This window comes from Impatiens glandulifera, chromosome 1, assembly GCF_907164915.1.
Source record: "Impatiens glandulifera chromosome 1, dImpGla2.1, whole genome shotgun sequence".
Classification (NCBI taxonomy): domain Eukaryota; kingdom Viridiplantae; phylum Streptophyta; class Magnoliopsida; order Ericales; family Balsaminaceae; genus Impatiens; species Impatiens glandulifera.
In genome coordinates this window covers 33,367,964-33,440,052 of record NC_061862.1, presented here as the reverse complement: position 1 = coordinate 33,440,052, position 72,089 = coordinate 33,367,964, and the positions used below count along the sequence as shown (strand labels likewise).

Sequence of the window (72,089 nt, the reverse complement as noted above, 5' to 3'; positions counted from 1 at the left end):
ATGTAGAATGTTTGTCTTGGAATGTATTCGAATTAGAGGGGGGAGGTTTCTTAAATAGATTTGAAATGAAGGGTAACGTAAAAGCATTTAATGTTAAGATTCCTTTTTGTCTCATTAATGCTGTGGAATATTTATGTTTTCAAAACGCCTTGGGAAGTGGTGATTTTGACCGGTTACGGAGACCGAGGCTGATAATCTAGTTGGGAACTAACTAGGTTTGTGTAGTTTCCCATGCAGTTAGAATTCAAAAGTACTAGATTTTCATTAAGACGAGTCGGATTACATTAGACCGAAAGAAATACATAGCCGATTAGGATAGATAAAAATATAACCAGTGCGTGAAGCAAAATGACCGGTTGTCCGAATGAGTGATTCTTTAATGGCCGGAGGAGGTGATGTTTTTGTTCTTCTTTTTCCATGCTTTCTCAAACCGCTCATAGAAGGAATCCGCGGAATCCCTGGTCAAAACCTGGGATTGATTCAACCCTTCGCCTGGACAGAGTGGAACCCCGAGTTCGTTGAGAAGAGAGCTTATTTGAGGAATAAAACCGGTGTGTCGGGTATTGATCATCCAGATTAGGATGTCAAATAGCAACCTAGACCAGTTTACCGGAGTATCGGTTGTTATGGCGGTCATGATGTTGAAGATCATGGGACAGTAGGTATTGGTGACATCCTTTCCCAAGATGGCCTTACCGATGATATCGTTGAGGAGTTGATATTCGGTCCTCAATGATGACCGTGCACCGTGATCATTGACCGAAGAGTTGGAGCGGGAAAATTCTAGAGATATTTTGGCTTTCTGTTCAGCCGAAACAGACAGATCTGTAAGACCTTCTTTGAAAAGATCGAAGCACCGAGCGAAGTCTCGCTCGGTGAAGTCAAAAATCATTTCTCTTATCCTTGACTGAATAAGAGTGTCAAAGAATGGAGTGCCACGAAAAACTCTGGTATTGTGAAAGAATTCGGTTACAGTTTCAGGGAATATGATATGTTTTTCATCTAGGAAAGACCGAAGACCGGTACTCTCCAAAGATTTGATCATTTTGAAGATTTCGTAGTGTTGTGTGCCTTGTGCTGAGTCAAAATCAACTTGAAGAATGTTCTGATACTGAGACATTTTTGCCTTAGTAAAATAAGAGTTTAAGAGTGTGAATATTTGTTTGATATTCATCTAACTTATATATTAGTTGGAGGGTGATATAGATTAGTAGTATTATCCATAGGGTAGCAGGTAATTTAGTTTATTAACCATAGGATAAAACATTTTGCATGAATTAGGTATATTTACAGCCTAAGGATGTGAGTCATAGGCCTGGACAGTAAGAGATATTATATCTTCACGTCTTTTGAGGCATGACTACTTTGTTTTGAAAAGGTATCTTTTCAGAGCAGATACGTCCAAACACAGATAGTTGTTCCAAATTTTTTGGGAAGCCAAATATTCCAAAATATAATATATTCAAACCGGTTGGTTTTCAATGATTGGTCCCGATGCAGTTAATTAGTGTAGGTACTAAGCAACTGGTCGGTTTACTGTAACTGATAGACAAAGCGGTTCTTCAATAAATACGATGGTAAATTCGGTTTTCGACATTTTAGGAAGAACTATCGATTTTATCTGTCCGAACCGATTTTTCCTTTTAGAGGTTAAAGATTTTAAGAAATAAGTTGGTTTATATCGGTTAAACCGATGATGTTTCTGAAGTAAGAGAACTTAGCTTCCTGCAAAGGCTTTGTGAAGATATCGGCTACTTGTTGATCAGTTGATACATATTCCAACCGGATGTGCTTCTACATGACATGTTCCCGGATGAAATGATGCCTTATGTCGATGTCTTTGGTTCTAGAATGTAAAACTGGATTGTATGTGATTGCTATGGCACTTGTGTTGTCACAGAAAATTGGAGATTCTTCGGCGGTGACACCGAAATCCTTTAGTTGCTGTTGAATCTATAGAAGTTGTGAACAACAACTTCCGGCTGCCAGATATTCAGCTTCTGCGGTTGATGTAGCAACCGACGTTTGCTTCTTGTTGTACCATGAAACAAGCCGATCACCTAAGAATTGGCATGTTCCGCTGATACTTTTTCTATCAATTTTATATCCTGCATAGTCTGCATCAGAATAGCTTGTGAGATTAAAACATGAGTCCTTTGGATACCACAATCCGACTTCAGGGGTTCCCTTTAGATATTTCAGGATTCGTTTAGCGACTGTATAGTGAGACTGTTTGGGATTAGCCTGGAAACTTCCACATACTCCAACCGCAAATAGTATATCCGGTCTACTTGCTGTCAGGTACAAAAGTGAACCGATGATTCCACGATAGGCTGTCAAGTCTACTCCCTAACCGTCATCATCTTTATCCAGCTTGATTGATGAGCTCATTGGAGTGGCGGCAGAGGAATATGTGTCCATTCCAAATTTCTTTAGAAGTTCCTTTGTATATTTGGACTGATTGATGAAGGTTCCTCCTTACAATTGTCTAACCTGAATGCTTAGGAAGAAGCTTAATTCTCCCATCATACTCATTTCAAATTTGTTAGTTATCAGGGTTGAGAATTTATCACATAGCTTAGGATCGGTTGATCCGAAAATGATATCATCTACATATATTTGAACAGGTAGAATGTGTCCCTTTTTCTCAAATTTAAATAAGGTTTTATCCACCGAACCTATGGTAAAGTCATGATGTAACAGAAATGCGGTTAATGTATCATACCAAGCTCTAAGAGCTTGTTTTAAACCGTAAAGAGCTTTATTTAGACGATATACATGATTAGTTAGGTCAGCATTTTTAAAACCAGGTGGTTGTTCAACATATATTTCTTCACGTAGGTCACCATTTAAAAACGCACTTTTAACATCCATTTGGAATACTTTAAAATTTTTGAAAACAGCAAAGGCTAGGAAAATTCTAATGGCTTCAATTCTAGCTACAGGTGCAAATGATTCTTCAAAATCAATTCCTTCTTCCTGTTTGTATCCTTGTGCCACTAATCTAGCTTTGTTCCTCATAACCAAACCGTCTTCATTGAGTTTATTTCTGAATACCCATCTTGTTTCTATGACCGGTTGATCTTTCGGCCTAGGGACTAGATACCAGACTTTATTACTCTCAAACTGGTTTAACTCTTCTTGCATTGCTAAGATCCAATCCGGATCCGACAATGCTTCATCCACCTTTTTCGGCTCAATCTGGGATATGAAAGCGGAATTAAAGTATTCCTCCAGTTTTTGTCGCCTAGTTTGGATGGATTTTGAAGGGTCACCTATAATAAGCTCAGGAGGATGATTTGTGTTCCTTTTGAGATTCAGTTTATGAATGTCTACCAAATTACCGTTTGTTTGATCAAGGCTAGACATATCGGTAGGCTGAACAATAATGTCAGACCGACCAATTTTCTTAGTTTGAACTGAGGTGTCAGCTTTCTGCTGTGTGGTAGCTTGATCCGGCTAGGTTTTAACAACACCCATTTGGTCATGGAAAAACCGGCTGTAAATTGGAATCTCATCTTCACTATCAGAATGGATATTATTATTTTCCAATCTGTTGTGTAGATCAAAGGATGATGCAGTGTTACTTTCAACCGATTCATCGAATACAACATGAAGAGATTCTTCCACGGTTAAAGTTTTAGTATTATATACTCTATATGTTTTACTAACCGCTGTGTATCCTAACATTATCCCAATATCGGATTTTGCATCAAAAGCAGATAAGTAGTTTTTGTCATTAATGTGAATGTAACACTTACAACCGAAAATCTTAAGATACCAAATGTTAGGAATTCTATCAAAGTACACTTCGTACGTTGTTTTGTTGTGAAAATTGTTAATCAAAGACCGGTTTTGTGTATAACATGCAGTATTGATAGCTTCCGCCCAAAATTTCTGAGAAACACCTGAATCGGCTATCATAGACCTTGCGGCTTCCTTGAGAGTTCGGTTTCTTCTCTCAGCCAGGCCGTTCTGTTAAGGAGTTCTAGCACTGGACAACACGTGTCTAATGTCGGATTCATCAAGAACTGCATTTAGAGTACTATTTGTAAATTTGGTTCCTCTATCACTCCTAATGCTATTTATACGTGTTGATTTTTCATTTTGTAAACGCTTAAGCAATGTAATTAGATTGGATGCGGTTTCACGTTTAGATGCCAAAAATGTGAACCATGTATATCTAGAATAATCATCAATAACAACCATAGTGTAAAGCATACCACCTAGGCTAGTGACCCTAATCGGTCCAAATAAATCCATGTGAAGTAGATCTAAGCATCGGTTAGACTGAATGTGTCATTTACTCTTAAAGGTTGATTTAGTTTGTTTACCCATTTGACATGCTGAGAACACCTTATCCTTATTGAATACTATATCAGGAATTCCTTCAACTAACTTTTTACTACGGATATAGTTTAAGGTTTTGAGATTTAGATGGTTTAACCTTTTATGCCATAGTCAGGTTTGATCGGCTTTAGCTAACATACAAACAGGATGCTCCACTTCATTTTTCCAGTCTGCCTTATATATGTTTCCTAACCTATTTCCGGTTAGTAGTGTACTATCTTGAGAGTTTGTAACTAAGCATGCATGTTTAAGAAATTATACAATATATCCAGCATCACACATCTGACTGATACTAAGCAGGTTAAAATGTAGATTTTCAACTAGGAGTACATTGTTAATTGTTAAATTACCATGGACAATCTTACCCTTACCCACAATTCCAACTCTTGAGTTGCCAGCAAAGATTATCATTGCACCGGTTTCTATTTTGATGTCGGTCAGAAGGTTGTTGTTTCCAGTCATATGTCTGGAACAATCGTTGTCCAGGTACCACTCAGAGTTTCCTAACCGTGTCTTCATAACCTGTAAAATACACATATTTACAACTATTTGGTACCCACATTTACTTGGGTCCACGGTTGATTAGTCCCTTGGGTATCTAGACTTTAATAAATCGGATAACTTTCCTGGTTATGGTTCTAATTCTTTTTCCTGTGCTTGGCTTGACATCTTTCTATTGTCCTAGGAGTGCCTTATTTTGTAATGGCTTTTGGTTTATTCTATATGGTCGTGTATCGGTTTGTTTACCCGTTCTCCGGTTGGATTTCCTTCTCTCAGGATGAAGCTATTTTTCCGAGTCAGTTGGACTTACATATATTAATTCTTCTTCCATTTTGAATCACTTTGTGCCTCATCGTCGGTTTTCGGTTGAATACTGCATTTCGGTTTAGGATGTCTACCGGTTGTTCATAGCTTCAGGTTAACCGGATAACTTCCGGTTTCAGATACATCCTTCGCTTCTTCTTCTAACCGGTCTTGATTACTTGATCGGTTAGATTCTTGACCGGTCAGATTCTTGACCGTTCAAAGTTCTTGACCGTTCTACACCGGAAATTTGTTTTTGTTAAGTTCTTATTTTAACCGGTCTAATTTATCTAACAAAATATCATTTTGTATTTTTTAACGATAAGGAGCCCAAATTGTAAGGTTTGAAAGAAGGAGTCTTGAATCTCAATTGGTCTTCAATGGAACTTCAGTTTGACAATTCGACATATATTTAATTGTTATATTTAATTGTGTTTACTAGTATTCGGGGTAGAATCGAGGTGAAATCCAGACAAAGTCGGGATGGGAACACAAATATCATCTCTAATAAACTATCGGTCAAACTGAAAAAACCTCGACCATAACAGAGAATTTCAGATTGGAAATTACAAACAAGACACTAAGGGTCAGGAGCCTTATGCAAATTAAAATTTCTAACTTAGGCCATGTTTGATTCAACATTTAAATTCTACATTTTGGCGTTTGCATAATAAGTTGTTACACTAATTTTGCGTAATAAGCTCACACACAAAATTATAATCACACATTTGGTATTTAAACGCAATATTTTCTCTCTCTCTCCTCAACGTTTAAGCTTATAATCTCAACGTTTTTTCTCTCGTTACTTTTAAATATTTTTTTTTTGTTCATTCTCACTCATCTATTTCATTATTTTCTAATCATTTTATTTATTCTTTCTCATATATTTATATTCTTTCTAATCATTTTATTCATTCTCTATCATCTATTTCTAATATTTTTATATGTTTATATAAATTATTATAATAATAAAACATAAATTTAAATATATTATTATTTATTATTTATTATTTATTATTTATAATATATGTATCTTAATATATAAAATAATTAAGCAAAATATGAAATATAAATACACTGTAGTTTTTTTAATTTATAATTATAATTTTGGAAATTAAATTAGCCTTCATTAATTATCTAAAAGTACCGATTATAATAGAGATGAATCAAACGTGACCGAAATGAATGATGATAGGAAAAGGGTGAGAGGGCCTAGAACTAAATTAAAAATTAAAAGATTGGGTCAGATTGAGGGGAAGTGTGGAAATGTGAAAGATATTTATTATTATTGACTATGATCAACTTATATAACCATTGGATAATAGGTACATGCATTCATCATCTAATTACTTTTTGAAAAAAATAAAAATATAAATGGAAATGAAGAAAAGAAAAAGTAAAAAAAGAAAAGGTAATTTTTTTATGAACCCTACAACAAGAAATCACGTTTAATTAATTTAAATATATATATATTAATAAAAACTTATAAAAATTAATATATTTATTTTAAAATAAACTAATTTTTAGTATAAGTAATTTATAATATGAATGAAAAATTGATCTTAATTCCTACCGATAGACCAATTAAAGACGTATTTTATTTTGTATAAAATGATTCATAGAGATGACATAATAGAGGAGTCAATTTCATTAATTAAAATGGTAGTAAAGATGACCTGATTAACCATTTCTTATTAATATTAAAATTAAGAAAATAAAATAGATACAAGACATTATAAACCTAATGAATATGAAACCAAAATAAAACAATTCATAATTAAACTAATTATTGTCTTTAGTGACGTTGAGAAATCTCTACATCAATAGTCTTACGAATGTGATTCATAACAACGTCCTTAGAAAAATATTTGTAAGTCTATGTCTCCAATGTCAAGTTCATCATCAACTAAAATGTCATAATCATTGTTCTCGTTTACATTGTTCTGTCTATACAAGCAGTTACTTCAATAATTTTCATTTGTTTTCTTAAAACAAAAACCCAGCAAACATGTTTATATTAAGAGTATACGCCATGTTTTTTTTCTAAATTCCAAAAGTACGTTCAATTCTGGATCTCAATGATGAAAGTCGTTAGTTGAACATTTCTTCAAGGCCAACTAGAGGAGCACTTGACTATAATTCCTACATGTGGTAACGAACACGTCTATACAGTCCTAAATATCCATGCCTATTAGCATAGCCTAAGTCAACCAAATAGTATTTTTCCTATATTATAATTAAACATCTTAAAATATTGTAAATGTTCATGGGAGAATAAGGACAACAATATAAACTTGTACCTGAAATGGGAATAGGAAAATTAATATAAGTATTCTCTCAATCATTTGTAAAACACGTTAATTGTGTGTGGAACCTTAGCCCCCAACAACAGTATATGGAAAACAAATATTCATATTGCAAACGCCAAGAACATTTGTTATTTGCAAACATTTCCTTCCTCGCCAAGGATGTGTCATTTTTTGGTGGGTGCACTTGTACATGTTATTAGGATCGGGTACAACAATAGAGACGAGAGTCTCACTATGTTGAACACTTACACACTTCGTTTGATATTAACTTTGTAAAAAGTTAATATTGGTTTCTATTCTTCACAAATCGTCACAAACTCTTGAAAAAAGTCAAGTGCGGAAGTATTTATTTCGACTTAAAGCGATAGATAAAGGGTTGGAAGATACAGAAAGTAAAGAACACAAGACACAAGGTTTGTTTATGGATGTTCGGAGCAAACTCTCCTACGTCACCCCTTCTTCTCAACCTTGAGAAAGATTCCACTAAAATATTTGATTTGAATAGAACCTCTACATAAATCCAGTCAGAACTAGGTCTTAAACACTGTTTATTTCCGAACTCCTAGCACACACAACACTTTTTGATAGACACTCTATCAACTTATAAAGAACTCACAATAAAGAAAAGTGATACAATGGTTTTTGGTATAAACAATCTCTCACAAAAATATGCTTAGGCAAAAGCTTGAATATATATTTGTAGAGAGAGAGTGTATTTTATTTTCAGGAGAACCTTGAAAGCCAAGTCACTATTTCTATTTTTCTTTTAAACTTCTTATATATCCAAAGCACAACAACGGTCATATCTTCTTCAATGGACACTTGTTCTCCTTCCGTTGGATAAATGGCAAGATAGTACATCAGAGAAGATCCTCTTTTGATCTTGTCTGTACTAGATGATATTGTGTCAAATATTCATTAATGGAATTGAAACGTACATCTCATGAAGTTTGAAATACTTTGGTAGGTGGCAGTCTACAGCAGGTTTAGCTCAGCTGTTGTGATAGACTGTCAATGATAGAAGTTTGCTCAAAAATAGAAACAAGTACTGGAAACGGTTAAAGTTGACTTCTGTAAATACCGGAAATGGATGCTTGTTCAAATATAGAAACAATATCGGACTTGAACAATTTCGGTAGTTTGGAAGCACTAACTTCTGTAAATACCAGAAACGGATGCTTGTTCAAATATAGAAACAATACCGGACTTGAACAATAGTTTGGAGCGCTTCTAGTTTTTTATATTGTCCGATGCGCCTATGTGCAATTTCAGTATTTTAATGTTCGGTTTTTTAGAACTTCCAGCTGAATCAGCCAAAACGAACGCGCTTTTCAGACATCCAGCTAGACGCTTACCTGAAATAATAAAACTCCAATTATTATTTACAGCTGGTGAGAGGCAAGATTACTTACCACAGTACTACAACACCTTTTTGTTATATTTAAATATATTAATATACTGATATGACTTAACAATTATATATATATATATATATAATTTAACTTATATATATAATTGAACTTAGTTTTATCCATTCATTATCAAAACCATTTCATAAATTATAATCTAACACATGTCTACCATCTAGTATACATATACAATTCTAATATAGAATTAACATACTATGTTATTCATATTTTCTTGTAAAAGTAATGATTATTTTTAAAGTAAACTTACTCGAAATAGTTTGTATTTCTTTAATCGTGTCATATATGGGTGTGGAGTTAACTGGTTAACAACAACTAATTTTCCAAGCAACATTCTATACAATTCCTATATTGTATTGTTCATATGCCTAGAAATTATTTGTGTTCAATGTCAAAAAACAAAAGATGTGTCGACCACAATTCCACTCATTGATAAATATCTCAAACTGAATAAAACCGCCTCACGAGGAGTGACAAACCGGCCACCATATATACTGTAGTTGTCCATAAGACGTTGTACTAACATATTAAAGCAACACAAGTTCATTCAAGTTATTTGTTTGCATGAAATATCACTCGCAAGAAAATAATCCATTGCTTTTGATTATATTGTTCGTGGAAGGTGTAGCATCCAACTTCAATGCATCCGCTTGTATAATGAAACCATTGATTTCATCTTCATCTTCATCTTCTTTAATTTGAGTCAGATATTACGAAATTGTTATTCTTGTTGTAACATTTATATCAATAGAATTCCATAGATCCATATTACCTTAAATTTTATATGACAATATGTTAAATTTAACATCGTATACACTTTATCATAAATAAAACTTATAGTTGCAAAGGAAATATATAAAAATAAATGTTCAAAATCACATAACACGTCAGATACAATCATCATTGTTCACATAACACATCAAATATAATCATCATTGTTTGTGTCCTAGTAAGAATTAGGGGTGTGATAATTGTATGGAAAAGCATAGGAATAGGAATTAGGGGCATTGTCTTGTTGACTAGAAGAGAATGAATAACATTAGCATTCAAGTCTATTGGGATAGAGCTGTGTGGGTCAACTTGTTCAACTATGTTCATTGATCAACGTCTTTGTATAGGTGACCTCCTATGTAGTGAATTTGATGGGAAAAGACTATGTCATGTACTATGCCCACGACTATTTGAAGGAATACTGACATATTGATACTAGATAAAAGAAGTATCTTGATATGATGAAACTCGACATAGAATGCCTATGTGGGGTTGGAGTTTCAGCGTTCCACTCTAGGTTTTGGTCCAATCACCATTTTGTTTGACAATTAAGGAAGATTTGTCGAGACCTATTGTCTTTCAAGGTTATGTAACCCTTAATGATGGCAATTTCCTCCGTAAACATATTTATAATTGTCAACTATTTAGGGTTCTTGGGCGTCCACCCAGAGTCATTTGTTTGCGATGTAATTACCACATCAAAAGGGACAATATCGAGACTTTCGCAGTGTCCTAAAGAACCACGTGAGATAGACATCATATCAGCAGATGTGGGATTATTTATATATATATATCAAAAGTTATTCGGTCATGCTTACTATTATGCATGACGTCTCTCGTCAACTCTCTCATGCCACTAAAGAAATTTGTCATGGATGGTCCATTATATTCCGATTATTTTCCTCATTTATAATTGTTGTGATTTTTCCCAATTCTAGTCGGTGTCTGAAAACCTTCCTCTTTAATTTCTCCATTATTCTCCTTTCATTTACTTTATCTTTCATTAATCTAAGTTGGAACTTCTAATGTTCTCCTATAGTGTATTATGCTTTATCTGTGTACCATGAGGATTAAGGACATTTCATTATACTACATTATTGTCACTGAAAATTGATGTCATTAGTTTCAAGTTTGGTAAGTCTTATTTCGAAACTTGGAAGTTAAAGGTTTAGCGTGCTATAAAAAAATATAAAAGAATTTCAATTATATTATATTAAAATTGTGCAAAGTAAAGACAACAAAGTGACGAGATCTCACAATCATATTATTCCACCATTTCTCTTCAACAAGTATTATTCTATTTTCATCATCCCAACCGCACTAGAACGACATAAAGCATTCATTATAAATCGTTCACAATTTTTTAAGCATGTCCCACCTTTTTTTTAATTTAACGAGGATAGTATTCACCATAATTTTTCCATAACGTCTTTGAAACCTAACTTCGAAATCGGAGTGGTAACCTCCGTTCAAGTGCCCAACAAACTATGGTTCGACATTCTTGAAAAATACATCGAGTATGGAGAATATTCGTCTCTATTCCGAGTTAAGGGACGAAGAGCCCTGTGCCAGTATTCCACCAACAATGCTTGGATAACTAACAAGCTATACAGATGATCTTTTAATGGTCAAAACATGTTCTGCGTCGAATGTCCCGAAGCATGACGAATCATAAAGGAAGTACACAGGAGTTTGTGGTCCACACATGAATGGACTAGCTCTTGCCAAAAAAATACTCTATCTCGAATGTTATTGGCAAAACATGGAGCATGAATGTGTCAGCTATGTCAGAAGTTGTCACCAATGTCAAATCTATGTAATCTAAAGCATACCCCCAATATCTTTATTGTACAATATGACATCACTATGACCCTTCTCTACATGGGGCATTGATGTCATCGGGAAAATATATCCCCATACGTCCAATGGACATGTGTTCATACTTGTAGTCATCGATTATTTCTCTAAATGGGTCAAGGCAACTTCTTACATAATTCTCAAATCTACTCAAGTACAAAATTTATTCGCGTCATTATCATTTCCCAATATGGGGTGCCTCACGCCATTATTTCGGATAATGGGAAACACTTTTAGGAAAAAGTTTTATCCTTGCTCGAAGAGTTTAAAATTGATCACCACAAATCATCGTCCTATCGACCCAAACCAATAGTGCGGTCAAAGCGGCCAACAAAAATGTGATTAGGATCATCAAGAAGATGACCATTACATACAAGGATTGGCATGAAAAGCTACCATTTGCCTTATGGGGATATTGTATGATTTCTCATGTTTTGACAAACGAGACTCCTTATTCTCTAGTATACGGTATGGATATCGTACAGCCTATTGAAATTGAAATCCCTACCCTGAGAGTCCTATTGGAATCTCAAGTCATAGAAGAAGACTAGGTAAAATCTCGATATGACCAGTTGACATTAATGGAAGACCACTTGTTAGACGCATTGTACAAAACCTAGGTTTACTATAAATGAATGGTTGATACCTTTAATAAAAAGGTAAAGTCTAGGAACCTAAACGAATGTGACTTGGTGCTTAAGAGAATCCGAGAACTGTTAGACCTTAGGGGAAAGTTTCGACCATAATGGGAAAGACCCTTCCTAGTCAAGAAAAACATCTCTAGAGGCGTAGTTCACCTATCTACCGTTGAAGGTGAAGAGTTTATTACTCCAAGAAATTTAGACGCACTAAAACGATATTATGTGTAATACCAGCATATGCAAACGACAGTTCTCAATCCAGTCTTACTAAGATTACGACAACTCTCAATCCAGCCTTACTAGGATTATGACATCTCTCAATTCAGCTTTACTAGAATTATGACGACTCTCATTCCAGCCTTAACAGGACTATGACGGCTCACATTCCAGCTTACCTGGATTAAAACAGGATTAGTCCTCAAACTTCGAGTGAACTAATCGACTTCTAGTATTGTATAGTTATGTCGTAAATCCCCAGAAGTTAGTCGCCAGCTAGTAATGAAGTTATCGATCTTTAGTTTTGTATAACTACGTCATCAACCTTGGGAGAAATATGTGAGACCTGATTCTTCCAAAGAAATATAAGAAAATATAAAGGACAAAAGAAAGATTCCTAGGCAGCCTGTATGTAGGTCTGATCTCAATAAAAGTGAATAAATAAAAAGGATGAACTATTCCGCTTTCTATCTAGCACAAAGTCTAAAAACAGTAGGAATCTTGTTTTTTCCATTAACTAGTGACAAGGATTTTAGGAAATAAGTAGGGAAAAAAATTAAGGGAATCTCTATTAATCAGACAGTGATTGGTCTCTCAAATATAACCCTGAGTCTCATAAAACGCTAATTTATGAATATCCTTAATAAGATCGTTTTTGTGCTCCACGATTAACTAGAAAATTAACCCTTCAGAGAAGGCTTTTGAAAAAAGAACTGGAATAAACCCTCAAAAAGTCAAGCCAAAACCGTAATTTGAGAAAGGATGTCTCATTCCCCATTGTACAAGAGAACAGAGAGAGCTAGACTCAAGGGTTCAAAAAAAGAGAAAAAAATCAAGCTCCCGTGTAGGTTGAGGTGAAATCACCGTTTATGCTCACTTGGGTGACTATTCCGATGAATATCACAAGAGAACAACGTGTCGATTCCCCCAGATATACCCTGGGAACTCCCAAAAATAATTTACGCGCCCGTGTAGGTTGAGGCAAAATCGTCGTTTATGCTCCCTCGGGTGGCTGTCTCGATGAATATCGCAAGAGCACAACGTGTCAATTCCCCAAGATACACTCTAGAAGCTTACAAAAAAGAGAAGAAAAAAATTCTCCCTTTAGTTATACCAGGAATGATCGAACTTTCGAAGAATTCCGGCCCATAGTAAAAACAACCAAAAATATAACTAAACGAGCCCTTATATCTCGATCACCTTCCCCATGAGCTAATAGTTTGGATAATCATCTATACGAAACTGAATTTATCATCCATATCTTGACATAGGACAAAAAGGAACTCAGGTACTCTAAAAAACGAAACAAACTCTATCGATTGTAAGAATGATCGTAACGCAAGTCCTAAACACATTTTGAATACAAGTTTCCAAGATTCATGGATTGGATTAAGGTTTCTTCTATTTACAAGATTTTTTGAAGCATAATTAAGAGTAATCCATCCCTAAGTAGCTTTTGTTAAAGCTTCCCACAATGCAGACAAGTGTGGCACCATAAAGCATGACGAAGTAACATGCATCCCTTCCTTGTGAGAAATGATGACAAAACACCTAATCGATATTTCAACTAGTTGCGAATATCATTTCATAAGACCAAAAGGGAAAGGTTTTGTTGAAATATTCCCTAAGTAATACAAATCCCCTAAAGAGTCGGCGGCTTTAGTATAGTTGTGAAGGCCATTTTGCCACGGAAAAGCCAAAGAATTCTTCTGCACAACCGGTCGATATTTCACCTAGTTGCGAAGGACACTTCGTCAAACTAAGAAGAGATAAGTTACTAACCAGGACAGCTCCTCTTATGAATAATCTCCAACTGGGTTGTGATATTTCTACCAGCTGTAATCATCATTGTTATGATTTCCTCAGTAAAACTCTGTACCGTAATAGGTATTCACAATTATTATCGTTATTCTTAGCAAGACCTATCGCGTAATAGGAACCCACGATCATTGTCTTGATATTTCCCTGGAAAAACCCTACCCATAATAGACATTCGCGATCATTATCATAACCCCCCTTCAAAACCTTATTTTATAGGTATCCATAAAAGTCGTTATTACGGCCTATCCTAACAGAGTGATTGTTGTCACCTATCCCTGCATAAGTTATTATTATGGGCCCTCAAAGTGATTGTTATAATTTCCTTAACAAGTCCTATCACATGATAGGCATAAAGGTAGAGAATTGTCATGATCTATCCTCGTAGAGTGATTGTTACCACTATTTCCCAAAAGAGTCCTATCTCGTAATAGGCATATATATGGGTCATTATTATGACTTATCTCCTTAGAATCCTCACAAAGTGATTATTATTATTTTCCCAAGCAAATCTTATCTCACGATAGGCATCCATGGAAGTCATTATCATGACTGCTCCCTAGTAGTAAAGTCCATCTCCTAATGGCCTCATCCCAGTGTGACTGTCATCATCATCCAGCGTGATTGTTATCACCATCTCAACATGATTGTTATTCTCAACATGATTGTTATCACTATCTAAACAGGATTAACATCTCTAATCCCCAGTAGGATAATCCTCTATTCCCCAGTGGAGTTGTCATCTTTAAATCCCAAGCATAAAATCCTCTCTTCACCCCAAAGAGTCCTCTTAGTCCTCTTAGTCCTCTTCATTCTTCAGGAGAGTCCTAGTTGTAGGTAGACACCCAAAGAGAAATCTTACATACAATGAGAATACCCTACCCCACAACCAATTCCATCTCAAAATGAACAAATAGCTGATTATTATAACTATCCCCAAAGATTCTTATCTCCAAAAAGTCTTATCACCATTCCCTAGTTCAGTCTTGTCTCTTGACAGATATCATCAATCGTGATAGGATTATTGTATAATCCAATCCCCACTAGAGCCATGTTCCATAACAGGCATTCGCGATTATTATCATGATTTCCTTTTAAAGCCATGTCCCTTGACATACATTATCAATCAATGTTATGATAAGTTTATTATAATAACCTAAACCCTATTAGAGTCCTGACATCTCACAAGTATGCAAGACTATTGTGATAGTCTATCCACGACAAGATTTAAAGAATGATTTGGTGATGATCTAACTGTTGAGTTATGGAGCCTATACATATAATAAACTCTACAAGTGTTAATTAGAGTTTATTGGTTTTGTATTTGGTTTTGGGCTTGGGTCTCACCAAGAATTATTTAGATTTATTACCTGAATGTTTACCCTATAAATATGTGATTATTAACGTTTACAAACAAGAGAAATAATTCTAGAGAGATAAAGTGTGAGGCAAAAAACCTTGTATTCCATCTTCTTCATAGTGAAATCTGGTGGTAGTTGAAGTGGATGTAGCTAAATTTGAGTGAACCACTATAAATCTGTGTCTTCTTGTGTTCTTCTTTCTTGCATTTTTACAGATTGTTTCAAGCTGGTCGGATTTGGGAGATACAAATCCTAACAACTAGTATCAGAGAAGCTAAGCTAGATCTGAGCATTGGAAACAATGGCAAGTGAGAACAGTATAGGACATGGGATTGGAATATTTGATGGGACAGATTATGCCTTCTAGAGAATGCAAATTGAAGATTATCTCTATGGAAAGAAGCTTCATGTTCCTTTGAGTGAGAAACGAGAGAAGATTGATGAAGCTGAATGGAAACTCCTTGATAGACAGGTTTTGGAGTTGTCCGATTGACGCTAGCCAAGATGGTTGCTCATAATGTAGCAAAGGAGAAGACCACCATGGGTCTGATGAAAGCTCTTTCTGATATGTATAAGAAACCATCTGCTAACAAAAAGGTACACTCAATGATGATAGGATCGGCTTTATCGATAGAGATGGGGGTCTGGCTAAGGATGAAGGCTTATGAAAAACGGTTTGAAAGAAATCCAGTTAGGGATTTAATTCGCTTTCTATTCTACGCAAACTTGTGTAAACGCTTGAAACAGATTCAAGGCGGAATTGTTTACTTGGGTTTGAAGCACAAGATGAAATATGAAAAGATGACAGAAATGAAGAACACAGTAGTTTGTTTATGGATGTTCGGAGAAACTCTCCTACGTCACCTCTTCTTCCAACCACCGGAAGGATTCACTATAATATGGTTCAAATCAAATACAGTTTACACACACACTTAGCTCACTATTGAATAAAACACTTTTCTATTCAATTACAAAATGAAGAATATCACTCAGCTAAAGGTGTTTTGATTCTAGCTCTCTCTTGATTCACACACAGTACAATCAGAAAGAAGCTTCACAGAATGAGTTTACTAAGCAAGATGATTGATTAATTTCTCTCTCTGCAAAATCAGATTGCTTGTTCGTAAGAATGGCAGTTGTGCTTGTTAAGGCAGATTGTCCGTTGTCCTTGAGATTCATTAAATACTGAGTAGGAGCTAACGGTCGAATCTTCAAGAATGATACGTGGCACTCTTCCATTGGAAAGCCTCCATTGTACATAGCAGATTCTGAGCACAAGGATCGTGGCCGTACATCACTGGTAGTGCGCCGAATATTCCATCAGGGATGTACCTGCAAAACAAGTAATGTGAGGAAAATTTTCTTACGTGGCATTCCTTGATTGGATGCATATAGCTATTGTACTAATCTTTATTAGAAAGTGGAGCAGGAGTAGGGTACAGCTATAACACGTGGGTAGGTGAAATGCTAGATTCAAGCGTACTGCTTAAACTGAGCATTAGACGTATTTCAGTTAGACGGATTTTGAAAATCAGTCTAATGAAATAAGTCATCTCCTTCTAATAGAAAAACGTCTATTAGACCGCCTGGTCTAATAGAATTAGACCCGCGTCTAAATATTCAATAACCATTAGACTGCACGTCTAACTCCACTGAGTTAGACTGCACGTCTAATTCCAGTTCTACCTCAGACTTGTCTGAAGGAATTAGACGCACGTCTAACTTTCATTAATTAGACTACACGTCTAATTATTTAATAACCATTAGACTACACGTCTAACTCCATTGAGTTAGACTGCACGTCTAATTCCGGTTCTACCTCAGACTTGTCTGAAGAAGTTAGACGCACGTCTAACTTTCATTAATTAGACTACACGTCTAATTATTCAATAACTATTAAACTGCATATCTAACTCCACTGAGTTAGACTGCACGTCTAATTCCGGTTCTACCTCGGACTTGTCTGAAGGAGTTAGACGCACGTCTAACTTTCATTAATTAGACTACACGTCTAATTATTCAATAATCATTAGACTACACGTCAAACATCACTGAGTTAGACTGCACGTCTAATTCTGGTTCTACCTCAGACTTGTCTAAAGGAGTTAGATGCACGTCTAACTTTCACATTCTATTAGACTGCACATCTAACTCCACTGAGTTAGACTGCACGTTTAATTCCGCATAAATTAAACTACTCGTCTAATTGCAAATATATTAGACTACACATCTAACTCCAATGAGTTAGACTATACGTCTAATTCCGGTTATCAATTAGACTACCCGTCTAATCGTAAACATATTAGACTTACGTCTAATTCCGTGTATTCATTAGACTTACGTCTAATTCTTTACATTCATTAGACTACACGTCGAACTCCGATGAGTTAGACTGTGTGTCTAATTCCGTGCATTCATTAGACTACACGTCTAACTCCGATGAGTTTGAATATACGTCTAATTCTATGCATTAGACTTACGTCTAATTTCGTGTATCTATTAGACCGTCCGTCTAATTACACGTCTATTAGACTACACGTCTAACTCCGATGAGTTAGACTATAAGTCTAATCTTATGCAATGAAAGCCAAAATCGGTCTAATGACTCTCATTAGATCCAAGTCTTATGACATGTTGTTTCAATACACCTGTATCAAAACTCATAAGTTATTTCATCATCAAAATCTTAGTGGTTAAATTATTTCGACACTTAGTCAAAATAATTTGACCCAACAATTTCCCCCTTTTGATGAAGAAATTGCAAACCTGCATACATATATCAAAACATGCATTCATCATATAAATAAACAAAGTCATTTGCATGTAAGTAAGTCATTCAAAAGTATCCAAGTTAATCACATATGAGTGTTTTCAGAAGAAACACACAAAACATTGTTCAATATAACCAAAATAAATTTACCAAAAACATCATGAGAACATTCAAAATAACTTCCAAAAAGACATTTAATCTCTATTCTTTTTCTTCTTCCTAGTCATAACTTCTGGAAAGGATAGACTTCAACCTAAGAGATCTCTAAGACTACGGTTAGAGGGGAGTTGGAGTTTTCTCTTTTCCTTTTATTGACTTAAGCATCTCCACCCTTTAAATGTAATCTACCACTTTCTGGTAGTTCAGGATCTTAGAAGGAAGGGGAAAGCTCTTACCGGGTTCATTTAGAAGGAAACAAAGAAGAGAGCTGAGAGGACCGTCGAATCCAATGATTTTCTTCTTAGCGACAACCATTCTGACAAAATTTCCGAAGAGAAAGCTTGTCCAATTGACAGGAACACCCCTGGTGATGGCCACCATTATCTGAAAGACCTTCGTACAATACTTGTAAGAAGTTTCTTTAGACAGAAGGGATTTTAATATGATATCGCTTAAGAGAGCATATTCAACCTTCATGAGGTTTTTCTTTCCATGAATGTCTACTATAGGGGAATCTGAAAAGACTTTCATCATCGTAATCATTAGATTAGGAGGAGTGGTTGAGAAATCATCAATACCTTCTTTTGGGAGATGGAAAATTGCACCAAAAGATTCTTCAGTGATATAGACCATCTGGCCCATTACTGCTCCTGATAGAATCCGGCGGTTTCGAAAAAATCGTTAACTAGCTGTTCGTGATAGGTCTCATGAGGGGTGAGGAATCTTCTCAGTCCAGAAGCTTTTAACGATTCGAACATCCTATGCATTCCCGGAGATTGTAAAGTGGATACGGATTGAAAGTCCACTTGAATCGATTTTGGACGGAAAGGCAACATTATGATTTGATGAACAAGGGTTAGAACGATTCCAATTCTAAAGTGAGAGAGAGAGATAGATTTCAAGGATCTTCTATCTTTTAGAGTGAATAATCCTATCAATATCAGGGTTTTTAATCATATAGAAGAAAACTAATGATTATTCCTACCGTCAAGAACTTCAAAAGTCAGTTCCCAATAAACACAACATTTAATGTTAGCATGAAACAGAACTTTTAATACTAAGTGTACAAGAAAATGTTGTCAGAAATATTAGTCATTTCTTGCATATTGAGAGACACGTGTCTTCAATTCTTTTGAGGAATGACTGATTTGATTTTCAGCGGGAAAATATGCTTGATCAGAAATCATTAAAAGACAGTTGTCCAAATATCCAGAAGATGAAGAGTTTAATTACACCAGTAGTTAGACGTTTATTTTCCTTTTCACATTTTCAACTTCCTTTTGAAAATTAGTCTATTAGACGTGTACGTCTAATTATGCAATAACATCACGTGAGACACGCGTGTCTGGTTAGACGTGAGCATCCTCTTGCTCATGACGTAAAAACGTCTAATCGTCTATTAGACGTATCCGTCTAACCATGCAGGTTAAAATAACCAAGACGATGATTTCAGATGAAGATGAAACTGCTAAAGTATACGAGTGTCTAAGTGACTGTGTTTCTCAAAACTCTGAATCCTTAGGACAAATTAAGACCTCAGTCTTTCATATTTGTTCAGTTGCATTTTGAACGATATGTTCCCCCTTAATTTATGCACGTAATCACATCAATCAAGATCAACAAGACCTAGCATGTTTCTAAAGTGAGAAAACTTAGCTTCTGGTAGGGGTTTCATGAAAATGTCCGCAGTTTGTTGATCTGTAGGAACATGTTCAAGACGAATTTGCTTCTGATTGACGTGTTCTCGGATGAAGTGATGCCTGATTTCAATATGCTTTGTCCGAGAATGCAGAACTGGATTAAAGGAGATTGCGATAGCACTTATGTTGTCGCAGAAAATTGGAGATTCATCAGCCTCAATCTCATAGTCTCTGAGTTGTTGTTGAATCCACAGAACTTGAGAACAACAACTTCCAGCTGCAAGACACTCTGCTTCAGCTGTAGTGTGGCGACTGAAGCCTGCTTCTTGCTGAACCATGTAATTAGACGATCTCCAAGGAAATGGCAAGTTCTACTTGTGCTTTTTTTATGAATTTTGCATCCTGCATAATCTGCATCTGAGAAATTAATTATATTGAAACTAGAATCCTTCGGATACCACAGTCCCACATTTTGAGTTCCCTTTAAGTATTTAAGAATACGTTTAGCAACAGTAAAATGAGAGAGTTTAGGATCAGCCTGAAATTTGGCACAAACACCAGCAGCAAATTGAATGTCTGGCTTGCTAGCAGTTACATACAGCAAAGAACCGATGAGTCCTCTATATGCTGTTACATCAACACTTTGGCCACCTTCATCTTTATCCAATTTAACTGAAGAACTCATTGGAGTGGCTGCTGCAGAACAGTTCTCCAAACCAAACTTCTTTAGCAATTCTGTAGTGTATTTGGCTTAGTTGATAAGAGTTATGTTTTCTAGGTGACGGATTTAAAGCCCAAGGAAAAATGTAAGTTCTCCCATCATGCTCATTTCAATCCTGTCCTGCATCAGCTTGGCAAATTTCTCACACAGTTTGGGGTTAGTTGAGCCAAAAATAATGTCGTCAACATATATCTGAACAAGTAGTATGTGAGAGTCAATAGTAAATCTAAATAGGGTTTTATCCACTATTCCAACAACAAAATCATGATCAAACAAGAAGTTGGTTAAGGTGTCATACCAAGCTCTAGGAGCATGTTTCAGACCATACAATGCTTTGTTAAGCCTATAAACATGATTTGGCAAAACATGATCTACAAAACCAAGGGGTTGTTCAACATATACTTCTTCACTTAATTTTCCATTTAGGAATGCACTTTTCACATCCATTTGAAAGACTTTAAAATTCTTAAATGATGCATATGCTAGGAAGATTCTAATTGCCTCTAGTCTTGCAACCGGTGCAAAAGACTCATCAAAATCAATACCTTCCTCTTGTTTGTATCCTTGAGCAACTAAACGAGCTTTATTTCTAATGACTAAGCCATCTTCACTAAGCTTGTTTCTAAAGACCCATCTTGTTCCTATGACTGACTTGTCAGTTGGTCTAGGAGTAAGATACCACACTTTATTTCTAGCAAATTGGTTTAACTCCTCTTGCATAGCATTGATCCAATCTGGATCGACTATAGATTCACCAATTTTCTTAGGTTCAATTTGAGAAATAAATGCATAATTGGCCATTTCATCCATCAGTTGACGTCTTGTCCTTCGAGGAGAAAAAGAATTTCTGATTATCAGTTCTGGTGGATGATTTTTGTTCCATCTGAAGTTGGATCCAAGGGGATTGGTCATCTGAACTAGTGACACCGCGACATCCAAACTCTCAACTTCTTGTTGAACAGGAGTTTGTACGTCTGGTTGAATTTCAACTGGATCAGCCACTGGATCAGATATAGTCATCCGCTTGTTCAAAGTTTCTTCTTCTTCACTTATAGATACAAGACTAGTCGCTTTTAGTCTGTCAGCAAGATCAATGGGTTCATTAGATTTGCTCTCAACAGGCTCATCAAATACTACATAGAGGGATTCTTCAACAGTCTGTGTTCGTTTACTGTAAACTTTGTAAGCCTTGCTTACTGATGAGTATCCCAACATGAATCCCTCATCTGCTTTAGCATCAAAAGCTGTCAAATAAACATTTCCATTGTTATGGATAAAACATTTACACCCAAAAATCTTAAAATAAGAAACTGTGGGAATTCTCCCATAATACAGTTCATAGGGAGTTTTATCAAAACGTTTGTTGATTATTGACCGGTTTTGGGTATAGCAAGCAGTACTAATGGCTTCCGCCCAGAACCTTTGAGGAACATTCGATTCAGCAAGCATAGATCTCGCTGCTTCCTTCAGAGTTCTCACTCTTCTCTCAGCAATGTCGTTTTGCTGTGGAGTTCTGGCATTAGAAAACTCGTGCCTAATTCCAGTCTCCTCGAGATAAGATGATAGGTATCTGTTAGTGAATTCAGTTCCCTGATCACTTCTGATGCATGTTATATTTAAAGATTTTTGATTCTGAATTCCTTTAAATATCCTAATCAAATTTTCAGCAATTTTATCTTATGATGGTAAAAATGCAACCCATGTAAAACAAGAAAAGTCATCGATAACAATTAAGCTAAATCTCATTCCTCCTATACTTTTTACAGGAATTGTACCAAAAAGATCCATATGTAAAAGTTCTAGGATACGGCTGGATTGTGATTTCCCTTTGCTTTTGAATGATGATCTGCCCTGTTTGCCTAACTAGCAAGCAGTGCATATCTTGTCCTTTGAAAACTGAAGTTTGGGCAAACCAATAACTAAATTGTTTGAACAAATGTTGTTGATGGTTTTAAAATTCAAATGGTTCAAACATTTATGCCATAACCATTTCTGGTCATTCATGGCAATCATGCACATAGGGTCAGAAATCTCTTTTTGCCAATTCATTTTATATGAATTTCCTACTCTACTTCCAGTCAACAGAATGTTTCCATATTGGTCTTTAACTAAACATGCATGGGTTTGAAAATCTACTGATAGACCGTTATCACATAATTGACTAATGTTGATTAAGTTATAACACAGATTGTCAACAAGCAATACGTCATTTATAGTTAGGTTACCATTGATAATCTTACCCTTACCCATGGTCTTACCCTTCTTGTTGTCACCAAATGTGATCTTAGGTCCAGAGCAATCTGATATATCAGTGAGAAGCCGTCTGTTTCCTGTTATATGCCTGGAACATCCGCTATCAAGATACCATACAGATTTCTCCAGTCCTTCGTTTATTTGTACCTACATAAATAAATATTTACAATCTTTTGATACCCACCTTCAATTGGGTCCTCGGTCAATCAGTACCTTAGGAATCCATATTTGAGTTATTCTGATGGACTTCCCATTTTGAGTTGTGATTAATGCGTATGTTTTTGACTTAGCAGACGACTTTCTGCTAGCCACTGATCCTTTAACTTTTGAAGAAGGTTTTCTTTTAAACTCCTTGACTTAGAGTTAGGTTTTGAATTACCAGACTTATTAGCTTTTTCTAGCTTATTCTAAAGCCAGCTAACAGTTGGTGGGACATAAACTATTTCATTTTTTAAAGCAACTTTTTCATGAATAGGATCAGATTCAATGTCAGTCATACTTCCTTTGACAAAACTTATTGGCTTAAGTTTGTCATTTGGTTTTGACTTTTTGCATGACAGATTAAGGTCATTGCTGTCATATCCCAATCCGGATATAGATCTAGCAGGTTTCAACATGCTGATCTGATTTTTGACAGCATCACCAGATCTTGTCCATGCACTGACAATATAGTTTAATCTCTTGTTTTTAGATGAAAGAGTTTAAATCTGTTCTTTGAGCATCTCATTTTCAGATGAGATCTCTGTTAAGTTTTCATCAAAAACGTTTGGTTCAGAATCTTGGTTTGAAGAGTGATCAGTTGATTCATATTTAACTTTCATTTCATAAAAAGAGTCAGCTAACTTCTTGTACTCAATAGCCATTTCATTGAGTGCATTAGTTAAATCCTCGTTGGTAAATTCTGGTGCAGAGATATCATTTACCTTAGATTGGTCATCGGCCATCAGACATGTGACAGCTTCATCCTCTTTTTCTGCAGGAGACTCCTCTATATCACTGTCAGCCCATCTGGATTTGTTCTGACTGCATATGAAAGCTTTCTGGTTCTTCTTTGCTTGAGAGTTTTCACCGTAGATCTGATTGAGCTTATCCCATATCTCTTTTGCAGTGGAACAGGACTTGATCTCATAGAACATATTCATGTTGAGTGACTGGTACAGAATATTCTTAGCAACATTATCCAGGTTGTTGGTCATCTTATCTTCAGTAGTCCACTCACTTATTGGCTTTCAAATCTTTATGGGGCCATCAGTGATAACGCTCCACATATCATAGTCAATAGCAGCCAAGTGAGCTTGCATTCTTATCATCCAACATTCGTAGTTGTCCCTTGACAGAAGAGAAATTTCATTGATGATAGACATGCTTCGGGTTCTTGATGCTTGAGAATAGAAACCTGGCTCTGATACAAATTGATATGATCGGCTTTATCGATAGAGACGGGGGTCTGGCTAAGGATGAAGGCTTATAAAAAACTGTTTGAAAGAAATCATGTTAGGGATTTAATTCGCTTTCTATTCTACGCAAACTTGTGTAAACAGTTGAAACGGATTATTGCGGAATTGTTTACTTGGGTTTGAAGCACAAGATGAAATATGAAAAGATGACAGAAATGAAGAACACAACAGTTTGTTTATGGATGTTCGGAGAAACTCTCCTACGTCACCCCTTCTTCCAACCACTGGAAGGATTAACTATAATATGTGTTAGATAAAATCAGACCGGTTCAAATAAACCTAACTTAAATAAACTTTCCATGCAGGAACAAGGAACCGGACCGGATAAACAAAAGAACCGGCTAAGAAAACTAACCGGTCAAGCTAGTAAACCGACCAATAATACCTGGAACCTGACCGCACAAAGAAAGGATCGGCCAAAGCTTAAAACCGGAAACATCAAACAGCCGATCAGCCACAAGGCAGAGGAATAACCGGAAGAAGTCCGGTTACATCACTCATACCGGAAGCAATCCGGTTAAGTCAAATGACCGACCTGTACAAGAAGACAATTTGGGTATCTGTTGAGAATGATACCAAAGGAACAGAGTGAACACTTCCATATCCATACAAGTCTGAGGAAAGTCTGCAGGCTACAGAAGACAGTCCTACCGGATTTTTCCACTTCGGGATAAGTCAGAAAGGAGATCTTCCAAGTACAGACAACTGTCCAACAGACAGTGTCTACATTGAGTAAAAGACAAACCCAGCAGGTTTGTCTTACAAACCGGAAGAACAGACCGCCAGGTCTGAGACATAATGCCAGGTCTGAGCTTGACCATCAGGTCTGAGGAAACGACCGCAGGTCTGAATCTCTGAAACACTGAATCACTGCACCTCTGTTCAGCCAATCAGATTCAAGGCAGTGAAATATGACCGTTGGCATATTTCACCTATAAAAGGGGCAGTTGAAGAAGAGTAAATGCGGGACAAGTAAGATACAGTGAAACAAGTGAGAAACTTTAAGAGCATTTATTCTACAAGTGATAAGATTGTGTTGTTCTAAGAAAGCCTAAGTGCTAAAGTTAAAGTGTGTTTTACAATTTCGGTGTTAATTGTAAGAGTGTTATCGAGCAGAAAATAAGTCTCGATCGGATTGTACTTGTATTCCTTAGTGAATATCCTTCTCGCGGTTTCGAGAGGAAGGGGTGACGTAGGAGTTTTATCTCTGAACATCCATAAAATCTGTCTTGTTATTTACTTTTTGCCGGCTCCATTGCCTAACCGATTAACTCAACTACACCGCTCTAAACCGACTATATACTATCCATACCGAATTTCCAGACTACCGAAACCGACCCATCAAATCTCAAATCTCCATCATCTAAAACCGATTCTGCCTATCATATAAGTGTGCCGCTTCAACCTGAAAGCAAACCTCTTCCGCGCTTGAACTTAGTTCAAGGGTTTGTGACAGGTTGTGTAGTATTGAAACCCCGGTGTTAATCTCTAACCGGATTAACCACCACCTTACGAGTAAGAACCGCTAACCGGTCCAACCCCCGGTCCTCCAGCGGCTACCTAGATCCTAACAATTGGTATCAGAGCAGTTAGTTTCAATACTCAAGCAAGCATGTCTTTCGATAGGCCCCCAATGCTAGAAGGTGATGACTTCGCCAACTGGAAGGCACGGATGCATTTACACTTAATCACCTTGGACGATGAGATGGAGTCCATTCTGACCGAAGGACCGATAATTATCAATAAGGACAGAAAGGATTGGACGGCTGAAGATAGAAGGAGAAACAACCTGGACAACCATGCAAGAAACCGGATCTCTAACAGCGTGGACAGAAACACATATTGCAAGATTAGAGATTGTAAAACCGGAAAGGAGACATGGGACACCGTTATCCAGATTTTTGAAGGAAATGAAAGAACAAAAGAGAACAAGATAATGGTAGCCACCCAGAAGTTTGAAAGCTTGAAGATGAAACCAGGAGAGACAATGAAGGAATACAGTGACCGGTTCACTGGTGTGTTAGATGAGCTCGCAACACTTGGAAAGAGGTATGACAACAAAGAGGTTATCATGAAAGCATTGAGATCTCTTCCAAGTGCGTGGGATATAAAGACAATTGTAATGAGGGAGTCAAACTGCCTAAACAAGATGAAGTTGCACGATGTATTCGAAGATCTAAAGGCATATGAGTTTGAAATGAGGTCCAGAACTGAAGAAGAAGTCTCGGCCTCAACCTCAACCAGAGCATTGATCACACCTATAGAACCGGTTGCTCCTGCTCCAGCACCTATCAAAACAGCCGAACAGTTTACTGAGGATGCCATGGCTATGCTCGCACAGAAGTTTGGAAGGTTCATGAAAAGGAGCCAACCAACAAACTACAACTACGGGGACAAATCCAATGTAAGAAGTTATAATTGTAATTGTTTGGGTCACTTTAAGTGGGAATGCAGGAAACCAAGGAGGGATACCCGGAAACCGGATAACCAAGATAGCCGAAACAGTTATCAACAAACCGGTGAAGCAAGTGAGGTACCGAAAGCACTAATAGCCGACGATGGAGAAAGTCTGTGGGCCCGCAGCGATAGTGATGATGAACTCACGTGCCTCATGGCAAATGAGGAACAGGTATTTGATTCTCCTTGCGACGAATTTACTAAAGATGAACTATACAATGCATTAAATGACATGGTAGAAGAATATAGGAACCTACTAGCCATGTTACCTAAGCACCTAAACGTTAGAATCGATCCTATAATTCCCATTCCGACAGACCCAGTGGTACCCATCATAACCGAACCTCCGGTTGTAAAACCTGATGATATACATACTTTAGAGACCGAATTAGACCCTAAGACCGAACAATCTAGTGAACCGACTAGAGAATTAACCGAGGAAGAAAATGCCCGACTTCAATATAAGATGGCCGCATATAAGAGATCTAGTGATATAGTAAAGAACATGAATAGACGCTACAGACATCCTCGTTGCAAGTTTGGCCTAGGATACACGGAGAATAGCTCCAAAGACCGAAAACCCATAGAGAAAGCAAGGTTTACAAGAGGAAACCTTCCCTTTATAAAATTTCTTAAAAGCTCCTGGACCGCTGAAGAAGAGAAGACCGCATACTATAGGGAAGAAAAGCTAAAATACGACTATGTTGGTCCAACCGAATCTGAGAAATGGCTTGACCCTGTGAAAAGAAAAGCCGAAATCCTCAAACATATGAAAGACTTTCCTGAACCGCATAGGTCAAACCACAGATCACCGAACCGAAGACCATCATCATTTAAGACCTTTGTAGAAAAACCAAGATACACGAGACCGAGTTCCAAAAGGACAGTTAAAACCCTAGCAAAGAAAACCGTCCGGTTTATCAAGGTTTGGATATCTAAGGGACTAATCGCATGTGGACCCAAGTAAATGTGGGTACCAAATAGTTGTAAATATGTACATTTTGCAGGATCCAAAGAAACGGCTAGGAAACTCTGAATGGTTCTTGGACAGCGGCTGCTCCAGGCACATGACCGGAAACAGCAATTTGTTAACCGATATCAGAACAGCAACCGGTGCTTTAATCAATTTTGGTGACAACTCAAAAGGTAAAACTGTGGGCAAGGGTAAGATTGTCCATGATAACCTAACCATTGATAATGTACTTTTAGTTGAAAACCTACGCTTTAATCTGCTTAGCATTAGTCAGATGTGTGATGCTGGATATACTGTAGAATTTCTTAAACATGCATGCTTAGTCAAGAACTCTCAAGGCATTGTACTGCTAACCGGAAATAGGATAGGTAACATCTACAAGGTAGACTGGAAAACTAAAGTAGAATATCCTATATGCATGATAGCTAAGACCGATCAAACCTGGCTGTGGCATAAGAGACTAAACCACCTAAACATGAAAACTTTAAACTACATTCGTGGTAAAAAGCTAGTTGAAGGTATTCCTGATATAGTATTTAACCAGGATAAGGTTTGCTCAGCATGTCAAATGGGTAAACAGACTAGGTCATCTTTTAAGAGTAAAGGAAATATTCAATCTAGCCGATGCTTAGACCTTCTTCATATGGACTTATTTGGGCCAATTCAGGTCGTTAGCCTAGGAGGCATGATTTATACCATGGTAGTTATTGATGACTATTCTAGATTTACATGGGTAATATTTCTACCATCTAAACGTGAAACCGTATCAAACCTGATTACACTTCTTAAGCGCCTGCAAAATGAAAAATCAACTCGCATTAATAGCATTCGAAGTGACCGAGGTACCGAATTTACCAATAGTACATTAACTACATATCTTGATGAATCCGGCATTAGACACGAGTTGTCTAGTGCTAGGACTCCTCAACAAAATGGCCTGGCCGAGAGAAGAAACCGGACTCTCAAGGAAGCCGCACGGTCCATGATAGCCGATTCCGGCATTGCTCAGAAATTTTGGGTTGAGGCTATCAACACTGCATGTTATACACAAAACCGGTCTTTAATAAACAGATTTCACAACAAAACACCGTATGAGGCTTATTTTAACAGGGTTCCCAAACTTAAGTACCTTAGGATTTTCGGTTGTAAGTGTTATATACATATAAATGGTAAGACCCAACTCACTACTTTTGATGCAAAAACCGATACCGGGATCATGCTAGGATACTCAGCAGTAAGTAAAGCATATAGAGTATATAATAATAGAACTGCAACCATGGAGGAAACAATCCACGTTGTTTTCGATGAATCGGTTGAAAGCAATACTGCTTCATGCTTTGATCTACACAACAGATTGGAAAATTACAATATTCATTCTGATAGTGAAGATGAGACTCCGGTCTTCAGGCGGTTTGTCCATGACCAAATGGGTAATATTGAAACACAGTCGGATCAAGCTATTCCACAACAGGAAGCTGACACTTCGGTTCAATCCGAGGAAGTCGGTCGGTCTGACAATCCTGTTCAGCCTACCGACATGTCTAGCCTTGATCAAGTAAACGGTAATTTGGTAGACATCCCAGAACTGAATCTCAAAAGAAACAGTAAACATCCTCCTGAGCAAATTATAGGTGACCCTTCAAAACCTGTTCGAACTAGGCGTCAACATCTGGAGGAATACTTTAATTCCGCGTTCATATCCCAGATTGAGCCGAAAAGAATAGATGAAGCATTGTCAGATCCGGATTGGATCTTGGGAATGCAAGAAGAGCTAAACCAGTTCGAGAGTAGTAAAGTCTGGTACCTAGTTCCTAGACCGAAAGATCAATCGGTCATAAGAACAAGATGGGTATTTAGAAACAAACTCAATGAGGACGGTTTGGTCACGAGGAACAAAGCCAGATTAGTGGCTCAAGGTTACAAACAGGAAGAAGGCATTGATTTTGAAGAATCATTTGCCCCTGTAGCCAGGATTGAAGCCATTAGGATTTTTCTAGCCTTTGCTGCTTTCAAAATCTTTAAAGTTTTTCAAATGGATGTTAAAAGTGCATTTCTGAACGGTGATCTACGTGAAGAGGTGTATGTTGAACAACCACCCGGCTTCAAAAACGCCGCATTTCCAAACCATGTATACCGGCTAAATAAAGCTTTATACGGTCTAAAGCAAGCACCTAGAGCCTGGTATGATACACTAATCGCGTTTCTATTAAAACATGATTTCACCATCGGTTCGGTGGATAAAACGCTGTTCAAATTTGAAAAGAAGGAACATATCCTACTTGTTCAAATCTATGTAGATGATATTATTTTCGGTTCCACCGATCCTAAGCTATGTGATAAATTCTCAAAAATGATGACTGACAAGTTTGAGATGAGTATGATGGGAGAATTAAGTTTCTTCCTAGGTCTTCAGGTTAAACAACTCAAAGAAGGAACATTCATCAGCCAACCTAAGTACACCAAGGAGCTGCTAAAGAAGTTCGGGATGGATACTTGCTCCTCGGCGGCTACTCCAATGAGCTCATTGATCAAACTGGACAGGGATGATAAGGGCCAATCGGTAGACCAGATTGCATACCGGGGGATGATCGGCTCTCTTCTATACCTAACTGCGAGTAGACCGGACATTCTGTTTGCGGTCGGTGTGTGTGGGAGATTTCAAACAAATCCAAAGCAATCCCATTACACAGCCGCAAAGAGGATACTGAAATATCTGAAAGGCACACCTGATGTCGTCCTATGGTACCCAAAGGACTCGTCCTTTAATCTAACAAGTTACTCAGATGCAGACTATGCAGGGTGTAAAATTGACAGGAAAAGCACGAGCGGTACGTGCCAATTTCTAGGTGACCGACTGGTGTCATGGCACAGCAAGAAACAGACATCGGTGGCCACATCAACTGCGGAGGCTGAATACTTGGCGGCCGGAAGTTGCTGTTCACAGCTCCTCTGGATCCAACAACAGCTGAAGGACTTCGGTGTCATAGCCGAAGAATCCCCGATCTTCTATGACAATACAAGTGCCATTGCAATCACCTACAACCCGGTTCTTCACTCCAGAACCAAGCATATCGACATAAGGCATCACTTCATCCGGGAGCATGTCACGCTGAAGCATATCCGGCTGGAATACGTATCGACCGATCAACAAGTAGCCGATATCTTCACGAAGCCTCTACAGGAAGCTAAGTTCTCTCAATTTAGGCTTACTCTCGGCTTAACCGACATTAGCCAAATCCTTCCAAAGGATGCTTAAAGGGAAACCGGTTCAGACAGACAAAACCGGTAATTCTTCCTAAACTGTTGAACTTCGAATCTTCAGGGTGTCTGTGGAAGAACCGCCTAGTTTATCAGATAGAGTAAACCGACCGGCTACTTGGTGCATGCACCAAATAACCGCATCGGGATGAACAACTGATACCTGACCGGTTCGGAAGCAAGCTACCCTAGATTATTTGAATTTCAAACAAAAGAGGAATAATTATCAGGGTTTAAGGATATCTGTTCTGAAACATTACCCTCTCAAAGTAAAACTGGTCGCGCCTAAAAAGACGTGAAGATCTTTTGATATCTTTCACAGTCCAGGCCTATGACCAACAACCTAGTCTGAAAAACCTGCTTATTTCATGCAATATCTTATATCCTGCAGTCAATAGACACTATCTCATTTAATACCTGGACAATAGGATAGTCCCCAAACTAGTATTTAAGGGAAGCACACATTCACTAAAACATTCACAAGACAAAACACATCCTCTCACTAAGGCAACCATGTCTCAGTTCCCAAACATTCTTCAAGTTGATTTTCAATCTTGCTCAGTACCGAGCACTATGAAGTGTATAGGATGATTAAGGCTCTGGAAGATACTGGCCTTCAGTATTTTCTGGACGATAAGCAAACTGTTTACCCTGAATCCATTCTGGAGTTTTTCTATAATGCCAGAGTGTTCAGGGGTACCCCTCATTTTGATACCCACATTCAATCCAAGGTGGGGGGTATTATCTTCGATTTCACCGAGAAGGACTTCGCTTGGTGCTTTAGTCTGCCCAAGCAAGGGCTGACAGACCTCAACCCACCGGCCAACATTAAGGCTGAGGTCTCCCTCTCTCTTGCCCGGTCGGATGAGCCGGTTGACGATCATGGCACTAAGTCACACCTGAGGGCTGAATATCAGCTCCTCAACGATGTAATAGGTAGGGGCATCTTCGGAAGGGATGTCACCAACACCTACTGTGCCGCGACCTTCAACATGATGGCGGCTATTGTCACCGGTACGCCGGTAAACTGGTCCAGGGTGCTATTCGACGTCCTCATCTTGATGGTCGGCATCCGGTCAGTCGGTCTCATTCCCCAAATAAGCAGCCTTCTCGTGGAACTTGGTGTCCCAACCTGTCCCGGCGAAGGTTTGAACCAAGCCCAGGTGCTAACCAGAGAGATAACCGACTCATTCTATGATCGGTTTGAGAGAGCCTGGAGGAGGAGGAACTTCAATCCCCTCCGTGAAGTCAATTCCCGCGCACCCTAAGTCACTCCTTCTTGCACCCGGTCGTTTTGCAGTATGTACCGGGTGTATCTTTATCCAACATCATTATGATCACTTCGGCTTCTCTTATGTCTTTCCTCGGTTTTATTTCCATCGGTCTCTTTTGTTTACTACTCATTATGTTATTGCATTTAATGAAAACGGTCTTTAATCAATGAGGTACCTCCCAAACTAACTAAATATTCAATACCCAACTAACTTGGTTACCCTTCAACAAACATTTACCTCGAAGACCGCAAATAGTCAAAAAGCACACTCTGCCCAATGACCTTGGAAACACAAAGATTCTTTTGCTTAATAAAACAAAACTAACAATCAAAGCTTATGTTTTCCCTCCAAAACCGACCCTATATAAGGAGCCATCCTCTAACCAACTTACCACATACGAAAGCATAAAAACACTTCTAAAATACTTTGAATTTCATCTCTCTCAATATCGTAATCATGCCGAGCCGAACATTGGGAAACTTCTTAAGCATTGACTTCGACTCTTGCATGGGAGAGAGTGTCGGAAATCCTGAACAGGAGCTCATATTTCACTCTCTCACTGCAACCGGTCTTCAACCTTTTCTATAAGAGGCCGCTCCAATTCTCCTAGAGGATGTCAAGGCCTTCTTTCGAAGCGTCTGCATCAGGGGAAAGTATATCGTCTCTACCATCAGAGACCACACATTCTGGATCGATGAAGCTGAAATTGCTTCACTATTCGACCTACCCACTGAAGGATTCTTTGACTTTCCAACCATAGAGGACCTAGCGGGATTTGAACTCGCCCAATATCTATCAGCCACCCCTTCTCCGGTGGAACACTATGGGCCAAAAACCCAGCTTGCTAGTCACGGTCAACTACTTCTCGAAATCGTGACCCGTTCGATCCTGTGTCAATCGCCGAATCAACGGTATTCTAGAAATACCTACAACATTATGACCCACATCCTTTGCGAATCGGCCATCAACTGGTCAACGGTCATATTCGAAAACCTCAAGAATATGGTGCTGACCAAGAGAGGTCTCGGTTATGCACCGCATATCAGCAAACTGATTCTTGGGTACCGGCCGGAGTTTGGACCAGGGACACCGGCCTCCTCCTCGAACATCCTCGACAAGGATTCGGCAATAGACCGAATTTCTAGAATGTCTTTCCCATAGGCTGTACTTTCCGTTACTTATGTATGCCTATTCCAATACCGATTCTTTTATCGGTTTTCTTTCCGCAATGTTTCTTGAATTCAATCTCACTCTAGTTTAAATGACCGGGTCTTCTTAATACCTTGAATATTTATCTAAGTAACCGGTCAACATCTTCAAAACCGCGTTCTTTTCCGGTCACATAAAATCGCTTAACATAAAAAGATTTCAAACACTCTGATCATTCGAAATAACCGATTAAACTTAGAAACCGCACCATCAATCGGTTTCAAAACGAAGAGTTCGTCATCAATGGCATAAGCAAAAGTTTTGGAGGGAAATTTCCCGCCCAAAAAATGTCGCCCCCCTGGTTTACCGCCCATGGTTTGGCGCCAACTATCTCCCGCCCATGGTTTGCCGCTTCTTTCAACTTAGAGGGAAATTTCCCGCCCAATGTTGATGGGACGGTTGGGCGTCCAAACCGAATCTATAAAAGGGACTCTCGGTCATTTTATTTCATTCTCACGCGAATCTGCTTTCTCTCTCTAAGCTCTCTAACTCTCTGAAGCGGTTATTTCTCAAACTCTCTCAAATCCTCTAAAATGGGACGTGATTCGGCTTTGTTTAGGCACCTATCTCAGGTGGATTTCGAGGAAATCCGGCTGAAAGGTACGTCCGAGGCAAAGGAGGTTATTGACCGGGTAGTCAAAACTAGTCTGGGATATTTCCTTGGCGGTCCTCATGTCCTCTACAAAGATGCGGTCGAGGAATTCTTCAAAACCGCAACTATCTCAAATGACAAAATCACCGCAACTGTATGCGGTACTGAAATAGAGCTCATCGAGGCATCGGTGGCAGAAAGTCTGCGCCTTCCAACCACCGGCCAGGATGCAACGGCAGACATAGAGCACAAAACCTTTGAGGCGGCTTGCCAGATTCTATCGGCAACTAAAGAGCCGATCAAAGTATCCGGCAGCAAACAAATGTTGAAGCCTGAGTATATCCCAATATGTGACATCTTCGCAAGGGCGATTCTGGCGAGGGGAGGAAACTACAGCAACCTTACAAAGGACAAAATCAGGATGCTGATCGGCCTGATAGAGGGAAGAAAGGTCAATTGGGCAAAAGCGGTGTTCAGCAACCTAATGGATATGGTGAAACCTGATTCAAACCGGTCGTGGGGATACGCCGTTCCCCTCGGTAAGATCTTCCTTCACCACAATATCAACATAGGTCCCGGCGTCGTTGTCGCAGATCGATGCCTCATCAGATCAAAGCAATTCTTAGAAAGGAAGCAGCCGGCCCCCGGTTCCACAGGTGGCCGAAAGAAGAAAGCCGATAAGAAAGCGGCCCCGGCCAAAGCAAAGGCCGAAAGCAAAGAGAAAGTAACTTTCTCGGAACCGCCGCAGCAAACCGAGGATGAGGAGTCGGCTTCCTTCTCTGAGAGAACCGACACGGAGAAAACCGAGGACGAAAGATCGGTCAATGAAGACGACAATTCGGCCCAGAGCCCCAATGATGCCGGACCTAACACCAACCCTAAGACAACCGAAGGTGGTGAAGAGGATGATGAAGAGGACGGTGAAGAAGCCGATGATGAAGGCGGCGACAAAGAGAAAGAGGAGGCCGAAGAAACAGAGGCCGATAGGATATCTCTGAAACTCCTTCAGGGCGTCAAAAAGCGAGCCGAGTCAATTGAAGAATTATACCTGGAATGGCACGACCACCGGTACGGCACACCGTATAGAGAAATCCTATCGGGCCACACAGACTTGGAGTGCCTCCACAGATTGGAGGAAGTGGAGGACTTAATCATGAATCTTACAAACTCCAACACACTTCAAGAGGTATTACACCGAACCTGCCTCTTGAAACCGAAAGTCCAACTACGGAAGCTAACAACACGTATCCGGAAAATTACGGAGGAGCTCAAAGCGATGGGACCGGAAGACACCTTAGCACCGCGGGTGTTAAAAAGGCTTGAAAAAGCCAAAGGGGAACTCATTCAAGAAATCGAACGGCTAGAAGCAATATGCAGCCAAATGAAAATACCGGTCTATACTGCTCCCCAGATCGAAACGACACCGGATCACTGCCCAACTCCTCCGAAGGAGAATGCAGCATCAAAGGAATCCGATGAAAGAGCGGATCCTAATCCCCCAGGCAATCCCCTCCTCCACAACCGGAAGTCTCCGCATCAGACTTCACAAAGAAATGGGTTGAGGGCCGTCTTCAAAGGATTGAAGCCTCAACCGCAGAGCGGATTGACAGCCGAATTCAGGAGTTTGAAGACTCCGCGGTTCAGCCATTCAAGGATAGGGTCCAAAGAATCACTGGCTCGGCACTCAAGTTCGCCGACAACACATGGTATCTCTTGAATTCCAATCGGGACCGAATCTCAGAAATAGACGAAGCTCTGCAGGGAGAGGCGGCTCTGCGCGGTAATATGTTAAGCGAACCGCAATCCTAGAGGACTTGACCTCCGAGTTAAAGGGAAACTTCGACCGGCTTGAAAGAGAGACCGATCACCGATTGACAACGATGGCTGATGACCTGGTTGGCACAACACTCGATCGGGTCTCCGAACTCGAGAAGAAAAATGTGGATCTCGTGGCCGAACTTAAGGCGCTCTCCGAACAGGTTGCCGAATTGCTGAGGGTAAAGATGAACGCGGACGCCGCGGCTGTAGCGGCTGATGCTGAAACGGCTAAGAGGGTCCAGGATGCGCTAGATGCCGAAGCAAGTAAGGAGAAGGAGGCACCGCGTTCATCTCAACTTACCGAAGAGGAAGAGGAAGCCGCGCGGATTAAAAGGGGAGAGGCCTTGTTCCCAGGACTTGCTAAGAAAGCATCCGCTCAAGCTGTGGAGGATGCTGAGCGGTTGGAAAGGGAAAAACGGAGGCTGGAAGGCTACGAAGTCGAAAACAAGAAGAAAAAGGCGGCCACCTCCACTTCGGCGCCGAAAAAGCGAAAGAGGGAAGCCCCAAAGAAAGTTCAAATAGCCGACCTGCTCGATGAGGTCACTGAAACGGTCATCACGAGTACATCGCAGCAGGCTGATCAAGTCGAAGAGGAAGTTGAAGAACAACTGCAGTCCCGGTCTACAAGACGACGACCTTCTGAACCGACCAGTCGACAGCAACCGAAGAAGAAAAAGAAGAGCATATATGACTTCTCGGACTCGGAATAGGGGCTCTCTTTCCTTTACTTGTCTTAGCGTTTCTTTTACATATCATATTATCTTCGGTTATCTATCTTATATATAAAACTATTTTTGAAACCGGACATCTTTTGCGTCTCCACTTAGTTTTGATAATTTTAAATAAAATAATCAAAAAGGGAGAAATTGATAAGATAAAGATAAGACTTTTCCAAAAAATTTCTCAAAATTTTTCGAAAAGTTCTCCTAAGTCAGTTTCAAAATCCGGACAAATAAAACAACCGGCCTACGGTTGCAAACTTACATGATTTTGATAATTTTAAATAAAATAATCAAAAAGGGAGAAATTGTTAGATAAAATCAGACCGGTTCAAATAAACCTAACTTAAATAAATTTTCCATGCAGGAACAAGGAACCGGACCGGATAAACAAAAGAACCGGCTAAGAAAACTAACCGGTCAAGCTAGTAAACCGACCAAAAATACCTGGAACCTGACCGCACAAAGAAAAGATCGGCCAAAGCTTAAAACCGGAAACATCAAACAGCCGATCAGCCACAAGGCAGAGGAATAACCGGAAGAAGTCCGGTTACATCACTCGTACCGGAAGCAATCCGGTTAAGTCAAATGACCGACCTGTACAAGAAGACAATTTGGGTATCTGTTGAGAATGATACCAAAGGAACAGACTCAACACTTCCATATCCATACAAGTTTGAGGAAAGTCTGCAGGCTGCAGAAGACAGTCCTACCGGATCTTTCCACTTCGGGATAAGTCAGAAAGGAGATCTTCCAAGTACAGACAACTGTCCAACAGACAGTGTCTACATTGAGTAAAAGACAAACCCAGCAGGTTTGTCTTACAAACCGGAAGAACAGACAGCCAGGTCTGAGACATAATGCCAGGTCTGAGCTTGACCATCAGGTCTGAGGAAACGACCGCAGGTCTGAATCTCTGAAACATTGAATCACTGCACCTCTGTTCAGCCAATCAGATTCAAGGCAGTGAAATATGACCGTTGGCATATTTCACCTATAAAAGGGGCAGTTGAAGAAGAGTAAATGCGGGACAAGTAAGATACAGTGAAACAAGTGAGAAACTTTAAGAGCATTTATTCTACAAGTGATAAGATTGTGTTGTTCTAAGAAAGCCTAAGTGCTAAAGTTAAAGTGTGTTTTACAATTTCGGTGTAAATTGTAAGAGTGTTATCGAGCAGAAAATAAGTCTCGATCGGATTGTACTTGTATTCCTTAGTGAATATCCTTCTCGCGGTTTCGAGAGGAAGGGGTGACATAAGAGTTTTATCTCCGAACATCCATAAAATCTGTCTTGTTATTTACTTTCTGCCGGCTCCATTGCCTAACCGATTAACTCAACTACACCGCTCTAAACCGACTCTATACTATCCATACCGAATTTCCAGACTACCGAAACCGACCCATCAAATCTCAAATCTCCATCATCTAAAACCGATTCTGCCTATCATATAAGCGTGCCGCTTCAACCTGAAAGCAAACCTCTTCCGCGCTTGAACTTAGTTCAAGGGTTTGTGACAGGTTGTGTAGTATTGAAACCCTGGTGTTAATCTCTAACCGGATTAACCACCACCTTACGAGTAAGAACCGCTAACCGGTCCAACCCCCGGTCCTCCAGCGGCTACCTAGATCCTAACAATATGGTTCGAATCAAATATAGTTTACACACACACTTAGTTCACTATTAAACAGAACACTTTCTGTTCAATTACAAGATGAAGAATATCACTTCGCTAAAGGTGTTTTGATTCTAACTCTCTCTTGATTCACACATAGTACAATCAGAAAGATGCTTCACAGAATGAGTTCAGTAAGCAAGATGATTGAGTAGTTTCTCTCTCTACAAAATATGATTGCTTGTTCGTAAGAATGGCAGTTGTGCTTGTTAAGGCAAATTGTTCGTTGTCCTTGAGATTTATTAAATATTGAGCATGAGCTAACGGTCGAATCTTCAAGAATGATACGTGGCACTCTTCCATTGGAAAGCCTCCATTGTACACAACAGGTTCTGAGCACAAGGATCGTGGAAGTACATCACTAGTAGTGCGCTGAATATTCCATCAGGGATGTACCTACAAAACAAGTAATGTGAGGAAAATTTTCTTACGTGGCATTCCTTGATTGGATGCATATAGCTGTTGTACTAATCTTCACTAGAAAGTGGAGCAGGAGTAGGGTACAGCTATAGCACGTGGGTAGGTGAAATGCTAGATTCAAGCGTACTACTTAAACTGAGCATTAGACGTATTTCAGTTAGACGGATTACGAAAATCAGTCTAATGAAATAAGTCATCTCCTTCTAATAGAAAAACGTCTTTTAGACCGCCTGGTCTAATAGAATTAGACTCGCGTTTAATTATTCAATAACCATTAGACTACACGTCTAACTCCACTGAGTTAGACTGCACGTCTAATTCCGGTTCTACCTCAGACTTGTCTAAAGGAGTTAGACGCACGTCTAACTTTCATTAAATAGACTACACGTCTAATTATTCAATAACCATTAGACTGCACGTCTAACTCCATTGAGTTAGACTGCACGTCTAATTCCGGTTCTACCTCAGACTTGTCTGAAGGAGTTAGACGCACGTCTAACTTTCATTAATTAGACTACACGTCTAATTATTCAATAACTATTAGACTGCACGTCTAACTCCACTGAGTTAGACTGCACGTCTAATTCCGGTTCTACCTCAGACTTGTTTGAAGGAGTTAGACGCACGTCTAACTTTCATTAATTAGACTACACGTCTAATTATTCAATAACCATTAGACTGCAAAAAAATCCACCTTCTTCTTCAATCTCCACAAACCATGCGCTCCACGTCTAACTCCACTGAGTTAGACTGCACGTCTAATTCCGGTTCTACCTCAGACTTGTCTGAAGGAGTTAGACGCACGTCTAATTTTCACATTCTATTAGACTGCACGTCTAACTCCACTGAGTTAGACTGCACGTTCAATTCCACATAAATTAGACTACTCGTCTAATTGTAAATATATTAGACTACACGTCTAACTCTGATGAGTTAGACTGTACGTCTAATTCCGGTTATCAATTAGACTACCCGTCTAATCGTAAACATATTAGACTTACGTCTAATTCCGTGTATTCATTAGACTTACGTCTAATTCTTTACATTCATTAGACTACACGTCTAACTCCGATGAGTTAGACTGTGCGTCTAATTCCGTGCATTCATTAGACTGCACGTCTAACTCCGATGAGTTTGAATATACGTCTAATTATATGCATTAAACTTACGTCTAATTTCGTGTATCTATTAGACCGTCCGTCTAATTACACGTCTATTAGACTACACGTCTAACTCCGATGAGTTAGACTGTAAGTCTAATCTTATGCAATGAAAGCCAAAATCGGTCTAATGACTCTCCTTAGATCCAAGTCTTATGACATATTGTTTCAATACACCTGTATCAAAACTCATAAGTTATTTCATCATCAAAATCTCAGTGGTTAAATTATATTAACACTTAGTCAAAATAATTTGACCCAACAAATGAAAAGACTTTTTTACTTAAGAATGGTTGATGGTACTTCTTTCACTACTCATTTGAATGAATTCAATACAATTGTGAATCAATTGCTATCTGTTGAGATTGGTTTTGGGATGAAGTTAGTGCCCTAATTTTGTTAGCATCTTTACCAAATAGTTGGGAACCTATGAGGGCAGCAATTAGTAATTCAATTGGAAATGCAAACTGAAATTTGTTGAAGTTAGAGATCGTATTCTTGTTGAAGAGGTTCGTAAAATTGATTCTGGTGAAACATTCAAAGGTTCTGCTCTGAATGTGGAAAATAGGGGTAGAGATAATGATAGAAATTTCAACCGAGGTAAGAGAAGATCTATGTCAAAGAGCAAGAGAAATCAGTCCAAGTTTGGGAGGATATTTGAGTGCTAGAATTGTGGTAAACATGGTCATTTAAAGAGGAACTGCAAAGCACCGAAGAAAAACTGTGATGATAAAAATGATGCAGCCAACGTTGTTACAAAATCTGTCACTGATGTGTTACTTATGTCTTTTGATAGCCCGATAGATTCATGGGTTTTGGACTCAGGAGCGTCTTTTTACACCACTGCTCACAAAGAATTAATGGAGAATTATGTGGCTGGAAACTGTGGGAAAGTTTATCTCGCAAATGGTGAGCCACTGGATATTATTGGCATCGGTGACATAAAATTGAATATGGCAAATGGTTATGTTTGGAAGATTAATAACGTGAGACACATTCCAGGTTTAATGCACAATTTGATTTCTGTTACACAACTTGATGAAGAAGGTCACAATTTCAGTTGTGGAAATGGTTTGTGGAAGGTGACTAAAGGAGCAATTGTTGTTGCTCGAGGTCACAAAAGTGGAACGTTATACACGACTTCAACTTGTAGAGAAACAGTTGTTGTTGTAGTTGATGACTCGAAGAACAGTGAGTTGTGGCATTGTAGGTTGGGCCATATGAGTGAAAAGGGGATGAAAATTCTTTTGAAGAATGGACAGATTCCAGAACTGAAGTTTGTTGAACATTAGTTATGTGAAAACTGCATTCTTGGAAAACAGAAACGGGTGAGTTTCTTAAAGATTGGGAAGGAGCTCAAGAAAGAAAGGCTATAGTTGGTACACACTGATGTGTGGGGACCTGCACATGTTTCTTCTATTGGCGGATCACAATACTACGTGACGTTTATAGATGATTCAACAAGAAAGGTATGGGTATATTTTATGAAACACAAGTCTGAAGTATTTGTTATTTTCAAGAAATGAAGGCTTTGGTTGAAAATAAAACAAATCAGAAAGTTAAGTGCTTGAGATCTGACAACGGAGGTTAATATATCAATTCAGATTTCAAAGAGTATTGTGATGTGAATGGGATCAGTATGGTGAAGATTGTTCCCTAAACGCCTCAAGAGAATGGAGTAGCTGAACGAATGAATCGAACATTGAACGAGCGTGTTAGAAGCATGAGATTGCATGCACGGCTGCCTAAAATCTTTTGGGAAGAAGCTATTAATATTGCTGCCTATTTGATAAATAGGGGACCCACTGTTCCTCTTGAATTTAGAATTCTTGAAGAAGCATAAAGCAATAAAAAGGTAAATCCTTCTTATTTGAAAGTGTTTGGTTGTTTATCATATGTTCATATTAATGAATGTGATAGGAGAAAGCTTGATACAAAATCTAATAAATGTTTTTTCATTGGTTATGGTGATATCGAGTTTGGTTATCGTTTCTAAGATAATCAAAATCGAAAGATCATTCGTAGCAGAAATGTTATCTTTAATGAACAGATTCTCTACAAAGATTTTGTTGGGAAGACAACAGATGGTGATTCCAAGTTTGAAGAGATTGGTACAGTCGATTTGAGAGAATTTTCAGCTGAATATATACCGGTTGTCGAAGAAGAATAATGTGTTGTTGAAAATGAAATCGTTGAGAACGTGGCCCTAGAGGTAAATCAGTAAACACCAGTTATATAGTTGAGAAGATCATCAAGAAATCGAAAATCAGTTGAGAGGTGGTCTGCATCTCTGAACTATATCTTGTTGACAGATAGAGGTTAACCTGAATGTTATGAGGAAGCAATACAATCTAATTAATAGATTAAGTGGGATTCTGCTATAAAAGATGAGATGGACTCGTTAATGTTGAATCAGACTAAGGAGCTCACTGAGCTACCAAAGGGAAAGAAAGCACTTCACAACAAATGAATCTTCAGGATTAAAGAACAACATGATAAAACCATGAGGTACAAGGCAAGATTGGTTGTGAAAGGATTTCAACAGAAATAAGGTATTGACTACAATGAGATCTTCTCTCTAGTAGTTAAATTGATGACAATCAGAGCTATTTTGAGTTTGGTTGTGAAAGAAGACATTCATCTTCAACAAATGGATGTCAAAACTGTTTTTCTTCATGGTGATTGTGATTTAGATGAAGAGATTTATATGCGACAACTAGAAGGATTTGAAATCAAAGGAAAAGATGTGCTTGTGTGTAAGCTTCAGAAGAGTCTGTATGGTTTGAAACATGCTCCAAGGAAATGGTACAAGAAGTTCGATATCTTCATGAAAAGTAACAATTTTCTAAAGTGTGAAGCTGATCATTGCTGCTATATTAAGAGGTTTGATAAATTGTACATTAATCTGCTCCTCTATGTTGATGACATGTTGATTTTTGGAGCAAGTTTGTATAAGATTAACAAGCTCAAGAAAGAGTTGTCTAAAAAGTTTGCAATGAAGAATTTAGGTGTTGCTAAACAAATCCTTGGGATGAGAATTTTCAAGGATGAAGAAGTTCTCAAGCTTTCACAAGAATAATATGTGAAGAAAGTTCTTAGCAGGTTCAACTTGTATGATGCAAAACCAGTTACTACCCCCTTAGCTAGTCACTTCAGACTATCTAAAGATCAGTCGCCTTCAACAGAGGAGGAGAAAAATTACATGGTCACTGTTCTGTATGCCTCTGCCATTGGTTGTATTATGTATGCGATGGTTTGTACAAGACCAGACATTGCACATGCAGTGGGAGTTGTTAGCAGATTCATGAGCAACCCGGGTAGACAACATTGGGAAGCAGTAAAGTGGATATTAAGATATTTAAGAGGAAGTACGGGTCTCGCTTTGTGTTTTCGAAAGTCTAATATGGGTTTGGAAGGATATGTTGATGCTGACAATAGTGGTGATGTTGATAGTAAGAAGAGCACAACATGATACATTTACTCTGGGAGGTACTGCAATCAGTTGGGTTTCAAAATTGCAGAAGATTGTTGCTCTTTCTAGTTGTGAGGCAGAGTATGTTGCTATGACAGAGGCTGCTAAGGAGATGATGTGGTTACAACCCTTTTTGTGAGAATTGGGTCAAGACTACGAGGGAAGTGTGTTGCGATGCGACAGTTAGAGTGTCATTCATTTGGAAAAGAATTATGTTTATCATTGTAGGACGAAGCCTATACAGGTTCGTTATCATTTCATCCGGTTAACTTTAGAAGATGGAGTATTAGCTCTTGAGAAGATTCTCGGGAGTGAGAATTCAGCTGATATATTGATGAAAGTTGTGACAAATGAGAAACTGAAGTTGTGTGCAACTTCAGTTGGTCTTCTTCGTTAAGACACTAGATGGAAAGTCGCCACCGATCAAGAGATGATGAAGTTAGTCTCCAAGTGGGAGATTGTTGAGTTATGGAGCCTACACTTATAATAAACTCTACAAGTGTTAATTAGAGTTTATTGGGTTTGTATTTGGTTTTGGGCTTGGGCCTGACCAATAATTATTTAGGTTTATTACCTGAATGTTTACCCTATAAATATGTGATTATTAAGGTTTAAAAATAAGAGAATTAATTCTAGAGAAATAAAGTGTGAGGCAAAAAACTCTGTATTCTATATTCTTCTTCATAGTGAAATCTGATGGTGGCTGAAGTGGATGTAGCTCAATTTGAGTGAACCACTATAAATTTGTGTCTCTTTCTTGCATATTTACAGATTATTTTAAGCTAGTCGGATTTGGGAGATACAAATTCTAACATTAACATGTGAATCATTATTATAATTCATTCCAGCTTCCAGCGTGATCTAGGTTCTATTCTTCTACCTTCTTATGATAAATTGGGAACGAATTTCTAATGTTAGGATGTTCAACCTTGGACCCACATTTTTTAAAAACAAAGTTTGTTTTATTCAAACTCGTCCGAAAGAGGTATTCTTTAGAATGGAAATTTGACATACTCCATTAAATAATTTTAAAATAATATTTTGAATTTTTATATTCAAAATAATTGAAAGGAGGGATTAAAAGAACTAAATTAAGTTTAATTATGATTAATTATTGTAGTAATTAAGTTCTAGTTAGGAAAATATTTGAAAATCCAAAAATAGTTTGAGGAGCTCAATCCATGATGTTTCATATTAGATGACTATCCTTAAAGGACGAACTTAATAGTTTTCTGAATTTGAGCATGAAGTACATCTTTAGTAGCATGCACATCATTCATGAGTCTTTTAATAAAACAACAATGTCTACTAAAACATGAACAACAAAATCAAACAAAGACCAAACATATTTTATTAAGTATAAGCCATTATGTGGCGGCTAAAAAGAAGGAAATTGAATGGTGGAAGCACATTTGCCTCTTGGAAAGACGGGGCATTGAATAAATTGGGACCCAGAAGTATCAACGCACAGATACACTTGGTAGAGTTGTCTATTCCCAGAAGAATCACTGTTACACTCTATAAATGGCGTATGCCCCGTCGCACCTTCAATAGCCTGCTTAATGCTGGTCAGGCTGTATTCTCCACCGTTGGGCTCAATTCCTGCGTCCACAAGTACTTTCAAAAGATCAACCTTTGCATTCAGGTTCAGAGCTGACTTGAAGTAGCCGTTTTGATCTAAAACTGACTCAGAACAGGTCCCATGTTTCTCCCATTCATGGTTCCAGAATGCAGAACCGTCGCCGCTAGGGCAGGCCAACGTTGGCCAATTCCTTTGCATTCTGCTAATAAGATCCGATACCTAAATATATATATTTAATCAAAACCCAGAAGTTAGAAATATTTAATTCAAATAGAAGATGAAGAAGAAGATATCACCTTTGATTGGTCGTAAGGACTGTCGGGGTCGCAATTGGACGGATAAGACCCGTCATTGTAATTTGGCCACAGACCGTGGATTCCAAATGCGGCAGCAGGTTTTCCAGACTTTGGATAGCAACAACTTTGAGCGGTATCACAGTAAGATCCAGGCCACTATATATATATATATGAAATCAATCAATCAATCAAAACAGAGACAAGTATATATATTTATATAGTTTTCTGGACGAACCTGTTGAACAAAGTAGAAGAAATCAAAGTCTTTAGCAATTCCCAAGGCTAAGAGATTGAACAAGACTAAGACCACAGCTAATTTCACAGCCATTTTCAGATGATCTAGATTGTGATGAGATTCTACAACTCATAAGCTACGTTTATAAATAATAAAGTCTTGATGAAATGTGAACACAAATTAAGGGATGGTCCAGTATGAGGAAATCTCTCACCTTCATTAATTGTTGCGAAACTTATTTTGATTTCATGATGCATGTGTGTGAAACTGTTAATAGAAAGTGGCCGCCCGTCTTCCTTCTAATAATTTATTGGATGGATCCGCTTTCAGTTTTCTCGGGAAAATCAATAGCCTTTTGTTTATGGTTTGGTCGGTCTACTGTTTTAGAATATTCCTAAGAATCTATAACCTTTTATTCAATTCTAGTTACTCTTTCGTCTTACAAATATATATGAATACAGATTTTCTTTTCCCACCTTTATATGCTTGTTTAACTCTTGGATTTTGTCTCATTCTATTTAAACTAATCTTAAGCATATTGTGATTTTATTCAGTCAAAATATAAAATAGGTGATCTGTTTCCTTAACTTATTCACATAGATAACTCAATTGTTTATGACCATACAAATTCAATGATTTGCTATATCTCTGGAAGAATGGAAATGTCAGACGACTTTTAGAATTCATTTTCCATCATGCTAAAAAAAAACTAAATTAATTTCATATTTAAAATATAGTAATTAAGGAAATAAATAAAATAGTAGTATAAAATTAATATATTAATAGGATATATTTTTTTTAAATAAAAAAATTAATATTATTTAACCGAACTTAAAATAATTTTAATAAAAATTGAACGAACTTTAGTTTTTAGGCACAATTTTTTATAGATCTAATAATAATAATAAATGTTCAACAAATAATAATGAACGACATGGTAATAAAAAATAATGATTTTGTATTGAGTTACAACATATTACACTTTTGTAGTCAATACTTTTTACATTTTGCATATTCTAAAATTGTTTAGAACAAAATAATTTACCCATAAGAAATAATTTCACCTAGACCCATTTATCTTCAAAGTGTTTTGAGTTTTGATGTTCTTATAGTTTTCTTATTTTTTATTTTATTTTTATTTGTCTTATAAGTGTTAATAAAATAAAATGAACTTTAATTTGTTAAAATGAACTTAAATTAAATAGTAAGTTATGTTTAGAGATAATTTAGCCTTATAGTGATTTTGAGAATCAGTTAGTTATGCTTGTGTCACACCATTACCGTTCCCATTCTTTTTTCATGATGTTGCGGTATTAACCATCATAATTTATATACTATGAGAGATCATCTTAAGTTTGAGCTCTAGAACTCTGAGGTCGAACAGGCTGCGCTGCTGGAGGTGGCCTGATTAGGATTGTTATCGGGTTTAGAGGCAATTTTGGATTTGGTCACAATAGGTGTGAACTTCGGGCTGTGAGCACAACCTCCTCTGGTCATCATTTCGCTGAACATATCACGCATCTTGCATCTCGGCCTTCGTGGCCATGTCCATTGGGTTTGAGCTTTCAACCATTTGAGTAGTTGTTTTGATTAATCGTCTGGCTTTCAGGTCTCGTTTCGGAGTTGTAACGAAGAAAAAGAGAGGATTTACAAAGTAGGGAATGGTTAAGACAAGTGAATTTATATGTTTTTAGAATATTAAAACGAGTTACCAATATGCAAAAACGTGTTCTAAAAGGGAAATAAATGTTCCATTTCCAAAGTATTTTATTTTATTTTTTGAAACATTTAATATCATTTCATTAAAAATTCTAAAAGTGGGAGGTCAAAAATCAAATCTAGACAAATTCTAACTATGATTAAATTATGACAATCAATAAACCCTAAAGAAACTAATTAGTGGCATTCGCAAAAACAAATAACATAGATTACAAACAAAAAGAACACAATCAAAAATAGATCATAACTACCCCAATCAGGGTGTTTATTTTCATATAAACTTGTTGCGTGTAATTTTTCTTTGTACGAATCTGTGCTAATTTGATAGAAAAAATTCTTTTTCAAGACTTCAAAATTCTTATCTTTGTTGTCCTCTACTTGAATTTCAGCATTTCTATCTTTATTTCCTTAAACATCAGCTTTGATATCCTATACATCAGCTTTAGTATCCTCTGTTTCAGTTTGATTAGTCTGAGTATTTTCCTCTCTAATTTTCTCTACTACATATTGACTTGTTTAATAATCAACTTCCTTCTTCTTCCTCAACCTCTATTTCATTGCAACATTTATCATATTCTTAATTAGAGTCTCATTTACCTTCTTTCCTTCAATCACATTGTTTTATTCATTTTAAGAGTTGGTAATGTTTGTGTTGATATGGTCAATGACACTACTCTTGTTCTAAAAGTGGTTAAGAATATTCCTCATATTCGCTTCAATCTTTTATCGGTTGGAAAATTGAATGATGAAGACTTCTATAATTTTTTTTCTAGTGGTGAATAAAATTTTAAAAATGGATTAATGATTGTTACTAAAGGTAAGAGGCTTTGAATTTGTATACATTTCGTTTTGGAATATTTAAATGTTACATCATTACTTGTGAAACTAGTTCTTTTTCTGGTTGTGGTACAAACGTTTGACTCATATTAGCGAGAAAGACTTAGCTATGTTGTTTGACTCATATTAGCGAGAAAGACTTAGCTATGTTGGCTAAGAAGAATGTGTTAGGTGGGGTTTCAAATGTGCACTTAAAGAGATGTTTAAATTGTTTAGCTAGAAACAAATACCAGTGTCATTTAGATCATCTGAATCGAAAAGAAAGTCAAAATTACTAGACTAAGTGCATTCTAATGTATGTGGGTCAATGAAGTCAAGATCATTTGGTGGTGCTTACTACTTTGTAACCTTCATTGATGACTATTCTCGAAAGGTTTAGACATATGCATTGAAAAAGAAAGATCAAATGTTAAACACATTTAAAGTGTTTCAAGCCTATTGACAAGGAAACTGGAAAAAAGGGAAGTGTATTCGAATAGATAATGGAGAAGAATACACTAGGTCTTTTCATAAGTATTGTCCCAAAAATCACCTCCGAAAACACCTTAGTTAAATGGATTGGTTGAAAAAAGGAATAGGATACTGGTGGAAAGGGTGAGATTTGTACTTTCACAAGCAAAATAGAGATACTTTTCGGGTGTAACATTGATTACAATAGTACATGTGTTAAATCTAACATCATGTGTTATTTTAAACGTCGATGTGTTGAATCATGTTTGGAGTGATACAAATATCTTTTATGATCATCTTCGAGTATTTGTGAGTGTATGGCTTACATGCATGTTCCCATAGATAAGAGGTCAGAGTTAGAAAACAATACCAAAAAATGTGTGTTTGTCAGTTACGAACGAAGTTCTTCCCACTCAAATAAATGAGGCACCTAACTCAATAAACACTAACAATGATCAAACTAAAAATCAATGTTAATGATTTGATTATGTTGGCTCTCACAGTTAAACTAATTCGGAAAAGACAATGAGCAATGTTATGAAAATCTTTAAATACTTATTTTGATTTCATTGTGTATGAAACTGTGGATAAAAAGTGCCGATAGATTGTCACTATTTCGACCGCCTGTCTTCCTTCTAATTTATTGGATGCATCCACTTTCAGTTTTCTCGGGAAATCAATAACCCTTTTTTTTTATGGTTTGGTCGGTCTACTGTTTTAGAATATTCCTAAGAATCTATACTCTTTTATTCAATTCTAGTTACTCTTTTCGTACATACAGATTTTCTTTTCCCACCTTAATTGTGGATTTTATTTCATTCAATTTAAACCAATTTAAGTATATTATGACTTAATTCAGTCAAAATATTAAATACTTGGTGATTTATTTCCTTTGACTTTTTTCACATAATAAAATATCTCAATTGTTTATGACCATACAAATTAAATAATTTGCTATATCTTTGGAAGAATGCAAATGGTAGACGTTTCTTAGAATTAATTCTCCATCAAAAAGAATTTAATTGATTTCATATTTAAAAGATAGTAATTAGGAAATTAATAAAACAGTAGTATAAAATTAAAATATCAATATGATTTTTTTAAAATGGCAAATTAACATTATTTAATTGAATTTAATATATTCTGAGTGAGAATTTGAAATTTTTTAGATACGATTTTTATAAATATGATATATAATAATAAAAATAAATGTAAGACAAATAATAATGAACCACAATCAGGTATTAAAAAAGTTATTTTTGTATTGAGTTCCAACATATTACACTATAGTTAATAATTTTTACATTTTGCATATTTAAAATAATTTAGAACAAGATAACTTACCCATAAGAGATAATTTCACTTATAGTTTATCTCCAAGTATTTTGAGTTTTGATTCTCTTATAGTTTTATTATTTTTTATTTTCATTTGTAAATGTATTTTATTTTTCTTATAGATGTTAATAAAATAAAATGAACTTTAATTTGTTAGAAAAATTAAATTAAATATTAAGTCATATCTTTAGAGATAATTTAGCTTTTTACTGATTTGTTTGATGTCTTTGTCACACTTAGATCTCTCATACTATATTTTCACATAATACGATATCTCAATTGTTTATGACCGTACACATTCAATGATTTGCTATATCTTTTAAAAATTGGAAATGTTAGGGTCTCATTGAATTAATTTTACATCATCCTAAAATAACTTAATTAATTTCATATTTAAGGAAATAAAAAATTATAATATCAATATGATACTTTATTTTGAAAATGAGAAGATAGCTTGGTCTAATTGAACTTAAGATGTTATTTATGTGAATTGAAGATGCAACTATTGATTTCTTAGTTACAATTGATAATAATAATAATAATGTAAAACATATTACACTTATAATAAATTTTGTTAAATGTATATATTTGTTTCTCTCTTGAATTAAGTTTTGTTAAAATTTTGTTTTATAAAAGTATTTTATCATTAGAAAGAAAGACAGACATAACACAGACAGATGCAAACAAAAGATTTCTGTTTCAGAATCTATCCAATAGGCAAACATTCAATTCATCAAAATATTAGAATTGCAAGTCCAGGTCAATTTGTTTAAGTGATAATAACAAAAAGCCCAGAATACCCTATACATGGTCTATTTAATTCAATAATATATTAGTTATAATATGACTTAGAAAGACGGGAATTGAATGGTGGGAGGACATTTGCCCCTAGGAAAGACAGGACATTGAATAAATTCAGAACCAGAGGTATCAACACAAAGATACACTTGGTAAAGTTGTCCATTCCCAGAAGAATCATTGTTACACTCTATAAATGGAGTCTGCCCAGTCGCACCTTCAATCGCTTCTTTTATACTGGCCAGGCTATATTCTCCACCATTTGGCTCAATTCCTGCATCCACAAGTACTTTCAAAAGATCAATCTTTGCATTCAGGTTCAGAGCTGACTTAAAGTAACCATGTTGATCCAGGATTGACTCAGAACAGGTCCCATGTTTCTCCCATTCGTGGGTCCAGAATGTCAAACCGTCGCCACTAGGACATGCCAAAGTTGGCCAGTTGCTTTGCATTCTGCTAATAAGGTCCGATACCTAAAAAACAACACAACCCAGAGTTAGAAATAAAAACTAATTTTCACATGTTATAAAAGGAGATGAAACCTTTGATTCATCAAAAGGGCTGTCGGGATCGCAGTTAGACGGATAAGAACCGCTATTGTAGTTTGGCCATAGGCCATGGATTCCGAATGCAGCAGCAGGTTTTCCAGACTTTGGGTAGCAACAACTTCGGCTCGTATCACAGTAGGATCCAGGCCACTGTTAATCATTATATATAGACATTATTAGAATCATCAATCAAAACAGATCGAAAGATATATGATAATGACAACGAACCTGTTGAACAAAGTAGAAGAAATCGAAATCTTCTGCAATTCCCAAGGCTAAGAGATTGAACAGGGCTAAGATTACTGCTAATTTCACTGCCATTTTCTTCTTCTAATTAATGAAACAGTGAAGAGATGATATTAGAATGCGATGAGATTCTACTGGGCTTTTTATAATAATAAATATTGGGGAAATGTGAACGGACAGATGTAGGAAATCTTATTTTGATTACATGAATCATGTGTGAATGGAAAATACCTATTGATTGGCCGGCCTTCCTTTCTTAATTCCTTGGATGTATATCTGTTTTTTATTTTCTCTAGAAAATCAATCGCCTTTCCTTTATGGTTGTTGCACTATTATAATATTGCTAAGATTAAGACAATCATATCCTTTATTATTATTATTATTCTTTAATTTGAAAAGAAATAAGATATGATTAAATATATATTTTTTTTAAAATAGAACAATTTTATTTTTAAACAATATATACAAATTTTTTTTTTTCATTTATATAATTTTGTTTAACTTAGGGACTTCATTCAATTTACTTATTGAATTTAAATGAATCTTAAGCAAATTGTGGCTTAATTCAGTCAAAAACATTATGATTTATTTAAGGGATCTATTAATATATTTTTTGGCATAATGAGGAAAGACAAATCAACTGTTTATGACCGTAAAATTAAATGATATGCTATATCTTTGGAAGAATGGAAACTTTACACATTTCTTAAGAAAATAATTAGGCTAAAAGATTTAATTAGTTTCATATTTTAAAATTAATAACTAGTTTATTTTAACTGCAAAACTTGTAAGTCACAAATTCCACTACTTTTTATGTTTTAAACATCTCGTTTTGCTATAAGATATTAAGGATTTTTAGTTTGATTTTTACTAAAAATAAAAATAAAAAACTGTTTTAATTGAATTAAAGAGTTATTATTGGGTGGTAGGTCTCTAAATTAATTAAATAAATACTTTCTCTGTTTTCATTGTAACTGGCATGATAAATGGACATAAGAATAAATATAAAATATTATTAATTTATAAATATATGAGATAAAACTAATATTATTCGAATTTAATTAATTTAAAATTAATTTATAAAAATTAAGTTTAATCTTAAATTTAATATTAACATATATTTTATCTACTCCGCACCCACTTAACCCCTCAATTAACCATCATTTTGTGACTCACACTTTTTCATATGCATTTTTATTCCCTCGGCAAACCACCCACCAATTTTAGTTGACCTCAATTGATGATACATCTTTTATATCTCGTCAAACTCAACCATTAACCCTTCAATTGACCATCATCTTGTGACTCACACATTTTCATGTCTCTTTATTCTCTTGGCAAATCACTCACTGGCCATAATCTTGTGACTCACACATTTTCATATACTTCAATCACTCGACAAACCACTCACCAATTTTAGTCAACCTCTCTTTTACTCCCACTTTAACAAATCAACAATCAATCCCAATTGATCACAGACCTAATATCAAACGCCAAACTAACCACCCACCACCCGACCACCATCTCATGACGTTATACACTTTCAAATGATCGTCAAACCAACCACTAATTCCGACATCACACTCGACAAACCAACCACTATTGATTGTCATGTAGTTAGAAACTTATATCTAGCTAGTTTTATTAAACTAACTAATGTATCTACTATAAATCAAATCACAGATATATTATCTAAAACACTTGATTTTTCAATTATTGAACATCTAAGATCGAAGAGAAAGGGAGAGAGAGGGAGAGAGTCATTAATTTATATCTTGATTAATAAGATTGATTAATAAGATTGAGAGTCTCTTCTCTTCTCTTCTCTTCTCTTCTCTTCTCTTCTCTTCTCTTCTCTTCTCTTCTCTTCTCTTCTCTTCTCTTCTCTTCTCTTCTCTTCTCTTCTCTTCTCTTCTCAAACTAAATATATATATATATATATATATATATATATATATATATATATATATATTCTTTTGTAAATGTCAACTTGAAATTATTCAATAATAATATTTTTATAATTAATTTATTTATTTGTATTTAATTAAAAAATAAAAAAGTGAATTAAGTATATTATATATATATATATATTAAAAAAATAAAACTATAATTTAATTTTAAAAAATTACATTCAAAGTTTAATATTATAAAAAAAAAAAAATTGTTGTTGCCGAATATGTAAAAATAAGGAAGAACTTGTTTAAGTTATGGAAATTTTGTGAGTTAAATTTTTTAAACATAAAAGGGGTAATATGACATTTTTTTAGATACCTCTTATGTGTATAATTGGAGTTATTTCAAAAATAATGATTGATGATACATTTTAAGGTGTGGAATATTTTTGATAAAAAGACTTAAAGTGTATTAATATATAATGATAAAATAAAAAATAATAATTTAAAATAAAGAGTATTTTAGTATTTTGGTTAAATAAATTGAGTGATGTAACGAATGAGTGACGGTTGAAAAAATGTTTTTTTGATTTGGGTTATTAAAATAACTTATCCTAACCAAATCCTTACAATTACTTTTTCATTAGGCTAAAATATTTAATTAGTTTCATATTTTAAAAATATTAATTAGTTTATTCTAACTTAAAAATTGTAAGTCACAAATTTCAATACTTTTATGTTTCAATCATAATAGCAAGTATTAATAGTTATTTCACTAAATTGGAACTAAATTGAAGTAAAGAGTTATTAATGGCATGTTCATAGGTCCTAAATTAAATTACAATTTTTTTTTATGTTTCCATTGTAATTTTAGTTGAAATTCATTTTTGAGTATTCTATATCTTGTCATGTTAGGCGTTGCCATGAAATTTCTACATTTTATATATAGTTTGTTGACAATTTTGTTTCAATAACTATTTTATTCATTGCAATGTTTACATAATAATGGAGCCTAATATAAAAATGTGTATGTCTGCAGTTTTTCTGAGATATTCTCAAAATAATCTAGAATATTGCAGATAATCGATTACTGTAAATTAGAAAAAGTCTTACTTAAGATATTAAAAGTTTTTTTAGATTTTGATACTATGAGAGATAGATTCGGCATCATTTTTAAAATATGTTGGCTCATCCATTTATCAGCAGGATTCCTTAAAGTCAGATTTATGGAGAATTTTGGTTTCTATCTTACTAAGCTCTTATTTACTGTTTTGATATTGCTAATAGCTAGATTTATGGATGTTCTTCTTGAAGTGATTAGTATTTCAAATTGAGAATTAACAACCATATATTAAGAATTAACAACCATATATATATTGTTCTTCAAATTGATCTACTAATAGTAGTTTAATATATGTTTTTGAATAAAGAATGAAACAAATGTATCAGAGTGAGCAATTGTTTTAAATTATAATTTTCATATATCTACATTTGGATTGAAAAATATTTATTCATAATTGGTACCGTGATTTTTGTATAGGAAATAAATTGAACATCCAGTTGGGAGGGTTTAATTAATTAACTGTAAATGAACATGATTCATGCTTTTGATTCAAGGGAATATGAATAAAAATGGAAATGATAAAAATAGAGAATATGTAATGTATAACTAGTTAATATTACTATTATCATTATAGTGATTGGTTAAAAAATAAAAAACACAAATCCATAACTACTACCACTGACATCAATAGAAGTACCAGCTCCGCCTAGAAGACAGCATGGCCCGCAACTTCCTTCCCCATCTCCTTCGCCTCCAAGAGTCGCGCCATATCAGACGGCAACTCCCGCTTGGATTCAATCAGGCTGATCAGATCCGATTCTCCCTCCGGCCAACTCTCATTCTCATACCTCCGATTCCTACAACGGCTCGGTTCTGGCGACATGGACACCGTTTACCACGCCGAAGTAAAATCATCTACAGCTTCCGATGAGCCTCTGTTTGCGACCAAGATAATGGACAAGAAGGAAGTAGCGAGTCGTAATAAAGAAGGAAGAGCGAAGACGGAGAGAAACTCAAAATGCTTGAACATCTGTTTCTTTCTACGCTCGCATTAATGGAATCGCCGAAATGGTCGTGTTTATTGATGGATTTATCCCCCGGCGGTAATCTCCATGTTCTACGGCAGTGTGAGCCTTGCCGTCGGTTTCACGAATTTGCAGTCAGGTCAAGTGCGCATGTTAACATACCAACTAGGTTTAGGGTTTGTGTTATGCTAGCTTATTTTTAAAGAGGAAGTTGGAGTAGGAGAAAATGATTGATAAAAAGAAGAAAATAAGAAAAGAAGGCAGAAGATGAAATGGAAAAGAATGAAAGAATAAAAATTGGATATCCCTCAAATGAGAGAGGATTGAACGAATCCTTCAAATAAGAGAAATAATTTACTATTCATTAATTATATACTATTACCTTTTTTTTTGAAAAAGGTCCATGAAAATTAAATAAACGGGAGTCGTTTAAGCACAACTACAAAATCATAACAAGAAAAGAAAGAAAGATAAAAAAAACAAACAACGTGACATAAATATGTTCACAAATGACCAAAGGGTATGACAAAATAACAAACTTTAACGAACACGGAGATCTTCAATAAGATCAATGAGTTCCCCAACCGCATCAACTGGTTTTTCCAAAGATACCTCCCCGATTGTCATAATAATAGAATTATGAATTAGACGCATTGGTCTGCTACGGTTACTAAACGTTCTCCGATTCCTTTCAAGCCAAATGGTCCACCAAAAGATAAGTGGAATAGTGGTCCAACGAGTCAGCCCAACCGAACTCACCGTCTCTATCCAAACTTCCCAACAACTAACAATAGATTTTGGCATAACCCACTGAATACCCGTCATATTCCATAAAAGACTCCAAATTGCCAGCACTCCATCACAATGTAAGAGCAAGTGAGGAGCTGACTCCACCTCTTTATGACACATTCGACAACGACTCGCCATAATACACCCTTTTTTCATGCATCTATCATCCGTTAAAATCCCTTCGTGCATTACACTCCATCCAAAGAAAGAGGTATTCGATGGGAGTTTAGACTAGGGCTGCAAATGAGCCGAGTCGAGCTCGAATTTGCTTGAGCTCGAACTCGACTCGATTTAGTATTTATTAGCTCGACTCGAACTCGAGATCGAACGAGTTTATAAATTTAAGCTCGAGCTTGACTTGACTATTTACCTATAAGCTCGACTCGACTCGAAAAGCTCAAACTCAAGCTCGAATTCAAGATCGAGTTCGAGCTCAAACTCAAGCTCGAACTCAAACTAAAATTTATTTTCAAAATAAAATATCAAACTTTCATACATATTCAACATTTAAAACATAATATTTAAACTTGAAAATATAAAAAAAAATCATAACTATTTAAAATTCCAAAATCATGATAATCCAAAAAGCATTTAACCACAATTACTAGTCAAAATTCTAAAATATAAAGTTCTAAAATTAAAGTACAATACTATATAAATTGTTTGAACATTCAATATATTATTTTTTTTAAGTCACGTTCTTCAAGCATAGCACAAGTACACCTACCTACATTTAAGATTAAAAATAATTAATATAAAAAATACATGTTAAAACAAATAACTAAAATTTAACTTACTTTAAGGAGTAGATACGGACAAAAACAAATTCAACCTATTTTTTTATTAAATATTATTATATATAATTAAATTACTTGGGTACAAATATAACAAGAATTTATTGACTTATTTATAAAAAAAATCTATTAATTTATTTATATATTACAATATATTATTAATATTGTAAATTCATTCTTTCTCTAAACATATTATATATAATATATACTAACCTTTTTTATCTCTTCATAATATATACAAAATATATACTAACATTTTTTTTTATCTTTTATTATATATAATATATTAATATTTCAATATTATATATAATATAATATAATATTGTTTATGCATAATAGTGTTTTTCTATATAGATCTATGATCAATATATATTAAAAGTATTTTTCTATATAGATCTATGAACACTATTAATATATATATTAGTGTTTTTCCATATAGATATATGAACAATTAATATATATAATAGTGTTTTTCCAAATAAATCTATGAACCATCTATATAAGCACAAATTTCTCATAATACAAAAAATAAATCAAAGTTATTTAAAAGTATGAGCAATAGCTATAGTAGAAATAAAAATATATTTTAATTTACCTGAAGGTTTCTTGTGAATGAACGAGAGAAATAGTGTAGATGAAAGATAACATAAAAAAATGTATTAACCTATTATGAATGAGTGAAAGTAATGATGAAGACGAAAGAAGAAGAAATATTGAAGAAGGAAGAAGAAGAAATGTTGAAGATAGAGGAAGAACAAGAAAAAAGAAGAAATTGTGAAGATGAGGGAGAAGAAGAAGAAATGGTGAAGACGGAAGAAAGAAGAAGAAAAAGAGATGAAGAGTCTCTTATGATTGATACATTAGAAATTAGGGTTTTCTTTTATGACAATATAATATAATAATGTGGATTATGGGCCTTCTATATGGGCTTTGAAAATAGAGAGAAAAGAAAAAAAAATTGTTTTAAATTTTAAGTTTTCTTATATTAAATAAATAAATAAATATATTATATATTATCAGGATTGAAAAAGCTCGACAAGCCGTCGAGCAAACATTATATGAGCTCGAGTTCGGCTCGAATATTAAATGAGCCGGCTCGAGCTTGACTCGAACTCGATCAAAGTCAAACTCAAGCAGAATTTTGATCGAGCAGCTCACGAGCGGCTTGACTCATTTGCAGCCCTAGTTTAGACTCCCATAACTTCTCCCAAATAAAATTGTAAAGTGCATTCTTAGCAATTAAGGAGTAGCAATAACTAACCTTAAAGGTATCAATATCTTGCCAACGCATAATATCATGCGAAGACGGATTCACCTCTTTGCGCCCCACCAAGTTCAACACTTTATCATGTAAAGCTAACTCATCAGCATTAAGCCTTCTCCTATACCTGATTCTCATATAAAACCATTAGAGCTCACATCAAACATGTCCTTAACTGTAGCATCTCTACAAATAGCGATTGAGGCAAGAGTTGAAAACAAAGAGCAGAGGCTTTTAGCACTAGACCAAACGTCATCCCAAAAACTAGTCGAAGAGCCATCGCCTATCGAAAATCTGCATTGTTCACGAAAAGTCTTCCATATCACCGAGATGCCACTCCAAATACCGCATCCCACTACACGGTTAATAGGATTGGTAAACCAACCAAACCAATCATTCACATACTTGCACTTGATCATAGTAGCCCACAAAGAGGTAGGCTCTAAGGAATATCTGCTACACTATTTTGATAAAAGAGTTTTGTTAAACGAAATCAAGTCCCGTATACCCAAACCCCTTGATCTTTAAACTTCTTTGCTTTATCCCACTTAACCAAATGACAAAAGGATGACTCAGAGGATCCCTAAAAAAATTTACTAATAATTCTTTCCATCTTCACAGCCACACTTTTAAGCATAAGGAATAAGGACATCATGTATGTGGGCATAGATGCTAGAGCACTTTTGATGAGAATAAGACGTCCACCTTTTGAAATCATCTTGCTCTTCCATATTGGTAACTTTCTTTCCATTTTCGCAATTGTCGAATCCCATGAAGCTTTGGAGCGGGCTTTAGCACCTAAAGGCATCCCAAGATAAGTTGAAGGAAAAGACCCCACTTCGAAGCCCAAAATACTCGCAAGAGACAATTTCCTACGGTTGGAGACTGAGTTTGAGAAAAAAATCTCAGACTTACTAAGATTAACCCGTAATCCAGAACAAGCTCCAAACAACCAGAGAATGTCGCGAAGATGCTTGAAGTTTCTATGGATAGCTTGAATCATGCATAAGGTATCATCCGCGAAAAGCAAGTGAGAAATAACAAACGGAGACCTCCTCACCCCACAATCCACACCTCTAATGAGGTTAGCATTTTCAGAGAAAGCCATCATTCTTGAAAAAGCTTCCATAACAATGACGAATAGGAATGGGGACAAAGGACCACCCTGCCTAATCCCCCTGGAGCTTTCAAAAAATCCTTTTGGACTTCCATTCACAATTATAGAGAATTTGGCTGTCGACACACATAATTTGATCCAATCGATCCACTTCTCCCCCATACCCATTCTACCCATTATATCATATAAAAACTCCCAATTCACATGATCGTATACTTTTTCAATATCAAGTTTCACGAAAGCACACTTATCTCTCTTGAAATTTGCCGAATCAATGCATTCATTTGCAATGAGAGACGCATCAAAAATTTGGCGACCTTTAATAAAAGCAATCTGATTAGCTGAGATCACTGACTCAAGAACCCCACGTAATCTGTTAGCCGAACACATAGACACAATCTTGTAGAAAGAGGAAACAAGACTAATAAGTCAAAATTTTTTCACATTGATAGACTTGAGGTTTTGCGAATCGGGCAGATCAGGGATGAATTCCAACTCTTATCGAATGAAGAAAATTGATAAAAATGCTTGATCGCTGCCATGATATCAATCTTGAGAAAAAGCCAAGCTTTTTTGAAGAATGCCAAAGTAAAACCGTCACTTCAAGGTGCCTTATCGCTGCCACAACCCATAACTGCTGCCTCCACTTCTTCCTCCGTGAAACGAGCTTCCAATAAGCTTTTTTGCTCCGCATTAACAGTATTAAAATTCACTCCATCCAACTTCGGTCTAGCCATATGTGATTCTTTGAATAATTCTTTATAGAATTCAACAATGCTATTTGAAATCGCGAGCTCACCATCATGTACAACACCCTCCACCGAAATAGAATTAATAGCATTATTCCTAGCTCTCGCCTTCGAGACACAATGAAAGAACTTTGTGTTTTTATCCCCATATCTTAGCCAAGTATCCCTGCTCCGTTGTCTGGCCCCAATCTCTTCTTCTTTACACAATTCCAGAAGATTAGAAACTAGGAAAATACGAGAGCTAACCTCTTCAGCCAAAAGCTCACGAACCTCTTCCACTTCATCGATAATATTAATCTTCTTACATAATTCATCGACCTTTGCACAAAAAGTAGCACGTTCACCCACATACCAACATTTTATTTGCTTGCGTAAATTCTTTAAATTCATAAACAGTTTCGATGAAGCAGAACCCAAAGGAGCTTGAGTCCTCCACCATTCTTGCACACGCGACAAAAATTCGACTCTACTCACCCACTTATTCTCGAACCTGAAAGGGCGGCAAGACAACTGCACAACCTTACGCTCTAATAAAATAGGTCGATGGTCTGAGCAACTCCACGGAAGAACCTTTTGAAAAATATTAGCCACCCCCGAAAGATCGACTCACTAACCAAAAACCTGTCGATGCGAGACTGAGACAACCCACCACTACCATTGCCTCTTCTGAATCTAAATCGACCTCCTTCAAGGGGCAGATCTACAAGCTCCAGGTCCTCCATATTAGAAAACTCTGACATTTGGCTAGTCAATCTTCTAGCACCCTTTCTTTCAGAAGGATCCCTCACATGATTCATATCTCCAGTAAATATGATCGGCAAATCCCATAAACTAGACACTTTTGACAACTCGTTAAAAAAATCCGCTTTTAGATCTTGGCTCACTAGCCCGTAAACCGCAGACAACACCCAACGAAAGTTGTCTCCCCGATTTCTAAGTTGCACACTAATTGAGAATCTTCCAATATCAACATCTATCTTCTTGAATTCATCATCATTCCAAGCAATTAGAATCCCACCTGACGCCCCAATAGAGTCAAGTGCCACCCATCCACACAATCGCCAATTACACAGCTCTCTAACAATCCATTGATCCATCTGTCGAATTTTTGTCTCACAAAAACAATAAATACCACTTCTAGTAGAACCCACAAGAGATTTCAGAATACAACGTTTCTCCCTATCATTAATCCCACAAATATTCCAAGCTAAAATTTTACCAATCATCAAAATAGACTTACCCGGAATATATCTGATTCGGCTTCGAGATACGTTTTCCTGAAGACAGGAATCCAGGGGGTAAATCACCAATCTTTTTCAGTTGACACTTCTTAATAAGTGTCATTGTGGGGAGTTCGCGAATATCGGGCCACACTTCGGACTCTTTAGTTAAAATCTCTCTATCAGGAGATTTATTTTCATTCAACGTCATGTTATGAGTGGAAAAATTCTCACATAACTCCTCATCAGCGTCATATTCAACATCTGACTCAACAATCTCTTCCTCCGATAACTCATGCACCTTGATAGGTGAATCACTCGCATAATTGGGATACACAAATCTGATGGGGTTTATGTGTGGCCTTAACTCACCATTTTCCGCGTCACTTGACTCACAATTAGCCCCACACCCCAGGATAGGATGGGTGAGAAATTCCCTTGGAGCTTCGTACATAGCTACATGAGGCATATTAGTCGGAATATTGACTAGAGGAGACTCTTCAGATGTCACACATAACTTAGATTCCGAATTATAAGATGGAGGTGATGTTTCGGGTATCAACTCAACAGTCAAACTCGGTGACCGAACCTCGTTCTTGCAATCACGTCTGTCCTTCTCCATTACGCTACTCGGTTCAACAAAAAACGTCGTCTCGAGAGGATCAACTATACCTGTTTACTCTATAGATTCATTTTCTTGGTTAATATCAACCACATCTACCATAACCTCACCAAAATTGTTCACCCCATCCAAACACTTATCCACACTAATTGGTTGAACCGGTGAGCCCAAACTATTATTCTCTTCAAAGTCCCTAGAAGGAGGATTTAGGGAAGGCACTTCTTGCTCCACATGGTCCGTGCATAAGTTGGAAGTCGACATTGTTGACATAATTAAAGGCCATTCGGGCCACACCGCAACCTTATACACCACCATACCATGTTTAAGGGTAATAGAACTCGGCATACATTTCGTTGGACTAACACAAATCTTTGCCCATCCGACCTCGCATTTCAGTCTAGTATTTTCATCCATCTCCCTATAACCACCTAGCACTTCACCAGCATTTCTCAGACACTCAGTGCTCCAACAGACCGATGGTAACCCAAATAACCGAATCCAAGTGCCATTTGATCTTTCATTTTGCATTGTTGGCCTTTTTGAGTGATCCCGCTCATGCTCAGCTTTAGGTTCTTGATCAACCAAGTTATTAAACGTAGTGTTTCTAATACTGTCATTATTACTACTATTTTCAAGTCTTCGAATTCCTTCTTCAACCAATAGAATTAAAATCTTAGCATGAGGCATAATAAACACCATTCGACAATCAATCCATAAAGCAATATACCTTTCTCGTGAGTTAAACCCGGACCAAAATTTTCCGCCTAATGGGCCAGATCCTCCTCGTCCATGATGATGACAAATAATGCATTAAAATCTTTAAGTGACCCAATCCCACCTCGATCCTCCTTCGCTTAGAATTCTTGATCTCAAAGATTTCCACCACATTCAATTTATCCATCAACGTAACAAACTCGAAAGATTTTGTACCTGTAATCACCATCTTTGACCAATCTGACCAACACGCACGTCTTACTTCTTTCACCTTGTCTTCATTAGAAGGAAAACTGACCTCCTGATTGACTGATTTTCCCCTATGACTGGTGCATCCCCATCGATGACCTACATTTGTCACTCCCCCCGACCGGTGGACCACTTCTGCCGCTGCCCTTGGACAAAGAAACTAAATGCATATTGATTTCCACTCGATGCTTGCTTCCGGCATCATTAATGCCTGTTAAACGTGATTTCTCGAGCTTGGCATCACTATTCAACCTTAGCGGATACATGAAGATCCTCTTGAAGACTGATCGCCGGCGAGACCTGATGTCTCCCCCCACCTGCCTGCCATCATCCAGCGTTGAGTAGACTCCCACCGACACCTGTGGACGACCATTGACCAACCGAACCACTCGACCTCCTCTACCAACAAGGAACCAGCCTTCCCCATCATCATTTCATCCTCCAGAGAAGCGTTCATCCACCCGACTCCATTGCATAATAGGCCGTGACTTTTCAACTACCTTCCCCGCCTGCGACCCTTGGGCTTCCCTCTCTCCTCCTCTCATTCTCTCTCTAAAATACAATCTAATAATTATATACTATTACCAAACCTCAGATATTATTTATTTTCTCATTACCTAATAAAAAAACCTTCAACCAAGCCTACCCTCAATTCCTCAAATTTGGGACCGAATTAGTTTTTCCTTTCGGGTATTGGTGCAACTTTACACATATTGATAAATCATAACTTTAGTTTTATTTTTTTAACTAAATTTATATCTTGTGATTCTCTCTCACTTTCCTCTTTTATAACTCTTTTCTCTTTTCTATCTTATAGATTTTCCTCCAATATTTTTTTTAAAGTTTTTGTTCCTCATCATGTACCTATAACCTTAAAAATGATATATTTTTGTTCTTTTTTTAATTCTTAAAATAATGTTATATAATTGCTTAACTTTCTTACAAGAAAATTGTTTTAAATATTTAATTATTATAGTTAACAATATATTAAAATACACTGAAATTTAAAATAGTTTAACAAAATAAGGATATCAATTCACTGGTGAAAAAGGGGGTCAAAACTGAGAGTATAATCTCTCGGTAATGACCCTACATCTCTCGGTATAGACTTAATACCGAAAGTTTGAGTAACTCTCGCCATTCATCGGTATTGCCACTTTCAGTAAATATAATTGGGTGTTTACCGAGAGATATCGTAATTTTTTTTATAGAAAATCGAGAGTTATATAGGAAACTCTCGAGTTTTCTTGAAAGGTCAAAACCAAGAGTTATATTGAAAACTCTCGGTTTTTCTCTTTCAAGAAAAACCCAGAGTTATTCAAATAACTCTCGAATTTTCCCTTTAAAATAAACTCGAGAGTTATATGGAAAACTCTCGGTTTTTCCCTTTCAAGAAAAAACGAAAGCTTTCCAAATAACTCTCTGTTTTTCCGTTTCAAATAAACCCAAGAGTTATATGGAAAACTCTCGGTTTTATCCTTTCAAGAAAACCAAAAGCTTTCTAAATAACTCTCGGTTTTTCTTGAAAGGAGAAAACCGAAATCTTTCCAAATAACTCTCGGGTTTTCTTGAAAGTGAAAAACCGAGAGTTTTTATGAGTTTTTATATAACTCTCGGTTTTTCTAAAAATGGAAAAACCGAGAGTTTCCCTATAAATTTCGGTATTACCCCTATAAAATGTACAAAATAGACCGATCGTTTTGTGCACAACCAAAACTTGTTCAGCCAAACCAATATATATACAAATAACATTCATAAACCAAATGACCATTATCATTCCAAAATTCTACATCAAACCAATCATCCAAACAACCTATTATCAGTCGAATCAAAACATACCCAATCATTCATAAATCTGTTATCAGTAGAAACAAAATGTACTACTAATCAAAACGTACCCAATCGAAACGTACAACTAACTAGAATTAGTTGAGGGAAGGGGGTTGATAATGTCTTAGTAACATTTCTATTTTTTATTTATATTTATCCATTCTTTTCCTCATTTATATCTTTTCCTCCTTGATTTCACTCTCCCTTCTATTCTCCCTCATTTTCATTTCACTAATCGTTTCAGCTCTTTCTGCATTCCTCCTTTCCAATTCCTCCATTGACATCGCCATAGTTCTCACATCTTTTTTTAGTTTCTCATTTTTCTCGAACAATCGATTAGTGGATCGTTGAGAATTGTTGCCACTCCAACGATCCTCTCGAAAGTGTGTGGGCCAGACGCCTAATCCCATATCGATCATTGTCCCATGTATTTGACGTCCGAACACTTTCTCCATTAAGTCAAAGTCAGATTTATCCGATTCGTTGCTTCTTACTTCATCCATCTCAACCTGAACATTTCAAATAAATTTTCATTTATATAATAAATAAACTAGCTATATGTAATTCATTTAAATTCAAATAACTTATAATTTTCTCTTGCGCTCGTTCGTTCGGGAATGGGTCGGGGTTTTCTTTCGTATGTTTTGGGGTACGAGTCCTCTTGAAAACTTCAACAATAGAGGGGGTCCGTCCTATTTCAAGCGTTTGTTGAAATAAATGATTTATAAAATTAATAACATTCTTTATATATTAAGTTATTAGAAATAATGTACATACAAACTCTTCTTTCACTTGTGAAAATAATCTACTTCTAGTATGATGAGAGAATTTCAGTTTATTCCTATTAATAACATTGGTACAACTGTTTCTCTATACCTAAAATAAAAAATGAAGTTAGAATAATTGATATCATATTTTATTTGAATTATGAAATCGTACCTTAAATTTATCCGTGAAGTAATGGTTCCGACACATGAACTCCTAATCATCTCGATCGTAGTCTCGTGGGGGATTGGCGAGTACCGCCGCCTCGTCTCCTTCATGAATCCGGATATAATATCGGTTAAAATTAGAGCACCGCCTATCACATATCTGTCTGGCGTGTGTCAATCCGGTCGCTCGAAATTGATCAATAGAACCATTAGTACACTCGAACGGATCCTGAAAAATAAATCATTCAAATGTTATAAAAAAAGTACTGAATGATTAATGTATAATTAAGTAATTATCACCGTGATAGCAAGCCAAAGTGAATCCAATTGGTCAACACTTAATGCCTTCCAGTTCAGCAGACGGTGTGAGATGGCTGAGGAGTCCCACACCACTGATTCCAAATGTCTAGACAACATGCGTCTTCCATCTCCACCACAGAGCCTCTCATCTATCTCTCTGAAAGTCAGAGCAATCTTCGTCCCCGATGACCTCCTAGATAGAGCGATGTTCTTGTTCTTCCCCCATCTTTTGCGGACGGAAGATTCTTCAAAATTATCAAATTCAAAATTAGATGTAAATCAATACAAACAATAAATAAGTGTAAGCATGTTACTTGTCGATGATGGGTCGGGAGTGGAATGATGCTCATGATTCTTATCGTGATCCTCCTCGTCATCCCCATTGAGGAAAACGTACTCTAGGGGTGTCCAAAATGAACTCGACCCGCCAACTCGACACGAGTTGACCCGAAGAATATTGGGTTAGGATTGGGGGTTTTTGGGTTTGAATCATTTCGGGTCAGACCCAAAATATAACCTGAAAAAGAAAATTAGGTTGGGTTGGGTTCGGGTTAACCCAGATTGACCTGAATTAAAAAATCAGGTCACTCATCAACCCGAACCCACCCACCCAACCCACCTAATATATTAATAAAAAAAATAACTTGCCTACCTTACAAAAAAACCCTAACCCTAACGGTCCTAACCCATATCCTTAATTTCTATTCTTTTTCTTCATTCTGTCTTTTTCACTATTCCTTTTCTTCCATCCTTCTCTTTAATATACATTTCTTCTCTAATTTTAATCTTTTTTAATCTCTTGAACTCCGCTAGAATTCAGCAATAAAATGAGTTCACAAATTAATATTGATCTTGAGGAGGATAGTGTGGAGGGTTCACCTATGGCAAATTTAGATGCAAATAAAGAAACATACATTGATTCCCAAGATCAAGCCTCCAAAACTGGTATTGGTAAACGAAAGAGACCATTAAAATCAAAGTGGCGGCAGTATTTTGATATGCTTCCTAAAATAGAGGGAGAAGATTTGCGATGTAAATATAAAGCATGTGGAATTACATACCAAGCTGATAGTAGCATGAGAACAGGTAATCTTCGCCATCATATCCTTAATCAATGTTCTAGACAGAAAACTCGTGATATTGCTCAATCTTTGTGCTAGGGTCTAAAATCAAGGCCTCGGTCCTAGAATAATTCCAGCAACCTTTTTCGGCACCCGTTCTCGGTCCTATTGTGCACATGGGCCAAATTTCTGTTATATTATTTTAATATTTTTTTCTTTCCTTTTCTATTTTACAAACCAAATTCTGTTATTTTCTAGTAGTTGTTGTAACCGAATATTCTGGGGCAAGACATCACCTATATAAGGCTGATCTTTCTTCCCCAAGGACCCATGAATGGAATAATGAAGATATGAACTTCGCTCCCATTCGTCTATTATTATTTACTATGGACTGTTTGGTATAGACCAACAATATTTTCTCTTCGCACCCTTGGTTCTTTTATCCCCTCCCCCAAATTCTCTATTAAAAACCTTCCACTCGGTTCTAGAGTTCAAGAACTTGATTCTTGAGATCAAGAACCCATAATCACACCTTACGAAACAAGTCGTAACATTCTTGGTATCAGAGGAAGACGATCCTCAAATGAAAGAAACCCGTTAGTAAACAAGACATGGACACTCTTAAGACACTACTCGAAGGCCTATACCAACAATATGCCTCCATGCAAGCATCCATGCAACAACACATGACCGAACAAGCTGCTTTGCACAATGCCTTTCAGCAAAATATGGACATAAGGTATGCTGCTAGAAAAAGCTTGATAGTCATTGAATGAGGTGCGTTTAATAATGACCAAGATCCCCGCACCCGACCTATGTTATGCTTCTTACTAACTTCCTCCAACCCGACTCACAAATGTTAATATTCCTGAATTTGATGGGACTGACTTGGAGGGCTGGCTCATATTTGCCGAGCAAGTCTTCAAGGTGGGCAAGACGAATGATGCCACAAAGTTGGACATTGTCCGCACTCACTTCTCAAAAGAGGCAAGAACGTGGCATGAATCATATTTGCAGAATCGCAACCAAATGGAAGCCTTGACATGGCATGTATTCAAGAAAGATCTATTGCTGCGATTCGGTCGCAGACCCTTGTACAGCACCAAGCCGCTGTTGCTGCCCAAACCATGCATTTTTAACACGGCCTGGCCGAGCACAAACCGGACAACCGATCCCAAGGAAGACCTGTGTTATACTTGCAATGAAAAATGGGAACCCAATCATAGGTGCAAATCCAAAATATTCATGGCCCCAGCTAATCAGCAAGAAGTTCAAGAACCCGTCCAAGAATCAGGTTTTTATGACTCATCTTTGCTGCTTGAGACAAAGGACGAACATGTCATTTCTTTGCACACATTAACGGTCTAGCAAGGTACCCCTCGGTCGCGGGTCAACATAATACAATGCAACCAGCTAGAAAAGGCCTTGAAAAATTATAATGTTGCTGCCACGGTACAAATAAAGAGCGAGAACGAATGTCAAATTGTTTCACTTGTTTTGCAAAACACTCTTGAAAATTTCCAGCACATAATCAAAGGGCTTAACCAGCAACCCAACAACCGACCACCAGCTAGGAAGGTAGTTAGAAGACATGGCTATGTTGTTGCACATGTGTTGCTGGTCTAGATAAAGGACTGGGCTTGGTTGTTTGAAGACATTCTAGAGTATGCCCGGAAGAAAAATGGCCATTTTGCTACACCTGGCGTGTTGGGCCGAAGGAAGGACTAATTGTGGAGCAGGAAGACCGAAGGCTCTTAGGAAATGTGGTCCTAGACTCCGACACTTACTGGACTTGCTGAAGTGCGATCGAATTCTTTGAAATTTTGAGCATGCGCATTAGAGGCTCGGCAGACCACGATCTTTTTCGTCGAGGGCGACGAATTTTGAAGGGGGAGATAATGCTAGGGTCTAAAATCAAAGCCTCGGTCCTAGAATAATTCCAGCAACCTTTCTCGGCACCCATTCTCGGTCCTATTGTGCACATTGGCCAGATTTCTGTTTTGTTGTTTTAATATTTTGTTTTGCTTTCCTTTTCTATTTTACAAACCGAATTCTGTTATTTTCTAGTAGTTGTTGTAACCTAATATTTTGGGGAAAGACATCACCTATATAAGGCTGGTCTTTCTTTCCCAATGACCCATGAATGGAATAATGAAGATATGAATTTCGTCCCCATTTGTCTATTATTATTTACTATGGACTGTTTGGTATAGACCAACAGTATTTTCTCTTCGCATCCTTGGTTCTTCTATCCCCTCCCCAAATTCTTTATTAAAACCTTCCGCTACCCTTTGATTGTAGAATTTCCACCCGGTCCTAGAGTTCAAGAACTTGATTCTTGAGATCAAGAACCCATAATCACACCTTACGAAACAAGTCGCAACACTTTGTTAGAACAAAGGGATAAAAGTCTTAATATTAGGTCTCAAATGTTTAGTCAAGAAAGATTTAGAGAGTTGTTAATCTTAGCAATTGTGAGGCATGATTTACCATTTCGGGTTAGTCGGGTTGGTCTGGGTTCGGGTTTGGGTTTGTTGTTTTTTCAGGTTGGTTTAGGTTCGGGTCGGGTTCGGGTTGAAAATTTTGTTATAATGCACCTCCTTCAACCCGACTCGAACCCATCCGACCCACCTGAATTGGCACCCCTATGGATGAGGTTGTCTTGGTTTTCAAAAGTCGCCAACTTCAAACTCACACCACAAGATCTTGGGACTTTATGGGACTTTCCTTAGAGGTTCCTCGAAATATATCAATTGAGAGTGATATCATAATTGGCCCTATTGACTCTGGTGTATTACCTAACGTAGAGAGTTTATATGATCACGACTTATGAGATGTTCCCATGAAATGGAAAGGTGTTTGTCTTGGTGGCAAAAATTTCACTTGCAATAAGTATTTATCCTCACTGTTTGCAATTTATTAGATTACATTGTAACTTATTTTATTATTTATACTAAATGTATGTATTCTTCAATATTGTGATATAGGAAGTTAATTGGAGCCAGATATTATGTCGGAGACTCTACAACCGACACTCAGAATCATGGGACTCACACGGCCTCAACAACAGTTGGAAGAGTAGTAAAAAATGCCAACTATTTTGGCATTGTAAACGGGACAGCGAGAGGAGGTGTTCCATCCGCTAAGATAGCTACTTATAAGGTGTGCAAAGGTCATTGTGATTCCAAAGACATCATGGCCGCCTTTGATGACGCCATTGCTGATAATGTAGACATTATCACTATCTCAATTGGATCTCTGGACCCTTTAAACATTAGTGAAGATGTTCTTGCTATTAGCTCCTTTCATGCAATGCAAAAGAGTATTTTAACCGTACAAGCGGTAGGGAACGTAGATGATTTAGGTATTTTACGGTTTCAAGCCTCGCACCATGGTTGTTCTCGGTGGCGTCTAGTAGTACAGATAGAAAAATCATCGATAAACTTGTTCTCGGAAATGGACGCACACTCATTGTAAGTGAGATATTTAACAAAATTTACTTGAACTATTTTAATAATTTAAATAAAAACTTTTATAGTTTTAGACATAAATTTCCCCATGTTTATACAAAATAATATTTATTGATTTTTCTACCTCACATGAATAATTATACAATTACTATCCCCTTTATATGGATAGTATATTTAAGGCTAGAAAATGTTCAAGAAAATTTCTTAAATCAATTTTTAGGAAGGGAAAAGGGCATGATGTGCTATTTGATCCTGGCATGACTAGCTTTACACGAGCCTGTACTTGTTGAAGCCGATAGACTTAACAATGGTTAGTGCGGTCTTTCCAAACTCTCGCACCTAGTTTGACATGTGATCCCAAAGACCATCGGTCCAATGTGGGCCAACAAATTTACCCATGCAACTGTTTGACATTGGTTAGGCCGGGTCCAGTTCAAGTCTAGCTAGCTAATCTATCTAGATTCTAGAAAGATCATCACTAACCAGTGTCATGTTGTACATTGTTTCTAGTACACAAAAAAAAGATTCAACACTTATGCTTGTTCTTAACATGTTATCATATTGTTGGGTAGAGCAATTCAACAAATCAGTTTTCCATAGGCGAAGGCAACAAACAGTTGGTGTATGGAAAAGAAATCACCCGTCATTGTAATGAATCAAGTGCAATGTACGATTTTTTTCAATTTTCTCGAGAAAAATCATTTAATGACACTCTTTCCATTTAATTATAACATCTTTGCAATGAATAAATGTCATTTTGAATATCTTTTAACATCCTCTATAAATTTTGAATAACAGGCAATGCATTGACAGTTGTGTTAACTCTGATTTGGTTAAGGGAAAGATAGTGGTTTGTAATGTTAATCAATCGGACTTTGGTTTCTTCTTTACGGCTAGAGATTACAATGCAAGTGGGGTTATTTTTAGAAAGATTGAAACAGACATTTCAGATAACGTACCTTTTTCAATCGTGTTTTTGAATGACTCTGATTTTCATTATGTTGAATCTTATCTAAAGTCTAAAACGGTGTCATCTGCGCGTATACTAAAGAGTGAGACTATTCACTATCCTGCACCCATTGTAGGTTTTTCTTCTAGCAAAGGACCCAATAAAATTTTACCAGAATTTTTCAAGGTATATTACACAATGTTTTATTACTAGTCATTCAAGTATCCATTCTTTAATCCTTATGTGAGGGATTCAACAAATTTTATTTTGATATGTATCTAACAATATTTAAGGTTGTCTATAATTACACTTTTATGTTTGACAGCCTGATATAACCGCCCCAGGAATTAATATCTTGGCAGAAAGCCCTAAACCCAACAGTTATTCTACTGGCCAATTAGCTTCTAAGTACGACATCCAGTCTGGA

The 72,089-nt window shown here is 36.7% G+C and overlaps 4 protein-coding genes across 4 annotated transcripts in view; 2 read left to right on the top strand and 2 right to left on the bottom strand.

The window, feature by feature from the left end:
• The first annotated feature begins 36,197 nt into the window (after positions 1-36,197).
• On the top strand, positions 36,198-44,491 carry LOC124924074 (stress response protein NST1-like). The gene is made up of 2 exons (XM_047464127.1): positions 36,198-36,754; positions 44,428-44,491. Exons 1-2 carry the CDS (start codon positions 36,198-36,200, stop codon positions 44,489-44,491), a joined length of 621 nt encoding a protein of 206 aa, XP_047320083.1.
• A 328-nt stretch (positions 44,492-44,819) lies between these two features.
• LOC124921227 (extracellular ribonuclease LE-like) lies at positions 44,820-45,854 on the bottom strand. Its single transcript, XM_047461853.1, has 3 exons — positions 45,693-45,854; positions 45,458-45,613; positions 44,820-45,380 (listed from the first exon to the last, which is right to left on the bottom strand). Exons 1-3 carry the CDS (start codon positions 45,783-45,785, stop codon positions 44,958-44,960), a joined length of 672 nt encoding a protein of 223 aa, XP_047317809.1. The 5' UTR covers positions 45,786-45,854; the 3' UTR covers positions 44,820-44,957.
• A 4,999-nt stretch (positions 45,855-50,853) lies between these two features.
• LOC124921366 (extracellular ribonuclease LE-like) lies at positions 50,854-51,749 on the bottom strand. Its single transcript, XM_047462017.1, has 3 exons — positions 51,608-51,749; positions 51,374-51,529; positions 50,854-51,304 (listed from the first exon to the last, which is right to left on the bottom strand). The coding sequence occupies exons 1-3, from the start codon at positions 51,698-51,700 to the stop codon at positions 50,882-50,884; spliced, it is 672 nt and encodes a 223-aa protein (XP_047317973.1). The 5' UTR covers positions 51,701-51,749; the 3' UTR covers positions 50,854-50,881.
• Positions 51,750-67,854: 16,105 nt separating this feature from the next.
• LOC124924034 (subtilisin-like protease SBT4.3) overlaps positions 67,855-72,089 on the top strand; it is a 7,825-nt gene continuing 3,590 nt past the window's right edge. The window contains exons 1-5 of the mRNA XM_047464074.1: positions 67,855-67,982; positions 70,231-70,585; positions 71,286-71,380; positions 71,512-71,848; positions 71,988-72,089. The exon at positions 71,988-72,089 is cut by the window's right edge and continues 103 nt beyond it. Of these exons, the coding sequence (XP_047320030.1) occupies positions 67,855-67,982; positions 70,231-70,585; positions 71,286-71,380; positions 71,512-71,848; positions 71,988-72,089 (1,017 nt within the window). The remainder of the gene's footprint in view (positions 67,983-70,230; positions 70,586-71,285; positions 71,381-71,511; positions 71,849-71,987) is intronic.

What these genes read in the sequence shown, in the direction of transcription:
- LOC124924074 (XM_047464127.1), top strand. Translation starts at nt 36,198, where the DNA reads ATGGCTGATGACCTGGTTGGCACAACACTCGATCGGGTCTCCGAACTC. An exon ending in GAAGAACAACTGCAGTCCCG is followed by an intron (nt 36,755 to 44,427) that starts GTCTACAAGACG and finishes AATTCATTCCAG; the next exon opens with CTTCCAGCGTGATCTAGGTT.
- LOC124921227 (XM_047461853.1), bottom strand. Translation starts at nt 45,785, where the DNA reads ATGGCTGTGAAATTAGCTGTGGTCTTAGTCTTGTTCAATCTCTTAGCC. An exon ending in TCTTCTACTTTGTTCAACAG is followed by an intron (nt 45,614 to 45,692) that starts GTTCGTCCAGAA and finishes ATATATATATAG; the next exon opens with TGGCCTGGATCTTACTGTGA. An exon ending in GTCCTTACGACCAATCAAAG is followed by an intron (nt 45,381 to 45,457) that starts GTGATATCTTCT and finishes ATATATATTTAG; the next exon opens with GTATCGGATCTTATTAGCAG.
- LOC124921366 (XM_047462017.1), bottom strand. Translation starts at nt 51,700, where the DNA reads ATGGCAGTGAAATTAGCAGTAATCTTAGCCCTGTTCAATCTCTTAGCC. An exon ending in TCTTCTACTTTGTTCAACAG is followed by an intron (nt 51,530 to 51,607) that starts GTTCGTTGTCAT and finishes AATGATTAACAG; the next exon opens with TGGCCTGGATCCTACTGTGA. An exon ending in GCCCTTTTGATGAATCAAAG is followed by an intron (nt 51,305 to 51,373) that starts GTTTCATCTCCT and finishes GTTGTTTTTTAG; the next exon opens with GTATCGGACCTTATTAGCAG.